General features: G+C 44.8%; 1 protein-coding gene across 1 annotated transcript; it reads right to left on the reverse strand.

Moving 5' to 3' along the window:
• Positions 1-20,669: 20,669 nt before the first annotated feature.
• On the reverse strand, positions 20,670-54,102 carry LOC135376570 (uncharacterized). Its single transcript, XM_064609106.1, has 9 exons — positions 53,856-54,102; positions 52,696-52,847; positions 52,390-52,430; positions 40,247-40,364; positions 31,820-31,891; positions 31,356-31,485; positions 29,558-29,668; positions 26,875-26,907; positions 20,670-20,894 (listed from the first exon to the last, which is right to left on the reverse strand). Exons 1-9 carry the CDS (start codon positions 53,925-53,927, stop codon positions 20,670-20,672), a joined length of 954 nt encoding a protein of 317 aa, XP_064465176.1. The 5' UTR covers positions 53,928-54,102.
• Between the last annotated feature and the right edge of the window lie 17,987 nt (positions 54,103-72,089).

The following is a 72,089-nucleotide window of genomic DNA, read 5'->3' on the forward strand; positions in this document are numbered from 1 at the left end:
AGGCAGCAGGACTCCGTGCTCGATACGCCAGTGCTTGCGACGACGCTGATGGAGTTTGTGAGACTGAAGCTGCAGATTGAGAGCATATTTATGAATATGCCTAAGCATAGCATTTAGTGTTATACCCTCAGACTCTGCATTAGCATTAAGACATGTTACGTATTCTGCTTCCTCAGCTTCCCTAAGGGCACTTCGGTAATCTGCATATAATGGCCACTGATGTCAGACCAAGATACAGCGAACTGAATGTACAGTAATACAAACAAGTAAAAGGCTAACCTCCAAAGAAGATGACTCGGCAACTGTAGGTTACCCATGTGCTTTGCGGATTTTTTTGCTTTTCTATGGCCCTCTTCAGTCTCACGCGGGTGTATGATGGCCCCAGCACTGTCTTTTTATCTTTCGAAACCCATGCTCTCGGAACAATTTCAATTGAATTTTCACACACGAAGTGTACTACCGAAAACTTTGCGTGCGTTCCAACTCCAGACTGTCCACTCATTTCGCCTGCAGAAAAAGTACGAAATGAAAATTGTAGCTAAAAACCATCCTCACTTGCGATTCAAACACCCTATGAGAAGGCCATAATATATTCATACAGCTAAGTATACCAAACAATCTATTACTGTTGTCCCTTTTGTGTCTCCAGCATGCAATACACCTTGTCCTAGATATAAACATAAATGATGGTCACATTCTTGCACAAGGCGTGAGTTTTGAAGTGACTAATTTAAACAGAAGCTGCGATGTACTCGGGATACATAACTGCACAGTTTTGTCTGCCTGCCGCTTTCTAACCAGGGACATGATAACGCAAGAGGATGGAAACGAAATGCAATACAATAATCAACAACAATGTCAGTGTAGGCACATTTATAATTCAATGCGGCTCACATTGCTTTTCGAAGACGCCGAACGAACGCAGACGCCAACTAAAGGCGTCGAGGTGACGCGTCGAAGTGTCGGCAGGCACACGCTCCTGCCACAATAAAAATGAAAACAGTTGAATTCCTACACACTATTTTGCAAAATACACGACTGAAAACATGTGGCTAGGGGTTGAAGCTCAAATATAGAAGTGGACGCAATGTTCGCGTGTTCCAGTTTCACTTCTACAAAATGAAATACTGGGTTCAAATGAAGTGTTGTTATGACTTAGCTTGTAGTCTGGCTGCTGCTAACTTTCACCTGCTGTTACTGATAGTTATTTTATGCCATACACCTTTCGCTTTCACAGCGCGTCCGGGCGGTGAGGAGACGCGCCATGAGTACGTTCCTGAAACGCTATCAAAAGCTGTACAGGCTCTTACTGATACTTATGCGTATGCACCCGAGAGGTAGAACTGCAGAAGGATGTGGCTGAAGCAGACATACCAATGACAGCTACATCAAACTGCCAATTGACGTGCAGGCGTGTACCACAACCGCTCCAACGTCTTCCAATTCCCGGTTTGAAGCAGCGAACTTGGATTGGATTGGATTTAGAACCGGCAGAAAATGCTTACATAACTTCCTCTAAAAATACCTACCTGCAGCGATGCGAAATGTAGTTTTAACGGACACTTGAATATTTTCTTCCCTACAAACGTGCGCCGAACTCTAACAGTCATTGCTGTTGTTATCGGATAGACTCCAGGATCATCATCATCATTATCATCAGCCAGCCACGCCGCCATTGTCGTGCATGCACGATAATACGGCGTGGTCCGCGTTTGTCTTTTGATATTTGACACGTTCGATAATTTCGGAAGGGGATCCTCTGCAAGGCAGGCGCGGAGGAACCGCAAAAGAGGTGTTGAGGGCCGTATGCGAGAGATATATGCGCCGACAGACTCTGGCTCGCTCCACAGTCCGTCATCATTCGCCGAGGCCTCGTACGTCTCGAAATCGAAACACAACTACGCGAGTTCGATAGTTACTAGTCTATAACACCAGCTAATTTTTAACTTCGCAGTGGTGATGCGGACGGTAAACGTTTACAGTTGTGCCAACAGCAGGACTCTCCATGGTAAGGACTCAAGTCCACGATTTTCGAAACTGTATGTTCACTTCAGCGTTCGCTCATCACCTGTTCCATTTTTTTTCCGGTGACTTAGCAGTGACGAGGTCCACGTCGCTGCGATCAACGACAAGCATGACAGAGCTCCGGAACAGCGTGCGTGAGTGCCTCCCATTCTGTACTGCTACCAAATCCGTATGTAAAATCTGACTGCGTGTATCGACGAGTTCCCGCTCAAATATGATTTGACGTGATTATGTCGTTTCATTAGAGCACGTGAATCCTCTTTCACAACACTAATGATTTTCTTACGTGTAGTACTTGTGTACAACATTTAACTTGTTAGTGGCCATTCATACCTGGAGGAGTTCTCTTTATTTTCGGGCCAAAATTAATCCCCTGGCAGTGAGCTAATACATTGTATTGTATTGCAGTTGGAGCCCTACTACCAAGCCATATGATCAGGCATATGATTGCGAAGACTTTTCGTAAGAATCCCATTTCAAGTCATATGACGTGAAAGTGACAGGTTTCAGAATCTTCTTCAGGGATTGGTGCCTTTGTACTGACTGCGAAGACAATACCGACATCGCATTACCATGTGTACCTTCAGAAATGGAAGTTAGTTTGCTATACATTAACTTCGCGAAGCGCTGTTGCTGCACGCATGTATCGTCCAGGCAAAATCCACAGAATATAGTCATTTCACACCAATAGCTTCCCTTGAGTTGCACATATAGTGACATGCAGTTTGATACCAAGTCAGGAGAGTTTGGTGTGAAGTTACAAAAGATGCACATTCCCTGCAGAAGAGATCTCTCCTGTGGCTTGCACGTGATGTAAACAATTTCCTTTTGTCCCCACGTCCCTCCTCGAGTTGTCGAGACCGATCATGGTGTGTTCTCATTTGTCTGTACTATTGTGTGTTGTAGCTTCATGCCTGCACCACAAAAATGTTTAGCTGGGTGAGCGCTCTGCATGAGAACAACCAATCACAAATTTTTTAAAAGAAATCAGGGATGGTTGAGTGAATTTGCAACGTTTGGCCTCTTCTGTTCTATGTCCTAAATACATTCTTAATGTGTGATTGTGAGCCTTCATGTTGCGTTGTGTTGCCCTTTTACGTGTCTGCAAGCTCAAGATGTTCTTATATGTCCAGAGCTGTACACATTGCCACAAAAAAAAGGAACTTAATCCGTTACTCGTTCCTTCGAAAAAATAGTAACCAAGCACGTTAGCCGTTACTTACAAATGAAAGAAACGCGTTCTCCTTACTTGGATGTAACGAGTTACTTCTATACGTTACATTTGCATACCAGACAGCAGAAATACGAAAGCATGACCTATGTATATCACCTACATATATGGTTGTCTCATGTACACTGTCAGCCCACGTTTCCATTAAGCCCTAGACTAAATGTACACCAAAGAACAGGGTTGAAGACGGTGATCCACAAGAGGGATTTTCAGGAAAAAACGGGGTTCATTAGTAAGGAGGCCTTCACATGATCATTCACATGAGTTCCCGAGTACAGAGACAAAGCACTAAACGCCCTGAGCGCAGTGAATACTTGAAAGGAGGAACACCTTGAGGTGTACTGAAACACTGTGGACACCAGAGTAATGAGAATGGCGTTGCGCTCTGCTTTTCTGTTCGCTGCTTCGAAAGGCTTTTTTCTTCGCTGTGGATTTTTCTGCGTGCTTCAGCCTCGTGGAATACCGCCATGTGCGCGGGGAAACCACAACTGGCGGTCGTGGTTGGTGACAGTGAGCAAAAAACAACAACAAGTAACTTGCACTAACGCGTTACCAATTTTTACAACTAAGTACGTTATTAGTTACATTATTTAGGACGGAACTAAGTCGTTCGTTAGTTACCAACAACAGTAACGCGTTACGTACAGCTCTAATCCTGTCACACGAGCTAATTTAGTGTCACTCTCATGAGGTGCACGCCAACCAAGTGAATGTCACTCTCACTAGGTGCTTTATACACTCCTTACATCTCACTTAAGCGATGATGGCAATTACGATGTATAACATTAATTTGCTGCAAATTTTTACGTGTGCCACAGTACCTTCCGGAGAATGGTTTTCTTTGATTTAGAAACCCATTCTTCAAATCTTCTTCCAAAATAGAACAAACTGGCCTCAATCATGTGTCACAACAAAAATTGCCAGACCGCAAAGCTTTCACAGACTGTTAACGAGAGTAATGAAATGTTTTTTTTTTTCAGCACAATGTCGCACTGTACTAAAATAAGATAAACACGTTGTCAACAGTATTGTGGAGTCAGGGCCCCTCCCTTTTTTGATTATTTTTAGCCGTAACACTAAGCCTGCCGTCGAGGCTACGCACTCGGTTGGCCGAAGAGAAGTGAAATAAGTTTGGGGAACTCCCTAAACCCTTAGGACACTTGTCAGGTGTCACTAAAAGATATCGTGAGATAGCACACGTATGGCACTAAGTGTGAGTGCTTGTGAGTGCTCAAACGTATGCTATACATGCAGCCAAAGAGCAGTCACTATTATCAACACCCAGGAGCACAAATGTTACCTCGTGCTGTGGTGGTGAATTCATCTACCTAGGAATTTTGAATGGCATTAAGAGGTTGATTGACAACTGCGTTAAATTTGTTTCTGAAAATTTAGATTTGCAGATAAACGTTGATGGCTTACCACTGTACCGCATTCAAAACACATGTTTTTGGCCCATCCTCATTGCTGTTGTCGGGCACATCCCCCTTAAACCATTTGCAGCTGCCATTTATTGTGGAAAATCAAAACCAAACTGTTTGTTATTTGGCGCAATTCATTTCAGAGATGAAATTGCTTATGGCTGAAGGATTCTCGTACCGCAATAACCTCTATACTGTGTCACTTCATTCCATTGTGTGCGATACACCGCGATGCGTCCGTGAAGTGTATCAAAGGACATACAGGCTATAATGCGTGTGAAAAATGTTTCGTTCGTGGAGAATACATCCCAGAGGGCAGAAAGGTTGTGTACATGGATCGCGGTGCACGAAGGAGAACCGGTAGTAACTTCAATCTTCAGGAGGATCCGGAACAGCACAACAGACGGTCACCACTCTTGGCACTAGCGGTCGACTTGGTTGGCCAGGTTCCGTTAGACAGCGTGCATTTGGTATACTTGGGTGTGGTGAAAAAAATAGTAACTGGCTTCTGGTTCTCATCACCAGTGACAAAAATAAAGTTGTCACAGCCTGCAAGGCAAGCTATTTCCAACGGGCTTCTTTGTCTAAAAGCATGGTCCCTCATGAGGTCAACGGAAAATCCCGTTCTTTAGTAGATAGCAAACTGTGGAAAGCAACTGAGTGGAGACTGTTTTTGTTGTACACAGGGTACTGGTACTGAAAAAAGTCCTCGACAGAGCAGTGTACCAGCACTTAGCTTTAAGTGCTGCAATCTATATTTTAAGAGCTGTACTTCTGAAGAAATGCTTGACATTGCAGAGTCACTGTTGTGTTCTTTTGTTGCTAACGGACAGTCAGTCTATGGAAAGGAAATTTATGTGCTCAATTTTCACAGCTTAATTCAATTAGTTGACGATGCCCGCCGGTTTGATGCCCTTGACACCTTTTCATGCTTTCCCTTTGAAAACTAATTGAAAGAGCTGAAGCAGGTGGTTGGCTCTCCATAGAAGCCACTATCACAAGTGGTTAACTGAATCACTGAAGAAAGAAGCTTCTGTTTTGAGCACCGCGATTCAGCCATTGTTACTTTGAAATGGGAACACAACGAGGGACCCCTGCGTAGAGATGACCATGGAACTAAACAGTATAAACGGGTTGATCTCCCATCTTTTTATGTGTGTACTGTATCTGGATGTGACGCGGACTGTACAGTGAAGCTCATTGATGGGAGCATTGTTGTGGTCAGAAACATTTTGAAACAAAATGGCAGAACTGTGATTTTAGGTAACGTCTTCAAAAATCTTGGTGACTTTTATGTAGCACCTGTGTCTCCCTCTTTGCTTGGTGTACGCATTGCTAACGAACTGGGTGACGAACTATTGTGTTGGGATCTTGAGAATATAGAGGAGGTCGAGTTCCTCTACATGAGCCCCGACCGGCGATGATGGTACGCCACGGAGAGGCGATGACGGTGGCCTATCTCCATGGCCGCGCCGGTGGAACTGAGGCAGGTGCTTCAGGCGCGTGGCCATCTTCGTCATTGTCCACGGCCCGCTACAGGGCTCCCCCCTCAGACGCGTAGCGGCGATAAGAAAGATGGAAGAATCACGTCTATACCGGAGGGAGAGAGCGAGAGCGGCCGTGGATGACGTGCACTACTGGACGAATTCGTGGGACGGCACAATACCCGTTGCGTGAAGCTCTCGATGAGCGAGGCAGATGAAGGGCGAATCGTTGGGCGAGTCGTGGCCTGGGGTGCCGGGACCGGCAGGGGAGCGTGAGCTCATAGGGTCCCAGGAAATGATGCTGCGTACCCGTGAGGATTGCCGTGAAGACTGCGGAGACGCTGGCTAATGCGGGCCGTGGCGTCGGCGGCCGCGACTGCCGAAACCAGCAGGCGAGCACTTTGCTCTGTTGTCGCGGCCGGCTGCGAATGTGCGCCGAGAGGCGGAAGGAGAGTGGCGGGTAGTGAGTGTGCCGGGGTCCGTGCACAGCGCAGGGCGATCCCCGGGATCCGTCAACCGATGGTCGGTTAGAGGATCGCATGACCAGTGACCGGTTGGAGCGTTGCATGGTCGTCCGAATCGGTACCGTGGAGGGTGACGGTACGTGAGCGTCGGCGCGTCAGTCGACAGGAGAAGGGCAGTCGTGATGCTGTCGTCGTGAGCCGGACGGTGAAATGCTGCACGGCTGCACAGGTGGGCGGGCCGTGCTGGACGGTGAGACCGCAGGTGGAAAGGCGCCGGGTACGTTAACGGCGAGGTTTGCTGGCGGTGGGTCCATGTATAGCGCTGTGGTAGTGCCCGTCGAAGGCGTCGTCAGGAATTTGGGATAGTAACGAGCCGAATTGTATCCGAACATGGTGTTCGTTGTTCGGGTCACCAAATGTAGAGGACGGTGGTATTCCTCTACATGAGCCCCGACCGGCGATGATGGTACGCCACGGAGAGGCGATGACGGTGGCCTATCTCCATGGCCGCGCCGGTGGAACTGAGGCAGGTGCTTCAGGCGCGTGGCCATCTTCGTCATTGTCCACGGCCCGCTACAAGTCCATCAAGTGCAAAATTGTTCGTTTCCCACTGGCGAAAGGTTTCCTTGTCATTCCTCTACTTCACACCGCGTAAGCATAGCTCCCTGTATATGTGTTATGACTTAAGTTTGTCGCTCTTGATCTTTATCTGTGTATCTGTGTGTAACTTTATCAATGGTGGTAGGTTCTCCATTGATCTATTGCGTGTTATTAATTGAACCTCTGTATGCAATAAGGCGATAAGTCGATTTATCCCCTTTTTGCAATTTTTGCTGCAATGACATCTACGTACCAGTATGTACCTGCCAAAGAAAATTTAGGACCGTATTGCAATCTAATGGCCTGCTACAGGAGGGTAAGAAATGGGAAATGCATGTGTGTCAATGGGACGGACAATCAGATCAGGTCACTTTTCTCGGTTTGGGATTTTTCGACTTATCCCCTTATTGCATACAGAGGTTCAATTAGTGTTGTTTAGATGTGCATAAATGTATGCCAATTCCACTCCGTTGATCAAGCACTCAAGCCAGTAATATAAACGTTACACGATGGTATAATACGGTGTAAGGATTTTAAATTGCCCAGACAACACATCCATACAGTGAGCTATGTGTTTGATTTCATGAAACAGTTCAGCAGTTCTGTTTGCTGGTTTTGCATTCTATGTGACAGACCTCTAAACTACTGTAATGCATATATTGCAGTTTTACATGTTATCTTCAGTTTACATCCTCAAATATGGTGCATACTCTGCCAGTGTACCTGTACAATATGGGTAATTTGTAATTGACTTGGAAATAAACAGCGCTTTTTTGTTGGTTTTCCTTCGCAATACTAACAGCAGCAAAAGTAAAAACATTAGATGGGCGGCGTGCGGCACTTTGATGTCTGCTCGAAATTGGGTGGAACATGTCGGCAAAATTTGCGCGAAAACAGCGTTGTATGTTCTACGTTTGCACTTGTGTGATTTTCCGTCATATTATTCAACGTCGTTTTCACGTATGCCATTCATGTTAATATGTCTGCAATAAATATGCGTTACATCCACGTAAAACAATTCACATGTTGAATGAACTACACAGACTCGACGCAGAATCAATATTTACATTTTACATTCTCCAACAATATTCAACGTTAATTTTGCATTCTACCAACAATGTGTGTTGACTGGGCAGATGGAGTCGAAGCAAGTATTCGAATTCGAAATATGTCCCAAGTGGAGACTGCTACTAAAAAGGCGCATGGCTACTAAAAGGGACACAGCTGAAGTTGACAACTGTGGTAGTCTAGTAGACCTCTAGTAGACCCGGTTGTGTGGCAAACAATAACGTCAATAAAAGAGCAGTCACACTAACATAACAAACACCATAAATTATAGCTTGACTCATGGCGTTATACGTTGCCTGCAACTTAATCTAACCCGATTGAAAGCAGCACAATCGATTAGCACAAGCCACTTAAACACACGAAGAACCACTTTAATAGCTTGACAGGACACATGCTTGCTGGCGCGGCGCGTGTTTTCCAATGCGTGGTTTCCAAGGCACATGAACCCTAACTATGGGATGGTTATCGGGCATACACAAGAAAGGTACTGCACAGATTACACTCGAACATACTGGACTGGCGTGAGGACCTTTTGCTTGACCCTGTTTCATTATCACCTTATATTACCTTATTTTATTTCAGTGCAACCAAGTTCGTCTTTAATATACATGACCGTACACACTGAGGTTCCCGTAGCGCTGATATTAATTTCCGACACACAATATGACATTCTAAACTAGCTGAGTAAAGAGCGTTCGCACGACCGAACACTTACACGTCCGTTTGTCGGAGTACAGCCGCACGTATGCATGCTCGATGCGCTTCCGCACATGTCAACTGTCAACTTTCCGGTCACATATGCCACCACTAGTCCGCTACAGCAGGACAGTTTGACCTTGGCCAGCACGACCTTGACTTGCATAATTCAATCAATCAAGGTTATCCGCATGCATAGCGGAATCAATAAATACTGGAAATACCCCGGAAATAAATAATAAATGAAAATTACATGATTTGTGTATGTGACTTGATGTTCTTCCCTCTGGTACTCTCTGTTCATATAACGAGCATTGGAATGTCTTTGATCCTCTTTTCTTGGGAAACCAGTACCACACCAATGCCGACTGAATTATTTGGGCTCAATACTTCCAAAAACAAAGAAAAGCGACCTGTGGCAACGGCTGTCGCCACTGCAGAGGGAGTGAAAGCATTGAACGTTGTCACATCTGGTTGGAACTTGCCAGCTGGCAGGTTTTCCGCCCGGCCTAAAAGCGATCGCGCAACGCATTGCTCAACTATGCCCGGTGTCGTCACATCCGCGTCGCGAGGGTGGCGAGGGCTTCTATTGGCCTGCGCGTCCAAGTTCCCATGGGTTAGCAGACGACGGAACCCGATGACGAGCCACCGCGATGCCCGTATAGAGTGATACAAGCGTCTAAAACTGCTAGGTTTCTGGCGCTCATGTTCCTGTTGCAACGGTCACGTGATGCACGCCGGGGGTCACCCTAGGAAATTCGGAGCGCTAGTTCGTGTTGCCGCGGAATGACCACCAGAATTCGCTATCAGCGTGATCTTTTTACCTTTGCGTATAAATATTCCATATGCGTGTAGTACGAGACGCAGAAGTTTCCTCTGTGTTTGAGCCTGACGGGACAAGGTGGGATGTTCGTCTACGGTGCATTCTTACTGAGATATTATTTACTTTCGATAGAAGAGACAGGGCGCTGACGAGCTGGTTCATGATCAAGGAGGTGAACCCGAGACAGGGATGAAGAGACGACACAACAAATTCTCAAACACAGCCAAAACTTTGATGCACCTGTGCCCTATATATCCAAAAACCTCCGGAGAGGAGGAACAGGAAGTAAGGATGGCTTACTCACACAATTGCCACGTGCAGCAATCTCTACCGACTCCCTCAACAACCTTCGCCAAACATTCTTTTCTTTACATAGTACCCTGGTTTCAGGGAAAACAGGTTTACAATTGTAGCATTCAGGAAGGTACTGGATAAGTTCACTTGATACCAGGCCCATGTTTTTAGCGTTGAGACAGTGTACCCGTAAACGGTCATTCAAACGTGGACCGGTTTGACCTACATAACAAAAACCGCATTCCAGGGGAATGGAGTATACAACCGAGTGATTGCAGGGAACAAACGGGTTACGATGTTTTATGGGGCAACCAGTGAAAACAGAAGAAAAATGCGTTAATCTACTAAGTTTAAAAGCATTAGAAAAAACAATATTGACACCAAAATTTTTGGCAACAGAGTGGTGGTAGGGAATAACGGCAAACAGAAACCGATCAATCGCGGAACAAGGTGTGGGGTGATATAGCTTGCGAAATAACGATAAGGCTCTAGAAGAAATTATACAATCCTCGAACACCGCAGAACGTAACCTAGAGCACTGGCGTGACAAACTAAACTTAATATGGTGGATGCAACTTTTGGAGACAGAAGCATTTAACAGGGAAGAAATAATACCAGATTTTACAATTTTGGAATGCGAACTAGAATGGGGCAAGAGAGGCTTGGCATCTTCCCTACCATAACACCAACATAAACCCGTAAGGGTAAACAAAGTTAAGTCAAGAAACCTGAGCTTACCCCCCGTAGGATGTTCAACAGAGAAACTAAGCTCAGGGGCAAATGAAGTAAGGGTGGTAACTAAGCTCTCTGTAGAAGCAACCTTACAATCAAAAAGCACAATAATGTCATCGACATAGCTTCGGACCATTAACATGCCCCTACCAATTCGAGAAATAAAAGATCGAATAGCATTGTCGAGAACATTTAAATAAATTTTCGCCAAAACCGGCGCCACCGACGAACCAATGCAAACGCCTTCAAATTGAATGTAGGGATGATTCTCCCAATTGATGACGGTGGAGGTTAAGTAGATCCGAAGGATAGCCAACAAATCGTGAACAGACATACTAGCAGAACTCTGGAAGATAATGATGTTGTTGTCAATTAAGTCAAAGACCCGTTCGAGGAGAAGTCGCACTTTCATCGAGTAATAAGGATCTTTGATATCAAGGGAAAACATGTTAAGGGACTTTCCAGGGAATTCCTTGAGGGAATCAATTAACTCCATAGAATTTTTGAGAGACAGGGAACCTGGACAAGGTAGCGTTTTTAGAGTATGTTGGAGAAAATCTTGGAGGAAAATGTTCAAGTTGCAAATGTTTTCCCTGAAACCAGTGTACCATGTTAAGAAAATAATGTTTGGCGAAGGTTGTTGAGGGAGTCGGTAGAGATTGCTCCACGTGGCAATTGTGCGAGTAAGCCATCCTTACTTCCCGTTCCTCCTCTCCTGAGGTTTTTGGATATATAGGGCATAGGTACATTAAAATTTTTTTGCTGTGTTTGAGAATTTGTTGTGTCGTCTCTTCATCCCTGTCTCGGGTTCACCTCCTTGAGTTAGAACATCACAAGCGCATTCAACTGCAGCAACGTGACACAATGAAAACCGCACGCAAGAAGAAAGGTGAGATTATATCATGTACCTCGGAAACAAGGAATAGCAAGCCGTTTCTGGCTGACTTTCCCTGGCAAAATACATAGAAATACGCAGAAAATTTCCCCCACTCCCTGACGCAATTAAAAAGTAAAGCCTTTGGAGCCACCATTCGCCGAATACTATAATTTTTTGTATGTATTTGGTATATATATTTAGCTTTGTTCTATGTTTTCTTGTCTGTTGCCTCTTGAAGCTGAACTTTTCATTTCTATGCAAGGTGGTGAAGAGCATGTTCGTATGGAATAAACATGACGACAATGCAAGACAACGAAGATTGACACGGCGGCGTTCTGCAGGCACCTTTCGGAAACTCAGCAGCCACGAGCAGGAGGTGAGCTCCATTGGAAACTTGTTGCCATTATCAAGCATAGCCATGCGCACAGGAAAGTACCTAATTATGATGTTTCCTCAACTGCCTGTTCTTATAACGACCAGTTCAGCGAGTATATTCATATCCGCAAGACGGACCAAATCTATAGACAACACCTATAGTATATACCTTGAGTTTATTGATTGGATGTACCTGGTTCTCTGTACACATCAGTGCATTTATCCTTTTTACAGATGTGGGCAAAACGCGAAGCTGAGTTTCAATCACATGCCATAATCTTGCATATAGAGCAGCTTGCCAATAGAATGATGGTTGGCAACCACGCTGTTAAGCAAAGGAGAGATATTTCCCCAGCATCAAGAAGGAGACAATAGTTACGTCTAAATGCATTATATGTTTAACTCTTATGTATATACAGGGTGTTTGTTTTTATTTGTTACAGAATTTTATAAAAACCAGCAGAGCAAAACAGATATCGTTTTGGCAGTAGAGCTCTACGGCCAGGCTGACATCCTCTCCGAGAAAGTATGCAACTACATAACTGATTATGGGATTTCGTGCGAAACCAGGAGATCAGAATGAGAGACCATCATAGTTGAAAGCCGTTCGACGTTTAAAAAATCCTGAAACATGAACATACGTGAAGATATCCACCTCCGAATCTTGATATGCAAATGAGCCGAAACTGAAAAAGCGCGCCTGAGAAACGCATCACCTTTGTCGACAGAGGTTCATCTGGGCGGGAAACTGGTTTGGGTCCACCTTTACTTTAGACAAAGCGGAAAGGAATGATCAAGATCTACTCCAAGGGACACAGCCCATCATTATCAGTGGCTGACTTCTGATAACGGACACACTGATAAAGGCGAAAGGTATGACTGGGGCATTGTTTGTTTTCTCTTTACACATGAGGAAGTGTATTCGGAGGGTAGCTAGCACACTTTTGCCCCGAGTCTGAATTTTGGATTTCAAATTTTTTTTGTCGAAATAGACCTATCCCTGCTTACAAACAAATGGCATCAGATGGTACAACAGTGCCGCCAACTTGGTAGAGTGGAACTACTATAGCAAAAAAAAATCAATATGTCACAAGAACGCCACGTTTAGACGTGGCTTCTGATACTGTAAGTTTTTTTTTGCAACTCTTTACATATCATTAGTTGTATGGCCTTTTTGTGCCCCATTCTACCGGAAGCCCTGTCTTTTCGGTAGCCCTTTCTAAAGGCTATCTTCTTGAGCCTGAAGGGCACGAGTTTCTCTCGGAGTGCACGTGGTGTCCCTATACAAAGCAAGTGCGAACTAAGTCGTAATAACAAACATTATGACATTATTATGATTATGACATTGACTTTCAGACGATGCAACTCTTGGGATAAAGCCGCCTTTTCTTTCCACGGTGGACAGGGAGCGCGAATCAAGACAAGAAAGCGACTAAAAATATGACCCCATTTGTGTGTACCACTAATATAAGAAGCCACCAATGACCTTCATGAAGGAATAATGCTTCGTGACACTGCGGTGTTGTCCGCCCGTGTCTTTTCGGTTTCACTATGTCTATCAGCGTCATGATTACATCATGGTGACGCTTCTTTGGTAGCGGTCTATAGACTGTTGTCCCCAGAGGCTTCTGAATTCAGGGGGAAAAATGCTGCCTTTGCTGAGCAATGTTTAGAGATTCATTCCGCAACTTAACTAAATTAATGCGTCCAAATAGCCTGTTTGCACTGAGGTGCCTGAGTTTCCGCTTGTTGCCTGTACTTCCTTCAACATTCTTTTTTGGCAATCTGTCTTTGGGATTAGATTTACCAACACTGCAATGCGGAAACCCATCCTTTCAAGTCGCTTACTGAAGAATGGGGCTGTGGCCCGTCTTATGCATGCATGCGTGAGCAAGTCTGTGAGGCAGGAAGAAGTCTGGGATAGTTGGTACATTATGCTTAGGTTTCTTCGTTTTTTGGGTTAAACCCAATTTTTCACAATTGTTCCCTCCTAAACAAGTTTTCAAGTATCCGGGTGAAACCCGATATCTACCCAAAATCCTTGCGGTCATTCAACTGGTGGCTGTAGGTAAGCTGTCGGAAAAGCGAATCATAAAGTCAGCAAAGAGAGCTAGTTGTGTCAACCTATTTGTAATCCTTTGATAATCCCCTCCTGCAGGAGAAAAAAGACGAACATTTTTGGAACTCGGACATGCGTTTTGAATACCACGGTCATTCACAGCCCCAGTTCCGAGCGCGGATATAAAAAGTTATTGTTTCTCGCTGTTTCATATGCATTTCGTTTTACCCGAAAATTCCCCGATGACACATCAGAGATCGAAGTGCCCGATTTCTCCCCGAGTTTTCTTATGTGAACAGCACCCGATTTTTATCCCCAGAATTTGAAAAATCATAAAACCCGAAAACGAAGAACCCTAATTATGCTTGGTGTTGAGGGGCACCAGCAGACAACGCCATGGGTTAGAACACATAAAACACTCGGCACAGATGTCAGTAGTGGTGTTTGTTATGTCTGTTCTAACCCGCCTTTGTCTGCTGCTGATTTTCAGTACCAAGCAAGTCTGCATGCAGTAACATTGCATTGGATGTGAGTGCATGTCTGTGTAGATTGTTTCATCCTCGTTGTCTTTTTACACTGTTGTCACTCAAGCAGGGATCAGTACCTAAACTGAATTGGGATAAATTTACGCAGTTACCAGTTCGCGAAACGATTCAGACTTAATGCGCGTTGTGAGAGATCAGAAGTAAGATCGACACAGCCGACTGAGCCGTGTTGCCACACAAATTCGAAACTGAAACTGAACAAAACGAAACTGCAACTGTGCGAGGTATTTGCTCCTCACAGCGTTTGCGTTCACCCAGTTTTGGGGGGTGTCCTTTTGGCAGTTATAGGCTTCCTTATGCGAGATTTTTGTCATCCAGCAGAGCAAGTTTTCATTTTGCTGTTCTGGCAGGGACTGGACTCACGACAAGATGAGTATGTATCGTCATCAAGTAAGAGATCTACTATGGAGGTAGCCCCTTTTACACTGACTCTATCTTGTTGTATTGTTGACTGATTAGATGAGTCACAAAATTTGTGTGCCCGTCTTACATACCAGATAACAACGCTCCAAATGTTTTTTTTTTTTGTTGACAATATTGTTTTGTTGGCTTTATTATCTATGAAATATATGTATTGGCATCGTAGCGGGCAACGCTCCCAACAGTGTATTTTAAGAAAAAATCTTAGGAAAAAGCACCGCAAGCGATACTGCCCCGACGACTGTTTTATAGCCCGCGTGTTCAGAGGCAGAGTAGAGTACTGTCATCAAACAAGAGACGAACGGCACCGCAACTGGTACTGCCCGGACGACCTTTTTATCGGCCGCGCAAAACAAGAGAACTACTGTAGGCAGAGGGTTAGACCTAACGCTGGTGAGACAAGAACATAAGTCCCAACGTAGCGTATTACACGGAGCTGGAAATGCACATGTGACGTGGTTGCATCAGGTCTAGTCCGTCATATATCAGGTGACAGGGGATTTACGAGTATATTAATATTCTACCCCAATATCTTCAACATGTGCGACACTTCTACTTTGTCCCCAGATCAGACAAAAACTTCCTTGCAGTTGTAATTGGCGGTCGCATTTCGTTGGTCCTATGGTAGACTGATTGCTGCAAGTTCCTGGCCAGTCCATGAGCAGGATGTAACGGGGTGTATATGATGAGTCAACGTAGGAAGTATATATAGTATTGTACCGTAGCATTGCACCTGAAATATAGACTTGTCACACGCAAATTTCCTGTGAACCATTGCTGTGTTGGCAACAATAACAACAAAAGTACATTTGTGTTGTTTGAGAATCGTAAGGATGTGCTTGTTTTTAGCGCTTGGCAATTTGCTTAAAATTCACTTTACTGAGCCGGTTTGAACCAATATTTTGCACTGCTGCCGAGCTGAACCCGAACTAAACCAACACGCCTGAACCTGAACCCGAACCGAACCGAAAAAAGGTAACGGTTCTAATCCATGCATGCAAGTGAACGTCATCGGTATTGTGCACTGATGGTGGACACGAAAGGCTGGAAAAGATAGACAAGCCAGAAAGCAGTCATGGGAGATGCCTTTTTTCTTGTTTCTGTTGCCCATGAAACCCTGATGATTTACGCATAAATCTCATTTTGCAGGAATATTAATATTTTACAGCAGAAGGCTAGAATCTTTAATGATAGTGTTCGTGTACTATACTGCATGCAATGTTGTTATAGATTGCAAGAAACTTTGCAAACAGTACCGTGCTTTCATTCCAACATATTGGCACTAAGCTGAGAGGGCACCAATACAAACCATACAGCCACGTACATACTTTGAAAATCACGGTAGTTTTCATATAATCATGTTAATTTTAGCACTTGAAGTGTACATTTCTGTGCAGTGCAGATCTTCAAAAGCAAAGCTTTAGGTGACCAGATATATCATAGCACTGGAGTTTCATTGTTGCGACAAATTTGACAAGTAATTTTACTGTATGTTATTCCTCCATAGTGCATTAAAACGATGGACATATGCACCCCATCGGTTTATCTCACATGCGCCTAGATTGTCCCCAGTGGTATTTATGCAGGATGTGAAAAAACCACTTTATGGTTTTGGATGTGCTCTGAAGCTTGATATGGGATTAGACATGTTTCACTTGAGATATCTGACCTCTATCGAATTCTGTATTGCTTCAGGTAGATCCTACGTCGCCTGTATGATAAGGCTACGCACGGCACCATGTTGGCCTTATAGATCAAGGCATGAAAGTTCAAAACTTCATCCGTGTGAACATATACAGGTGTTTTTCGATATGGTCTACAATTAGCCAGCTATTAGACATAAAAAAATTGACTTCTACTGTGCGTTCAGGAATTATACATCTATTGTACGTCAAAAATTAGGTGTCTGCTGTGCAATGTCTGAGTGATGTCTAGTAAACGGCTTACTGTAGAGGTCTAAATAACGTATAGACTGTTAGACGTCTATAATACATCTACACGTAGCATTAGCCACAAAGTTTCGTTCTAGACATGTTTAGACGTCTACTATCCCACCATGTGCTGCCTGGGTTGTTTTGCAGGTTTGTCTGGGTAACAGCGTCCACGAGGCGGAGAACCAGGGGTACCAGAGGGAATGCTTATTCTGCAGTTACCGCACTTTTTTGAGGATCCACACCAGTTTGTGGCTTCAGGACCAGTGGTGCTTCCTGCCAGTACTTTCAAGCAAGTGACACTACAAATGGGTAGATTAGCGTGCCTTTAACCACCAAAGCTCATCACATTTTTGCATAATATTTGTGCTTGCAACAAACAGATCTGAAGGGTTCACCGCTGTGACTAGTTTTGCATACTTTGTGTACAGTTTTTGGTTGAAATAAATTCATTACAAAACGCGTGCTCTTCGACTGAAGTACTCACAAGGGGTTATACACAGACAGAAAATTCACATTAATATGCACGGGGGTACGATAGACAAGACGTCTAAACTACGGATAAGGGTAGCAAAAGTGAGGTATAACAAAGGCCTAATCCTAGACCTACTTCTGAAATGGAGGTATAAAACAGATCTAAGTCTAAACTTCAGTGCTAATGGATGTCTAAGAGCCATGACTAATTTTAGGCACCATGTCTAGAAAAGGGTAAATCATGTCTAAGGTTAGGCGGCTATTACTGTTACATTAGCACGTCTACTGCTATGCTAGTGAACGTCTACTTGACATTAGGTCTAGCCTTAGGCATTCTATAGTTATCCCAGATGTCTAAGGTTAGGCATCAAATAGTCATCTATTATCCCACCATGTGCTGCCTGGGCAGCCGTAATCAACTCTGATATCGAAGCTGTATTGCAAGGCAACTGAATCATATAGAGTAAATACTACGCTAGGTTTCCACAGCTAAGCTTAAAACATTGTTGCCAGGGTGGCTTTCTTTCGTAGTTGCTTACGTTGAGCGGCAGATGTGAAATACCAAAATGCGCGGCACTGCATCATTTGATGACTTATGTTGTGGACGCATACATTCTCCTTGTCCTCTGCCGTCTGTCCTCGCCTTGTCGCCTGTCCTCCAGCAAAAAATCACAACAAAGGATGTGGTATATCGGGAATATCTCGTTCCAAAACTGCGCAGATTTTATTCAATATTTATGAATTACGAAGCGAGCGCCTCTGTGAAGCTATAGGGCTATGGTGTGCTGAGCGAAGGATGGTACTCTCGCTACTAGATGGTTCCACATGCGTCTCGATAGCGAGCGATTGAATCGCCTCTCACGAATTTCCGCCGAGCTAATCGTCACGTGACAGCTTGTCTGGCCGTTAGCCCAAGAGCATATACTTCATCCTTCTTGCATGCGCTGTGTTGAACAGGCTAGAGGGCCCCGCCAATGCCACATATAGATGCAGTCTCTGAAATATGTTTTCTGTGCATTATCTGTATGTTATCTCAACCAACACGGGATGCGTGAGCTTCAATAACAGGGATAACGTTTACCAAGCCAACTTCCATGTTTTTCAGTCTGCGTGGGGACGTTGGCAGTTCATCATCCTTACCTCACGCATTTAAGGAAGATGGATTATCTGACTGTAGCCTCCGCATATTTTTGATCACCAGTATGATAACATATCTGAACATATATGAATAACTATCACCATATTTACCGCAGGAACAACTGGCACATTATCCCATCTTAAACAAAGTGCTCAACCGCTGACAACCTATGTCTATGAAGGCTAAGTATGACCAGGTAAAATTTGTTGATAGTTGACAGAAATCGTTCATAGCGGCGGTTGGCATCAACGTTGTTATCTGCAATATGTCGGATGTTTCACGAACCGTTGCACAATCGAAGAACTTTGTTTTTTATATATGTATTTAGATATTTATATTCATGTTATGTAACTATACATGTCTTATGTTAAGTGTATATCCAACACCTCCTACAAGCTGCGCTGAATGAATGGGAGGCAGTCATTATTTAAATAAAAATTCAAATGAGTTTCATCCCAAAACATTCTTTCTAAAGCAGGGCGCCGTCAGTATTGATGTGGCTACTACCCCTTTTGGCACCTTCAATGGACGTCTTTTAGAGAAAAATCTCCAACCGAAGGGTCATTGCAGTAATTAAAAGAAAAAGACAATAAAAAAATGTGTTTTCATGTTCATGGACAACATGCAAAGCCCCGCCCTTGGTTCCGTATGAACGGTATTTTGAACCGGTTACCGGTATTTTTCGTTCAGTTCCGACTCGGCCAAAGGTAACGGTTAGTAATAGTGTTCGTTTCGGATTAGGTTCGACTCTGACACAAACAGACCCAAATGAACAAGTGCACGGTTCGTAATCTCTGCATGGACGTAGGCAGGTGGGACACTTATACTTTTTGCCCTCCGTGACCAAGCAAAAAGCTCGGGGCAAGAAAAAAATGCGCAGTGAACCACTCAATACGTTTATGAAGGGTACCTCTTATCGGCACGCAAAACTAATCCACTAGTAAAACCGCGATCTAGCGCATTCAGTCTGCTGACACAGTCCCTTGATGGAAGTAGGTGCACGAGGCAAATCACCTATTCGCTTTCTTCTGCTACGCATATAGTGTGCATGTTTGCTGGATTGCTGTAAATGGCCCCACTGATAAAAATGAGCGGCCACCGCGTCTGAGAGATCACATGTGCTGTTAATTTCCGGTGTCTTTCCTTGGCAGCGCACATGGAGTAGGTAGCGTCACAGCCCCGGGTGTCACCCAGCTTGAGTACAAATACTTGCTGGCGAATGACATAGCTCACTATCCGGACAAGCAAGCTGCTTTGAAAAAAACCCTACACCCAAAATAGCCACATATGAAAAAAAAAAAAAAAAAACGCTTTATGTGCGGCAATCGCGTGCTGTCAAAGATCACGTGCCTGGCTTCAATCCAGGGGTACACGCCTGCAATGCTTTGCATAGACGTCATCATGGGAGAACGAAGGTTTGCAAGCGGACGACAATGCTGGTGGGTGACGTTATAGTATCCTGCTCCAGACGAACCATCGTAGTATGGAACTATTATTTTTTTTTTTGCTCTTCCCATTTCGGTCTGGGTGTGCTAGTGTCATCATTTACCAACTACCAGCGCAAAACGAATGGGTTTGTTGTATTCGGCATAGAGGAGGTGCTTCGTGTTCGCTCACGTTTCTGTTTTTCTTTTTTCGAATCCCTGCGCAGTCTCCCTTTAACCTAACTCAACCGTACCATGTGTACAAGTGTTATTGCATGGTGGTATAGTGGAACTATTTGGCATTCCATTACTGCATTTAAATGAGTAATGTGTCGTGCTTATCTCTGTGCCGTCGTTCGCGATGGCATCCGCAAACCAAATTTAAAACCATTCGGATAACCTACACTTACAAAGTACTTTGACGGCACTCAATCAGCCTTGTTTCCAGTTGCATCCTACTTTACGCAAGCTCACGTTATAGCTCTTGTAGCACAGTTTCAACAATTACACACACAAGTGGCAAAGGAGCCATCAATGTGTTATAGAATCACATAGTTCAACAATTCTGAGCAGTTCTGCAACAGTGTCTCAATGCAGGGAATATTGAAAACAAGACAGCGGCAGCAGTCGCTTTGTCGAATCGATGTAACGTGCACGACAAGACCAGGCAATCTTGAGCAGATGAACGCCCACCTCAAGGATATTTTGCACAAGCAGCATCTTCGTCGTAATGACTGTCTGGTAGGTTCCAATTACGACGGGCCAGCGCCTTATCTCGCTGTATTTCCTTCCACAGTGCTCGAAGAAGCACAGCTGTAGGAAGAAAAGGGAGAAACGGGACGGTTGTTTAGAACAGAAAAGCTGAGCGATTTTGTACTTTGATGACATTCCGTTGACTTGTGACAATTCATGCGTAAGCCAGACGGGGAGGTGCGTTAATGATAGGCTTATTTAACATGCTACTTCTCTGAAATCAGGGGCAGGAAGCAGTTTTGCGCTACACTGAGGAGCATGTGGCTACTGGCCTCTGCTAGAGAGCACTCGGGTTTTCGCCAGATAGAACGGTGAGCGCACCAGAGCGATATTCGAAGCTCTCAAGATCCGTGGCAGAAAAGAAAGCGTGTCAGTGCTCTTTGCATTGAACTCAATTACGAGAGATTGCTTATCTAAACGCGTCTCATGTGTAGCCACTGTGCTTGTATTCCCTTCTTCCCCTCCCATTTCCCTTTTCTTTTGCTGCGGTGCATAGCATAAACTTCAGCTGTTACCTCAGCGCCTATGTGGTGAGGTTCTCCATCGTCTCGATGGTTGCTGCGCTGTGTTGCTGCGTTCATTAAACAGACCGTACCATGGAAGTACAGATAGATGAACACCTGTGTCCGGATCCAGGTCGTGGTGCAATAACATGAATCGTAAGAGACTTATTCAACTTTTAGACCTGTCGTCATTTCAGCTGTGAGTCGTTCGTCACGGCACGCGAATTCTGTTTTTTTTTTCCGGCAAAATAAACTTCATATGACATACGTAGACCTGTACATGAAGACATGCGAGGTTGTCCAACTATTTGGATAGCGAATTACTTTTTCCTAGTGTATTGTGGAAACACAGCACTATTGAAATACAATATGCATCTCCGCGGCTATATGAAGCATTTTTTATTTCATGCCACGCAACCAGGGAGTGCGACGGGAAACAGATGCTAAAACGATAAACGTATCTACCTGAATTCCATAGGAAACGAAAATAAAGAGAGAAACAATAATGGCTCCGTTACTAATACCAGAAACAGAAACAAAAAAATATATTTGCATTCGTCTTACGAAATTCGGAAACCAACGAGAACGAAACCCGACACCGAAAGAGCAGAGACACAAAAACAGACGAAAATATCTTCTGCAGGAACGGAAATCGAATCACCAAATCAGCATTATTAAATTAATCACCAAAAAACGAAAACAGTAAGGAACACAATAAGCGGGGATCTTCGAGGGACAAAAACGGAAAGAGAGGCTAGTAGCCACTAGTCCAGATGATTTCCTATTTGGCCAATATTGATATTGATGAATAAAGGTATGGATCAGCAGGCGTTTTTATGAAAGGCTAAATAGACGTTCATTAAGGCTTTAGGCCGGTAATAGTTAGTACGAGCTCATCCTGTTAGAGCGACCGATTTCTCGAGAGACTTCAGTGGCAAAGCGTTCTCCGAACCTGCGTTAGACTAATGTTGAAAATGAAAAATAACTTGCTAACACAATCATCAGTGATCGAAGCTATAAAATGACGTAAATGCGTCATGTTAAACTCGCTTAAATCGCTAATCAGCCTTAGACAGTGTTCGCGGTGACGAGAAAAAAGTACAAAGGTAAGGAACTTTGCTGACCTCCAAACACGCTACAGCTTCGGAGACAAGCTCGGGAAAATCCTATTACGCTCCGAAAGGGAGATGAACACAACCGTCCACTACTGAATGATCCAGAGTAGATGCCGCAGGGAATCGGACCCGACTGAATCTGAAACCATCTTGCCCCATAACGGAATGGAGTTCCTGTCGACCACGCGATGTCAGGCACAAAAATTGGATTACGGTGTCGCCCCGCTGGTCGCGTGACGGCAAAAGTGGCGGTCCTGATGGCCAGGACCAGATATGATGAATAAAGGTGTGGGGAGGAGGCGTGCTCCAAAGCCGACTTTTATTGAAGTTAAAGACGTGTTAGCACTACGAGTTCAGGTGGTAAAGGACCGAATTAAAGAGCTCGTAGATGTTGATGCGTCGATGCCGGCTGATGAACGCTCGTGGGCCTCGCCGATCGCCTTTATGGATGCAACGATGAAAGCGATCAAAGTTCACGAGGTAGTGACGACAACGCTTATGATGCTCATACAATATTATTTTCAGTAACCTTCTACTGTACTAAGTGTTACTTTCAGTAACACTCCACATAACGGAAAATGTCGCTTTCATGAAGGCCAACTAAATCATACGAATAGACGTAAGAAGGAAAGGGCAGGGAGGAAGATCGAAAGGGAGCAAAGGAGCTGAACGGCTCTGTGGGCGGCCGCAGGAAGCCATACTGAAGCAGCCGGGGGAGCGTAGCGTATTTTTAGCGGTGAAAGCAGGCGCAGACTCTGAAAACAACTGCAACGCTTGCTCGGAGCTTCCGTTGGCTACAGATTTTGTCACAGTGCGCTTCAGTCTAAGCTCCTAGCCAAGGCTAGTCGAGGCAGTTGCGTTGATGTGGCGGTGGCGGGGCTGTCTGGGATGTGGCATCCACCCATCGAGATTCAAACTTGTTCGACCGCGTTCTGCGGTAGTGGATGGTTTCTGCTGATCATTTTCGAACTTCTGTTTCGCTGAGCCTCTCATTATTGTTATATTCAGCCTTAGCTTCTTAGTATTTCTCTTAAATATATTGAGCAACCCAGGCTGTTACTGAAAAAATGTAGTTACATGTATTGCGCGTGTTCTCAGCAAGCAACCAAGATCCCACGAAGGTCCTCAGGTAGCACAGAATATTAACCCCAAAGGCGAAGCGTTGTCAGGATTTTTCCCCATATTGGCAGAAACTTGACACAAGGGCTCCATATTGCCAAGTGCGAGCCAGTAATGGGGAAAATGTCGACAATATGGGATAACATTGCAAAGATTCAACCAATATGGTGAAAATGTCTGCAACATTCCCCATATTACCCGTGTGCACCCCCCCTATTGGCTGAAAATGCAGTAATGGCCGTATTGGTACCCTAACCAAATGCCGAAGTAGCACGCAGATCGGACGTAGAAGCGTGTGAAAATGCACTACTCAATGTGTTGTTACATTCAATAACTCCCCGTAGACTATTAACGTTGCTCGAAACAACATATCTAGGCAATGTCACTGTAAGATGCACCGGATCTCTGCTTGTATACCTGCTGTTAAAGAGTCATCATTTCACTTGCATTGCTTCGCGATGCCAATCGGTCGTAACCGCAAAACAAAAAGAAACGTTTCACACAATCATTTCAGCAAAATCACGCTAATTATACAAGGGCGTAAGACGTTTGTAGCGGTGACGACGATGGATGTGCCTTTGCAATGTCCGCTACACCTGCTCCAGTCAACGTATGCCAACAATTCTGACATCGTCAGTTCATGTCAAATACTGTGTTTTCGATTCAGGCTGTGAGCTCTACTGTGATTACCTGCTATCTAGAGCTGTAAGGCCATTCATCTGTTTTCTTTATGGATGCTACGTAAATGCTTTGCAATGCGAGCAACACGCGAATACTATTATTCACGCTATATCGGAAGCTCAGACAAGGTATTTCTGCTTTTCACCCCAGCTCCATCGAAATACTACTCAGTAAAAAATAAGACTGACAGTAAAAAAGAAATTGTATAAACGTCCGACGCATGCGTATATCTAAGACGGACATCCCGGTGACATTCGAGTGGCGTTCAATCAGTGCTTATATCATGGATAGTCCAGGAACTTCCCCAGGATTTATGAACTGCGGCTTATACATCGGAATGCAAGCATGCAGAGCGCGATAATCTGTAGGCGTACCTGAGACATGTGTTGTTTACTGCACCCTTAAAAAAATGGTGTACTTTAACTCATTTTTCTTGCAACATGTTAACTCCCTTTTGGAGAGTACAATCACTCTCAACAAAGGAGTTACTCCCTAATCCTACCGGAGAGTAAATATTACTCTCCAGTAAGGCGTTAGAGCGTATCCCACTCCCTACAGGTTGTGAGGAGACTCCCTTATTGAGAGTAATTGTACTGTTCAAAAGCGAGTGATATATGCTACAAGGAAAAGAGTTAAAGAACACTCTTTTCTTAACAGTGTGGGATCACAAGGATATCCGGATATTCAGGACGTTCGTGACCAGGTAGACATGTTCCAGGGATATTAATGAAAGAGGTAGATTTCGTTGAATCTGAACAACAAAGAGTACGAAGACAACAGATGACTCAAACCAGCAGTGAAGCTTTAATGCGAGGGTAGCGCGAAAAGTGGAGCGTGAATAACGTTTGTCTCCTGCAAGGCTCGCAACCGTAGCAATCCTAAGCAGTCAGAGCTAGATTCTTTTTTTTTCTTTTTTTTGTTACTGTTTTCTTCTCCCACTTCGTTCTGTTTGTCCCGGTTTAGTATGTAACAGGAGAGCTTCAGGTAATTGTGCTTGTTGATTTTGCGAATGCGTTGCAACTGACAACTTAATGGGATAAATATCCTCGCGGCACTCGGCTCCCCAACGGGGAGTAACACGACACATGAGCTACGTGGATTGGGGACAGACCCGCTTACAGCCACAAATGTAGAACCGAGAACCGTGGCAGTCGTACGACTTTGCTGTTGCTGAAGTGGTCGAACGTTTGGGACTGATTTCGAGTACTAAAAAGGGATTAGCAAAAGTTAAACTCATAAATGAAATGATAAAATAACAGAAGGTTAGAATAGACAAATTGGAATACTAAGGGGAATCAAGAGGGACTTACGAAGGAACTACTCCTAAATTCGCACTTACTATGCTAATTAATTAATTTATTCTATCTTTCAACACCATACAAAGTAGAATATCTTTTATGCTTTAGCATTACAATTCCCGAGTTCGAAAACCGTGATGTGATGTGTGAAGGGCCGGAGGAAAACCTTTCCGCTCCCTTCCTTATTCAATACCGGCATGCCTTGCAAGCACAATGGTAGATGGATACCTCTCTAACTGGCAGCAAGGCCAGGGGAGGGGGGGGGGGAGAATGCTGCCGCCTTGTTGTCGGCTTTGCAGTTACTGATAGTGATTCTTAGGGGTGGATAGGTGTGGGTAGAGGTGGATAGCGTTGCGTAGTGGTAGTGGGTGTACGGTGTGTCCGCGATAAGCGAAAAAACAAGAGAACACGCGCATTCCGCCGCATTAATTATGCATTCATTATCCTACTTCGAATTTCGCAGTGAACCCGTTCCCTGGGATAGCAGAATTTTGTAGCTGAAATTTCTTGTGTAAATAGTGCATACGTAATTCACTTGTTTTAGAAACTGCCAGTGGTCACACGCACGCGCACAAATTGTTCATCAATGTACTTGTTTCATGTATTTACTGTTTATTTTCACAGGTGCCTGCAGTATCTTGAATGGGGTGATGGAAAGAACGGCGGTCCTGTCCATGAAGTGTCTGCTTGCTAAGTTGTGATTGTGAGATCATCCCATCAGCTTGGTCTCAGTAAACTCAATAACTCAGTCTCAGTATCAACTACGTGGTATTATAATACGTGGTATTATAGTATTATACGAGTATTTGCCATTTTAGCGTAGCACAGCCGCTTTTAACACAGCCAGGAGCGTGGTAGCGCACGAGTGCAAGACATTTTAGGCTATCCTGAGGGTTGTGTTACATATCATCAACTCTATATTTAGATATGTTTTGAATGTATGCTAGTCGAATGAAGATTGAAGGACAGACCGAGCTCTGGAAGGGATGACGTTTTTAAGACACTTGAAACGGGTGCGTGAGCTGCAAGCTGCGTCATCGGAGATGAAACAGGCAGTTCTCTCTATAGACATCAAGAAGCTAAGTGTCTGCGTCGTGTCTGTCTGTGTCTAAGCGTGCGTCCTTTGGGTTGTTTTTGGCACTTCGATTAATATTGTGGCATCAATGTCCTATAGTGACACCATAAAGCATTGAAGAGTGTTTGACGGAATGCCGAATGGTGCAGCCAGTTTTCACGAAAGATTCTGGTGCTTTCTGTCAATCTATCCGGTCATAGCATAGCTAATAAAGTTGGTTGTCGAATTATAAGATAAAAGTGCACGTACCTCATGGTCGTCGTCGAAGCATGCTTGTCCGGACTGAAAGGCAATAACGAAATGTTAATCAGTTTTGTGACGCTCTCGTACATTTGCATCAGTTCATAGCACACAGAAAGGTACAAAGGGAAATGTTTTTATTTTACAGAATAACATTTTCTGTGCCCCATAGCTTGATGGATACATAATCATACAAAGTTCGGCACCAACCCCTGATATGAGAACAGATAGGAAATCGGCCATCGCATTTGTTCCCTTTAGGACGCTACGCTACGTCACCCTACGCTGCATGACGATACGTCATCCGTAGACGTCTCACTGACGGAGGTGTCTGCCGTGGCCATGGCCGTCATATCTCACACAGTGTGCTTCAACATATTTACACACTAGTACCCCGTCTAATGTAAAACTTGGCATATGGGTTCACGTAGGAGCAAATGTACCCTGCTTAAATTGGGGTATGTAGTTATTCATTCAAAATATCCTGGCACAGCGTCGATGTATTGTGTGCACCGGACTGTATTGAAAAAGCGTTCTGACATGTGTTCCCACTGTTCGACATGGCCCAGAACGGTTCTCAGCACCCCCTCAAGGTTTTGCCAGGATTTTCCCCATATTGCATTAAACTTGGCAATAGGGGCCCCATATTGCCAGGCTTGAGCCGTTAACAGGGAAGTGTCGCTAATATCGCCCTCTATTGCAAGTGTGCAACCCGTTCCAACGTTATTCTCTGGTATGTAAAGCAGCACATAAAAGTCTTGTGTTCTGTTTTCTAAAAGCGCTCTGAAAAGTTGACAGGGCAACAGCCAAAAGACAGCAGCAGATTCGTTCAAACGGCACGATTGTTATGACCCAGCAGGAAAACACTGATCATATACTATCGCCGTGTTCCGCGCATGGTGTTCGTCGCATCGCTAATGACAAGAACGGTGCAGCGGAACTAGACGCCATATAACAATGGCACGGGGAAAGAATCCGCGCCGGTTACGCTGTATTGCGCTCTTCCAACATTTTCACATTATTGCAGCCTCTGCCAACGCCTCTTAGCTACAGAAAGTCTGCTTATTACCTCCTCTCCCTTCTCTACGTGGTCATATATAGCCCGTCTGATTGCGGCTCGCCCTTTTACGAATCCAGAAACTCCGAAATGATTGCAACTAACTTGGAACCTGTAGAGACGAATGTGTAGATATAAAGTAGAACACATTCCACAAAATTAGTCACAAGAAAAATATGGGACAGTTTTGAGCTTTATTTTAAAGTTTTCCCGTTTAGTACGCCTGGACTGCTCGCAGACGTTACTGCTTCATGCCGTGGTTACGACGGCTGAGAGCTTTGATTTGATGTGTTTGGGTTAGCGCAGGGAACAGTGGTAAGAAGTTTCTATAGAACGAAAGAAAATGATGTTCACAAAGATGCTGGTATGCTAGGCTTACAATGAGGATGTGAGGGATTGAGTTATTCCCCACAGTGACTGCATTCGGGAGGGTCTTCTTCCCGTAAGAGATATCCGTGTGTTAAATAGATGTGTCGCAGGCGGAGCCGACAGGATAGCTCTTCATACCGTTGATTGGATGCAGATGGAGGAGTGTATCCTGGGTTTTATAATGTGTAATGTGCTCCTTGTCAGTTGGTCCCAAAAGCTCTGCCAGTGTCTGCTGCTTTTTAAACATAGACTTTTGATGGAATGTCGAAGGGCGTTATGTCGTTTCTTAGGGCAGCAGGAGCTGCTCGATCGGCCATTTCCGGGTATACCAAGATGGCTGGGTACCCAGCAGAAAAGTAACCGATAACCCCTTTAGATACAGTGCGTGCTAGCCTCTTTGCACCATGGACAATGAATGACACAGGTAGTCTGTAAGCAACTTAAAGAATCTGTGTATATGCCTGATGATTTGATTTTGTAAGATATAATTAAGGGCTAAAATTATGGCATACACTTTGCTGTGAAGACAGACATGGTTACCTTCAAACGACGTGACCTTACAACAGTGCCAGTGACCATACCTCGGTCTTTGAACCATCCGTGTACAGCTCTACATGGCCTCCAAAGCTATTCTTTAGCACATCAAATTCCTGTTGCAGTATTGTGTTTCACAGTTTCACGTTTGCTGTATCTGAAGAGGTACATGTTCCATTTTGGAGGGCGCTGCCACGGATATTTTTTTTTTACTTCACTCAAGGATGATAGAGTTGTACTCTGGAAAGCTACAGTGATCAACTGCTTGTTACATTAGAATGCTAAAAGAAGGCACAGCTGAAGGCCTGTTCAAGAAATTGAGTACCTGAATTGTGTACCTTTCACACATTGATAGGCATGGTTCTGGGGGTGCACCCTGATTCTTAATACATATGAAGCAGCCAGGAAAAACCCGCGTTGCTCTAAGGACCACTGATTTGTTTCTATGTATGTTTGTTCTATGTTTCTATGTATTGGCGAAGTTCTGAAATCTCCGTTAACTAAACGTAGTCCTCTGCGTTGTACTGGATCCACTGTGACGGCCGTGTGAACCGTGCACAGAAAATTCATAATCCAATTTGGAAAAAAACAGTGAAGACGTATATCTCTTTAGTGTTTCACAATCTGGATTGGCTACCGCTGCGGAAAACACTATTCTGACTATCACGCCACGACCACGGTTGAGCAGGCTTTATCCATCTAGGTAGTGTTCACTCAGCTCTGTGCACTTACAGTCTGCGGAGCCTTGCATGGACCAAGGAAGCTGATGTGATGTATAATGTCATATCCCACCGAAATCCCACACTGCGTGGTACATGATTGGCCCACTACAGAGACTTTGCCCTAGAACGGTGACAGACGAGATGTGTATTCATCACTCACCATATCATTGTCACACATCCAACATGAAAATGACACCCATGAGCATTTTCAGTAAAGTTTCAGAATCAAAAGCATTTGATGAATTTTTATGGAGCCCTTATTTAGACTGAACTATAACGTTTTATTTTTAGTTTACTGCGCCAGGAGCTCACGCAGCGCCTCACGCCAGACGCGTGCGTCGGATCAAGCCTGAAATGAAATACATGTGATCATCCCTACGGCTGAGTCTTTCTTACTCAACACCTTATGTGGCACAGTTGTGTGGAGTTTAAAAGAGTATTCTACTTTCGGCATGGATATGAAGACGGTTCTTGCCGAAGTCCGCCTAACACGCAAGGAAATTCGTCTGCCTCGACGCCACAGGTGCAGCGTCCAACGTTGCTCCATAGACGAAAACGTGCTGGGAGAAGGCAATGCATTTAGGACAGGTCCTGGTCGCACGTCACAGCAAATGTCAACCCACACGTGACCATAAATGTGGCCGCACCAGTGATCGTTTGTACAGTCCGTTTACTCTTTTTGTGCACTGTTCCGGGCGTCTTTCGACCTCGGTAGTTATATTCACCCGATACATGACACCCGTTTTCTACATGAGGTCTCCTACTGTTGACCACTTTCAAGGATGCGATGACGACCTACTATTACACACTGAGTCGATGCGATTGGCTTAAACTGCGGGGAAATCTGCTACTATGTCTGGGAAGAAGCATCGTATAGTGGACGTTGGCAAAATACGTTCGTCTTCTGGCTTGAAGCCAATCGGAATATGTCGAGAAGCGCTAAAACGACATGACCTCAAAATGATGTTGTCAATGCTATGACGCCACGCGTAATCTTGCTTCACGCGTGTTTCCTAACGTGGTGTCTAAGCAGAGACCTCGTATTTTCCACTTTCTGGGCTTCTATCAAACGCACACAGAGGACACATCTTTCAGCTGATATAGCTGAAACGGTGTTGTAGCTGAAACCGGTAGTACTCCCATATAAATGAATCGTGCTTTTCCTAAAGTGCCTTCAGGTGTAGTAAATAATGAACCGTTTAGTGCTGAGACCGAAATAGCACTGACATACTTGAGTTGAGGAAAAAATGTATACACGCCAGGAGTTTTGTTTCTCAGCGAGGTCAAGGATCCGCCTGAGGTAGACTACTTGCTTTGTGAGTGGCGTATTCATCGTGTCAGTAAAGTATCACTAATCATACGTGAATGTGGACACCCTGGCAACCACTCCACTAGGTTTGCCTTAAACCTGAGTGTAGGATCTATTCTTTGGTTCTATCAAGAAGCGGTTCGTCCGTAGTACCAGAGTACCTCATCACTAATAGTCTGCTGCTGAGACGCTTGGAGCTCGCACAATACTAATCAGTCATTAATACTATCGATCGCCATTACAAACGTTAATGCCGTCAATTCTTCTGGCCACTTGCGTCACTTCTTTGGTCACGCGCGAACCAATTTCCTTGGAAATGCGGTTACCGGAAAATGAAAAACAACGTATTGTCATGGAAAAAAGTTTAAAGCCATTCTAAGAATCGAAAAAAAAAATCGCTGTATTACTTCGCCGCACTACGACCTCGTCTACATTTTCATAATCTAAACAATACGAAAATACCAAGTATATGATATTTTTTTCACGTAGTGATGCTTACCGCTCTCCTTCCATACACAGTAGCGCTTGTCTTACAGAATTCATCTATGCGGAATCCCACTACTCCTGAAAATGTAGGCGCGTTTTTCGTGTCTGTCGTTGTGTGGCATAGGCTTCTATTCAAGTCCTCCCTGTAAATAAACAGGCGTAGTCCTAGATATTGTGCACGTCTAATAGATATCCATTTTAATCCACGGGATATTTCAGGGATGTACTATAAACATGTATATCCCATCCACATGTCTGAGCACGTCTAATGGACGGAAATACTGGACGTTAGTGACATCCATCAGAATAAAAAATCTCCGCATATGACACAGCACATTTAATGTCAGTCGCGAAAGACCTCAGCGATTTGTATCCGCCCAAAAAAGTTACCACCTTCATCGGCTTGCTTTGAATCCGCTATCTTGGAATCTACCGACTCATCCGCCGAGAGAAGCCATTATGAAAGATGACCCTTACTTATATGCAGGGATGAGATGTTGGTAGCACTGTTCAGTATGTTCGAGATCACATACATCCTCCTTCGCTATCCTGCAAAACGAGAGTCATATGGTCATGTGAGTTTATCGACTGCCTCAGAGACTTCGTGGCGCACACGCGGCAATCTCCAACTGCTGCAAGTGTGCAATACTTTCACATACATTTAGATCACCTTGCTGAAGAAAACGACTTGGAAACAACGGCAATCCCGAAATGCTCAGCGCAGCGAAATACTTTTGTGCATTTTTCTTCCTTTTCAAATATTTTCGATTTCTTCCTGCGCACATGATACTGTGATGATGCGTCCACCTGTGCGTTGACGCGCGTTCACTTAGTTCTGTTATACTCTCTAGTTCAAATCTAATTCTTACTCTCTCCGAACTGCCGAGACAGACTTCATCCGTCTCTTAGTTCGCCGGCAAAAAAAAAAAAAAATGTGAAGGAACACCATGTTTGTTTCTTTATTTTCTCATTGCGCATCTTGAGAGACCCGTCATTCCTTCACCCCCAATGCGAGAGGAAGAAAGAGCACACTGTCGCCTGTTGCGTCCTGGAAAAAGATTAAAACAAAACAGAAAATGCAACCCAAGATAAAGGCAGTTCCGATAGCGTCACACCATACAGGTGCTTTTGTTGTGTTTCTGCAAGATAAAGCTCATCTTCCACGCATGAGGCGGCACTGTGACGGCAACCTCGACGCATGAGGTTCCTTCGCCCTCTCATATTTCGGGTGAAGGAAAGACGTGTCTCCGAAGATGGGCAGTGAACAGAATAAAGAAAAAGGTGTTCCTCTACAATTTTTTTATGGACGATGTACCGAGCGGAATTTTTTTAAAAATCAAAACGGCTACAATATCAGGTCACCGTAAGGAACGGATGTTCTGTTTGGGACAACTTCGTAGCTTTTTAACGATTCTTAGGTAATTTGTAGTTTCACTGTTGAGCAACATAAAGCCAAGAACGTCTGCCGGCCCCTAGCTAATAGTGAAAACAGCATGTTTAATGCATAAAAAAGGTGTTCTGTATATACACGCACACAACTGTGTTCTCTCTGGTAAGCCACTTGACGTGAAAGCAAAACCCACAAGGCTATCTGCCGACAGCAGCAGCATACTGTGAACTTCTTCGGTCGACTTTGCCGCTAGGGGCGCAACCTTTTTTTTTTCTTTTTGCATCGCAGTCATGCGCAGCCAACCCTCCCCCTGCGCCGGCAATTACCTCATGCATATAGTACATGGGTGTACACTTGAAAATATTTTGTGTTTCTGCCATTCTGTAACGTGAATTACAGATGGCACCGACAATGCTGATAATATGGATTGCCTATGACTCCCCTGCTCACGCCAGTATGTCGTACTGACAAAACTACAGACAGAACATACTCCCCTCCATTGCAAACACCTTCCCGAACCGTACTCTCCGGATCCCTTAACGAGCTGCGCTCCTCCCTCTCTCTCACACACAAAATTGCTTGGTCCCTGGCCACATACCCCCCCCCCCCTCAACCCACGAAAGCTCTCTTCACCTCTATGGGTACTACAACACATAGATCCTTATTGTGACGGATCTCATATTTTCATTCCCCGCATCACCACACGTAATTTATTTATTTATTTTATTTATTTATTTATTTACCCTCAGGGTTCTTCATTACAGAGGGGAGTGGGTAATATATTGAAAATAGACATACACATATGTTATACAAAAAACAAGAACAAGAAATGCAGTTGATCAAAATGCAGGTTTCATGGACAAATAAGCACACGTATCAAAACAGGTATCAAATACTATATTCGCTAAGTGCATTGTTGAAATGAGTGATAGAGCTGATGTTGGAAACAGAAGAAGGAAGGTGGTTCCACCTACGTGCTGTGCGCGGGATAAACGAATCAGCCAGTGTGTTAGTTGCAGCTATGGGAACAAACACTGTGAGAATGATCTACTCGCAAGGATATATAATGTGCAGAGGAAAGAAGTTCGTTTTTTAGCGACATGTTGTGATAATAAATTTTATGAAACAGAGAAATGCTAGAAAAGTCGCGTCGGGACTGTAATGATTGTAATGATAAATGATTCTTCATTAGTGTCACGCTGGATGTTCGATGGTAGTTGCAGAGAATGAATCGCGCGGCTCGGTTCTGCACTTGCTCCAATTCGTTAATCAGGGTACGATTACTAGGGCTCCATACAGCTGAAGCATACTCAAGATGGGGTCTAATCAGCGACTTGTACAAGTTTAGTTTAAGGCTACTAGGGACACGAGAGAAGTTACGTTTAAGGTATCCGAGCGTACGATTGGCCTTATTTATAATGTAGCAAACATGTGGTTTCCATGAGAGGTTTGAAGACAGGATTACACCTAAATATTTATAAGAAGATACCTGCTCAAGTGGCACGTTATCAATGCAGTATGGTTCTGCTGGCGACAGTTTACGTGTTATTCTCATGTGTTTACATTTTGCGATGTTTAATTCCATTGACCATTTCTGACACCATAGTGAGATCGCTGTTAAGTCGGACTGAAGCTGTTCAACGTCATCGGTTGTTTTGATTTCGCGATACACAACGCAGTCGTCGGCGTACAATCTGAGAGACGATTTGACAAAGCCAGGTAGATCATTAATATATATTAGGAATAACAGAGGACCAAGTACGGACCCCTGCGGTACACCAGAGGTAACCGGAGGGGGAGATGGATCATGATTATTGACAGATACAAATTGAACGCGGCAGGAAAGAAACTGTTCAATCCATACTAAGATTTTCTGATCAATGCTAAGTTTGCTTAGTTTGTACAGGAGCAGAGAATGAGAAACTTTATCGAATGCTTTAGCGAAATCTAAAAAGACGCAGTCTACCTGGGAGCTGTGGTCAAGGATAAGGGCAAGTTCATGAGTCAGTGAAACTAGTTGCGTAGCACAAGAGAAAAATTTACGAAATCCATGCTGATGAGGACAAAAAAATGAGTGAAATTCCAAGTGATTGACTAAGTGTGTTCGAAAATTTTACATGGCACACTGGTCAACGATATAGGCCCGTAACTCAAGGGTGAACTTCTATCTCCGGATTTGTACAGCGGAATCACCTTCCCAACCTTCCAATCGGATGAACACAACCTTCTTCAAGTGACTGTTGAAAAAGTGTCGAAAGTACAGCGGCGGATGAAAGTGAAGTTGCTTTAAGAAATTTGCTATTGATTCCATCAACGCCTGCCGAAGATGACAGTTTTATCGCGTCAATCACCTTCATAATTCCAACGATGTCAAACACTAGGGGATCCATTGGAAGAAGGTTAACTGATATGCTATATGACATATCTACAGATGCAGTGTGAGAAAATGACTTAGAAAATTGATCATTTAACACGGAAGCGCACTGATCAGGCGGAATATCATCACCACTTGGTTGTTGCAGCTTAACATCATGTTCGCCCCCATCTCTGAAGACACTCCAAAACTTCCTGGGATTCTCTTTTAGCATGGTCGGCAGAGTTTGCTCGAAGAAAGTATTCCTTGCGTTTAAAACTTCCTCTTTATATTTTTGCTCAGTGTAGTAGAATACGGCCCAACGTTCTGTGTTGCCAGACTGCTTAGCGGCACGAAATAACCTTTTTTTCTTATTTCGCAACCTCGTGAGATGAGTGTTGAACCACGGGGAGTCAGACCGCGAGAAAATTCTGCGTTGCGGAATGTATTTTTCCATGAGAAACTCCACAAAGTTTCTGAACGCGTTCCAGTTTTCATTTACTGACCGCGTGTGACATATTTGAAGAAAGTCTGACGACCATACTTCAAGCAAGCTGTTGATAGTTGTGAAATCAGCATTCTTGTAATCCCGAATTATTTTACTCTGCCTTACTGGACATGGAGTAGACATGTTAAGCTTAAAGTGGATGATTTTGTGATCACTGAGACCAGGTAAGCACGTCATAGATGACAGGTAAGTTGGCGTTGTAGTGAAGACGAGGTCTAATGTTGATGAAGTGACCTCTGTTACCCTAGTTGGCTCTTTTACAAGTTCAGTTAAATTAAAGTCTAAGCACAGGTCTAAGAATTCATTACAGTCAGAAGAATATGGTACAACACATGGCGATTCACGCTCCCAAGTTATATTAGGAAACTTAAAGTCACCGAGCAGGAATAAAGGTAATGCTGGATAACGAATAACTACCGTATTAAGGACATCATGAAGTTTGCACATGAATGAACGATCCATCGATGGAGGACGATAACAGACGCCCAAAACAAAACGGACGTGTTGACAACATATTAAAACCCAAAGTATTTCAAGATCACAATCAATGTTCACGATAACTGCGTTGAGGTGTACGGCTACTGCCACGAGGACACCACCACCAGTGCCCCAAGCAGCACAATGTACTGAAAGTCGAGTGCAATAGGGGTGGACGGGTAGGTGGAAGGCCTTGAACACACTCGTGAATCTAAAGAACATTGATAAGACACATACCGGCCACCCCCATTGCACTCGACTTTCAGTACACTGTGCTGCTTGGGGCGTGAGCCTCTATCAGCGCGGAAAACATTGTAATCACGTTCACACCTAAATAACTCACGGTTTGAGATTAATGCACGTTTCAGTCAGCACAACTATAGATGCATCACATGAGTCAATAACTGAGCAAAGATCGTCACGCTTGTTTACAACACTCCGTATATTGGTGTACAAAACAGTTATTTCATTTGTAGAACTATGACCATCACCCTCTGCGAGTGGTCAATTAAGTTGCGTTCGACGACGCTTACATACGAACCGCGTGCCTCATTACTCGAACTCGCAGAATCCAGCGTTTCTCCTGAATTGATTCTGTTCTGGTACCGTGAAGGACTAGTATTTTCGTAGACAGAGTCAGCTTCACTATCATACATAAAACATTTGTTGTCGATGTATAACTTATTGTAGCGAAGCTTAAAAGGACTGTTCATGCTCTTCCCATACTCTAATAGCTTTTTCCTAGCAAGACGAGTGGGTAGAGAAAAGTCTTCTGCAATGCTGAATTCACTCTCTTTTAGCTTGTGCCGCAACTGTAGCACACTATCTTTTACTTTAAAGTTCGCGAAGCGGACAATAATGGGCCTGCGTTTATCATTACGGAAAATACCGATCCTGGGGATCCGGTAATGGGGTAGAGCATCGACTGCCATCGACCATGGTGGATGAAACACCCCATTCGTCCTCTCAATATTATCAATACAGTTCTGTGTTGAGAATATTAAGAGATGGACGAATCTAGAATTTCTTGAATCCGAATTCGAATCCAAGGAAGGTTCTACGAATTCACGAGACTTACGAATCTCGAATCTTTCAGTCCTTTCTTTAAAGAGAGTTCAAGAGGCCAGGGAACAAACTATTCTACTGAAAGGTGCTGACTTTGTTTAATAAAACACAAAGAACATTTCGGCAGAAAACATAGCAACACAGTCAGCACAAATTATTGCAGTAACTTTGCACCAATATTGCAATGCAATGCAATTCTGCAAAGAGGCGGCTGCACAAAATTTGTCTGCTTTGACTAGTGGGCTGCACTGGTTATGCTGTGCTCTCAAACATGTTTCCTGTAAACATGAAAGTAGAGAATATTCAATAGATTACATAAAATATGGTTTCTACACTCTCAGAAAAAAAGTGAGTCAAAAGGGTGTCAAACAATGCTCGGACACCGTCGCGAACACAGAAAGCGTTGCAGCGACACCTTTTCTCGCTCGTATTTAATGTGGGGTCTTAGGTGCACTCCCTTCATGGAGAGGTGTTAGCCTCACTCCCCTAACGAGGTTCTTCCAGACTATGCAACAGTACAGTCTGGTATCCTTATTTATTTGTTAACTTTACCGAGACACGCCTGTAAATAGAAGAGATGAACAAGCCTGTGTCTAGCATGGCAAAAGTAGTTTTGTTCCTGCAGAAGGCATTTACATTTCGCAAGCCCTGGCAAGCCCTGGCTGTACCAAAAAAAGCCGTTTGTGGCAAATATTCTTGGAAAGTATCCAACATTACTCACCGAGGAACAGATTCTGCAATTTCACGAGCAAGCTGGTGCCTATTTCCTATATATCTACCGCACAATATATGAGCACAAGGAAGTTTCCTTGTGCTCATAAAGTTTCTTAAAGAGATTCTACAATGTATTCTTTTCTCTTTAATTGTAACTGACACTTGGATCGGTCGTTTCATTGGAGGGAAAATGTCCGTGGAAATACTCTCTAAAGAACTAAGAAATGGAACGTTCGGTACAAAGGGATATGTGTTCTGCAACGCTAAGCGCAGATGCAGATGCAGATGCACTTTACTGCAGATGCAGTGCGAGTTCATGAGGCGTATGTCCGTCACCATTACAAGACTTTTGTGCTCTAGGGGCAGGTTGTAAAGTGCATAGTGCTGCAATCGCAATGAATGCTTCTGAGGAGTGTTCTGCTTCCGTAGTTCTATGGGACTCTACCTTAACTATTGAGCAAGACTGAGAGGCACTGCGCCTGTTGTTCGTGTTTTGGGGCGCGGGCAGTATTGTTTTTGTAACGCGGTGTAGCGCAGATCGGTATCTGCACAAAATAAGTCCAATGAAGTAACACTTAATGACAGGGTAGGAAAGAGTGCTTAGTGTTCTCTGTGATGTGCTTGTTAGGCAGTCAAGGAAGCACATGCGGGAATGGTGCCAGGGTAACACCCTCACGGAGGGGAGTCGAGGACTACTTTATCAAGGGAGTCAGTAGAACATCCTTAGAAGGGGAGTAGACCAAAGACTACAAAGGGAGGCATATGTGACCAGCGTGAACACCCCCAATAGAGTTTCTCATACTCTTTTTTTTTTTCTGAGAGTGAAAGATCATGCTGAGCGAGATGTATTTTTATAAAAAGTGCACACCTGAGTCTTGTGACTAGTTTCTGTAACTAGTATTTTGTCTTTTTTACTCTCTCTCCCTCTTGTGTGTCATAAGCGGCCGCAAGGTTCCAAGCTGACCAGAAGATAATTAACCCATTTGCACAATCCTGATTATGTGATAACATTTGGAACACACGGACCTTGTTAGCCCCAATAACACAAAGCAATCACGCTTTTGCGCCGTATATTGTGGATGTTCTTTCACCGGTGTGGACAGGTTTTCTGATGGCACTGCACCTTGTTTCAGCGATTCATATTCAGCTTCTCTTTCGTAGTCGCAATTGTGGCAATATTCACTAGAAACACGAGCAGTTCATGGCACCGCACCTCCTTTCCATTCCGGCGGTCCGATTGCTTCGTGCGATAAAAAAAAATCCGTCTCGTCACTTGAGACATATGCTTCCCACTAAGTCTAAAAGTCTGTCCACAAGACCTGCTGTACTTAGTCCAATGTTGACAGGGTTGACAAAACGTCGAGTGATGTCGGGGGACTCGTTCAGCCCATCAACACCCGATCCTCAAGTTCTGCTGGTTCAGGAGCAACAAATTCACAGGCACGCTGTTAGCACATGCAACGTCAGACATCCCATACTGACCACAAAATACACAAAATACACGACAAGCGTTGCTTGTTGTATATCTTCTTGGACGGTCATACCTCTGCAGCATCACATATGTTATGAGTAACGTACATGTCTTGACTTGAGACAACTAATCGCTTAGCATACTAAAATTGGTCATCGCATTATTACGGAACGCCTTCGCATACCAAGTTTCGCAAGTTTCAAGACAGTGTATACCAGAAGTCTCAATGTGTAAGCCCCAAGACAAGGGTGTAGCAGCTGTGTTTCAAACACGCTATATCCTTTGTGATGAAATCAAGGAGGTGCATCATAATTGGCTTACCGGAGCAGTGGTAGTACAGTTCGGATAATCGTACCCCAGTCGAAAAAAAGTAATGGGTCCAATTGGAAAATTTTCAATTGGATCCAGTTTGTCGACCAGTTGTGTTTTCGACACCCATTTGACCAATTGGACCCGTTCCAAAAACAGTTGTTCTTCCCATTGTACACCAAACTGGTGTTCCAATTGGTCGACCGGTTGTGCTTTTGCCGCCTATTGGACTGAAAATCAAATGAACCTATTCAGGACCCAGTTCGTGCTCCCACTGCATTCGCAATTGGAGTTCCAAAGTTGAAATAACTTTCCCAAACGCAATGCATGCGTTACGAATACGTATTCGTAACACACGCATTGCGTTCAGAAAAGTTTTTTACAGCGAAACAGCTCCAACTACAACTTCTTTGTAACAACTACAAGGATGTAAGTAACTACACAACACAAGCTCGCGTTGTGTTCTTACGTCGCGTCCTTGTAGTTGTGCCTATAAGCTCATGCTTCGTCGTCATGGACCCTGCGGACAAGCTTTCCTGTGCGTGTCCTGTTATCTGTATAGCGTGTACTTAGTGTATACTCCGTTGAATTTGGATATTCCCGCATGATCGACGTACCTGACCAGGGTGGTGATCCACATAGATTGTACAATAGCTTTATATGAAAAGGGAGCGTCGTAGAAGATGTTGGGCTCCAAGCGTCCTCCACAGGGTCCTTTTCCTGTGTAGTACCAATCTGAAAGATGTCAGTACATTGAAAGAATGAAGACTCAATGAAGGACACAATGAAGATATCGTGATACTCTATCGACCACAGTTGATCGACCACAATTGAAGCATCACGAATTTCCGCACTAGAACGCTCCGGCAGAGACAGCCGTTGCAGTCTAAAGTTCCGCCAGCAATTCACTTCGCTAGACACATCTTGCCTGACCCAAACATACTCGGCAAGTTCTAGATAACATTTTTGCATTTCAAATTGAAATTCGGAACTGAACGAAACCGAAGATGGCCACTAGCACCTTCAAGTAAAGTAGTGTGTGAGCTGAATGAAATAGTTTCGATTTGTTTTTCACAAACACAGCAGTATGTTGTGAGGCTTAAAGGGAGAGTTCAGAACGATCGGGCAAAAAATGATGCACGTCATACCTGCCGAATAATATCCGCTTATACGTACCATAAGTCTGGTGGGTAGGATTCTGGCGGATCCGTAAGAAAATATGAAGGGAAGTTGCTCAGGACGAGAGCCCCCGATAGCCGTGGAGTGTTTGAAAGTGTTTCAAAAGTTCAAAAACAGTTGAGTGAAGTGACAATGGAGACGAGACAAGTACAAACACTGTCAGAGACAATGAACAACAACAATCACTGTTTGAAATATCGGCGACCCCCGTCGTGAGGCACGTGCCTTCACACCACAGACTTTCTCCCACCTGTGTCAAATTCGGCTTCAAATCGGGATGGAATGAACCCGAAACAGGAAGCTGGAGAGATTTCATTTTCATTTACAGTCAACCCTCAATTTATGAACACCCTCGGTTCCCCGAAAAATCGTTCATAAATCGAGCGATTCATAAATCGAAAATTCCGTTAGGTGAGTACTATCGAGCAAATGGAACAGTATTTCCGAGTTGTTTTTTTGTTTATAATGCAATATATTGTGTAATTTTGCTTTCGACCATGCCTTCTGCTGTATCAATCTCACAAAGCACAGATGTTATCGCATTCACACTCTGTTTATTATGCAATACTAAATAGTGTAATTTTGCTTTGGACCATGCCTTCCGCTGTGGCAATCTTGGAAAGAGGAGATGTCAGCACGTTCGCACTCAACTGGTCTCGGATTTCCTCTGGGCTTTTTAACCTATGTCTATTAATCTCCGGGTGAGAGCGGACACCTTATTCGTGAATTGAGGTCAGGAACACTTCTGCAAAAACCCGTTTGTTGTTCGGATTTCGAGGGGTTAAGAACCGAGGGTGCAATACCTGGCAAACGTGTTGTCTGTTCAAGCGTCATTCATGAGACCACGAATAATCCCTTTGAAGGTTTTTGTTGGCCTCGGAACGACCCGTTCATAAATTGAGGGCAAAAACGCTGGGCAACTCCTAGTTGCCAGAAATTCCATTCATTATTCGAATACCGAGGTTCATAAAACGAGGGAAAAATGCATGTAAAAAGTTTGGGTCCTCGTGCTAGTGTTCATAAAACGAGGGAATTCATAAATCGAAGGTTCATAAATCGAGGGTTGACTGTATTTCATTCTACACAAAATATATCACAAACTAGAAACCATAGACATGGAGGAGCCAGAGGGAAAACACCCGGTTGCAGGCTCCTCCATTAGAGACATTTCTCCTCCCCAGGTCCACCGCGCAGAAGTTGTAGAGGAGATGGTGTTCCTTTACATGAGTCCTGACCGGCGATGATGCAGTGTCCCAGCGGGCAGATGGTCGTGGCGTCACGCTAGGACGGTGCCGGTAGAACTGACAAGCCAGCGCAGCAGCTCGTGGCAGCAGGGGCACATCGTCGTCGTCATCGGTGGACACAGGACACAGTACACAGTACTCCCCCTCTCAGACTCGGAGCGGGTAGAGACACGGTGACAAGAGGCACGGCGCAGGAATCACGGCTAACTTGGCGGACGCTGGTGGGCTAAGAGTACCGGAGCGTCGGGGAGGGTGGCGAAGTCACGCAGAGCGTGTTGCGATGGGGGCGACGTAAGCCGTAGTCACGAGCGTGTTCTGGCGTTGCCGAGCTGACGCGTCGTCAGGGCGAGTGACCAGCGGCTCGGAGATGCGGTGAGGGAGCACGTTGCTCGACCAGGTACCGCTGGTAGATCCGGGGAATACCATCACGATATACGTGAAGGCCTGGCGAAGTGTGATGGACCACGGCGTACCGCAACCGGTACGGGGCGTCGAAGCCGAGTGAGAAGATGGTGGCCCCTATTACGTTACGAGCCCCCGGTGTAACGAAGTGCTTGGGACTCACGAGTTTTGCCGTAGCGCCATCGACTGCTGTCAGCACTAAGTTTGGTGGTGGTGAGGTGGGCCGAATTGATGCCTGATATTGACGGTGGTTGTCCAAATTTGGGTTGGTAAGATGCCGAATTTCGCCGAATCTGGTGTTCTTCGTCCGGGTCGCCAAATGTAGAGGACGATGGTCTTCCTCTACACATTACACATGTCCTGACCGGCGATGATGGAATGTCCCAGCGGGCAGATAGTCGTGACCTCACGCTAGGACGGTGCCGGTAGAACTGACAAGCTAGCGCAGCAGCGCGTGGCAGCAGGTGCACATAGTCTTCGTCATCGGTGCACACCGCACAGTATACCACGCCGGTCGCAACCGCCGTGTAACATTCCGGAAACACAATAGACAAAGATTTCAGATCACACTGATGAATAGAAACAACTTCTACGAGCACAAAACAGCGCTGGAATGGTATGGCTTGTAGAAGCACCTCCAAAAAGGCTCGCTTGTAGAAGCTAGCCTTTATCAAATATCAAAAGCAGTTTTCATGACTTTTGAAATTTTAGATCGAAAACAAAAGGGGAACCCTTCGAAACAGGTAGGCAAATATTTCACAAATAATGAACCCCATGAACGAACGCAGCTCCTAATAACCCAATATACATTTCATTCGGCTCCTGCCTACTCAATGACGTATATAAATGCTTTCAAACATGATAACTCGCACGCCTCTCTCGACCACGCATACGCCACATGGCTACGTAGCCTTTTGCAGTCCGATCGCGGGAGGAGCTCTACGCTCTGGAGGGACGTGACGTGACGTTTCAGATTCCCAGCCAATAAACAAGCTCTATTATCAGCGGTGAGGCGGAGTGTTCTGTTTGCTTCTGGGGAACTACATTTTGCCATCCGCCGTTTCGAAATTAAGCGTCATGAAATCTCTCTCCAACATCTCCGTCTCGACTAAGCAATACTTAGAGCCTAATGTTGACGCGAAAGTCAGTAGTTGGGCTGCTATCACATGACACGATTCGCACCCGGGTACCTCCCAATTACGACGTGACATGGCCAGCACGCACTAACCACTGAGTCGCGCGAGCTGGTGACGCGATGCCGCGTGGTTCAATCCAAAGTACCCCAGCCCAGTCGTCTGAACCATTCGAAGGTGACCAAGACGACGACCATCGCTCACCTGAGATTCGGGAACTGTAGCGCCGTATATTCATTCGCGCTTGTGTGGTGCTGCGTGTAAGGAAACCTGTTGCGTGTGTGATACCTCAACTGAACGCAGAAAGCGACAACGGTGGTGGACAGCGGTACCAGCCTGTGATCTGCCTGCGACCTCACGCTAACGCTACAGGGTCCGCACTCCCTGATTCGTTTCACTGATTCGCGTTTTTCCAGTTTGAAGATGGAACCGTTTAGGGGTTGAATATAATATGATTAACAAACATCTAGTCAACTTTCGCAAGTGAAGTAAAATTATTCGTGGAACCCTTCTTCATAATTGGTGAGGAAAGAGCCAGGTCAAAATGACGTCAAGTGAGATCACAGGGCGGAGCTAAGAAGCGACAGAGTGCATTGTATATATCATCCGCATGCAAGCGCATTTCGGATTTCGGCGATAGTAAGTACAACGAGCTGTCACTGCCTAAGCTTTCACTAATTTAACGGAGAGAAATGCGCACCTTGTTTACGTATTTACTGCCCCTTTAAAGCAGCATGGAAAATGGGGAAGTTCACTCCTTGACCGCGTTCAAATATCTCAAAACTGTCCTACCAAATATTTTTTGGCCTATGCGAACGTTTGATAACCCTCTATTGCGAAGCTCTCAGCTTATCTGTACAGGTCGCGTGACAAGTCAAGAGAAGGCGTCGCATGATCTAGCGAAGCACCTGCATCTTCTCACAGGATGGATGCCACTCAAAGGGGCACGCAGGTTCACATGAAGTGTGCGAGAGGACCGCCTGTTGAGTTTCAAGTGACAATCATTATGCGAAGATACGCAGGCAAATCTGGAATTAAGTACATATCAGACATATAGCGAATATCTTACAGCATGCAGTTGACATCAGAAATGGTCAATAAATTGATATTTGAATGCTCCTTGCGCAGTGTGTTAAGGCAGGAAAGTAATGTGTCATCAACTTGAGCAATACTAGATTGGCCAAAAACACCGAACGTGTCTCTCCAAACAACAAAATGTGTGGATGGCGTTTCTTATTGCGAGGCGAGTGAAGTAGCAACGCTGACTACATATTGTCAACATGATTCGTATATATGGCCGGAGTCCTAGTCTTCTGATTACATGCCCGTATATATCCATGATCGCTTGCTTTTGACGATCCTTACCAGCCGCATCTCGCCTTCTTGGGGTGTTTGTGATTTCGGGAGATCGTCGTTTGATTTACCGTTGTTTGTTTGTTAGTATGTATCTGTCACGTTCGTGGCGCTGTTCAAGCTTTGGTTTCTTTGCGAAAATTCGAACTTTATGGTATTAAGCTGTCCGAGTAGAAGTGACTTTCCCTGCTCGCTTAAGATAAATTGTGTCCTTTTCCTGCGCTTTCTTCACGCAGGGACAATGCAATTGAGTATTTATCATTATGCAATAATTATCTGATAGCAGAAATGGGCGTCTGTCAGTTTCTTAGCGTGTGCCTCGTTATTTTATTTTTTCTCTTATAGCCATGCAAGCAAAAGTGCATGTAATTTTCGCTGCTCTTTTCTTATTTTCTCTACTTTTCCGCTGAAGAAAGCCTCCTGGTAAAAGCTGAATAGTGTTCTATCAGTGGAAGTGGGGTTGTTTGTTTGATTTTGTTGGGAGTTCAAAAACCTTGAAGAAGTAAGCAGTGCTTAATTTTGCAGTCATGGGTTTTTGAGCAGAAATGCTGGTATCTGAGCACGGAGTAGAAATTCCTATATTTCTCTGCTCCCTAAGAAACTTTGTCCGTCGTTTTCCGAGCAAACCGCGTTTAGTTTACGCAAAATAGAAAAATGAAGTTGTGTACGCTCTATATGATTTTCTGTCGAAGGCTTAGGTCATTCCCCGATGAGCAGTATTTTGTATGTGATGTCGCATGTCTGGACTTATTCAGTAGTGTCTTGCAAATTTTACCCTTCGCTAATACCTTGTTGCTGTCATGTTGTGCTAGCCGCGTATAGCGATAAGCGGTGATTCTCGGATTATTCCTGAGCGGTTCGACTTAAGCCTTTCCTCTGCTCACTTAAGGAAATTTGCATCCCTGTCCTGTGCTTCCTTTACGCAAGGGCAATGCGACTCTGTATGTGGCATTATGCAAGAATTATCAGGTGGCAGAAATGGGTGTCTTTTTCTCAGCTTATTAGCGTGCGCTACGGTTTCTTGCTGTTACAGCAAGTGGGGAACAAATGCCGTGTAATTTTTCGCGGTTCTTTTCTTCTTTCGCTGCTTTTACTCAGAATGTAGGTGAGGGGGAAAGTCAGCATCCAGGTAGAGCAGGAGAAGGCCGCTCGGCTGAGGAGAGTTCATGAGAATGGAATTTGTTTGTATGTATATGCATATGTCTGTATGTATGTTGTTTTGTATGTATGCGTTGTGTGTGTTTGTTGTGTGTGTAAGTATTTGCGCAGAAATGCTGGTATGTGAGCGTGGAGGAGAAATTACAGTATGGCACCTCTCTGACTGTGTGTGCATGCTTTTTTCCTGGTTTGTGACGTCATAACGGCATGTTGGGGCTTGTTTAGCAGTGTTGCAATTGTACCCGCCGCTATTATCTTGTTATCTTGGGTTAGCCGCGTAGCGATGTGTGGTGACTCTGCGATTATTCCTGAGGTCTTAAGCCTTTTCCCTGCTCGCTTCAAGGAATTTGTGTGCCCTTGTCCTGTGCTTTCTTTGCGACAATGCGGCTGTGCATGTAGCATTATGCAAGAATTATCTGATACCAGAAATGGGTGTTTTTTTCTTAGTTTATAGCATATGCTTCACTTTTTTTAAGTCAAGCACAAGTGCGCGCAATTTTTGCTGCTCTTTCCTCAAATCACTGCTTTTGCGCAGAAGAAAGTCGCATGGTACAGCTGAGAAGTGGGTTTCTCTGCTTGTTTGTTAGATGTTGTTAGGACCTCGGTATGTTGAAGTAGTACGCTGTTATAGGTATTTGTGCAGAAACGCTTGCATCTGAGCGCAGGATAGGAATTCCTTAAGCACGGCACCCTCAGTGTAAATTATTGTGGATGTGAGTCTGCTTCACTGCATGACAGGGCTGAAATTGGAAGAGAAAAAATTGGAATGCTTCATTAATGGCGATCCAAGTAATAGGGCAATTATAGTTTCCATAAAAAGTACAATTTTAATAGGCTCCTAAAATTAGCTTTGTAGTAGCTTTTCTAAACTGCAATGCAATAATCATTAATATAATATAGGAATGCCATCATGTTCCCGTAAAGGCGTTTTGTCTAGTCTTCCGTCGAGCGCGAAACTTTGCCCCCGGCGTTCGCGACTTTTTGCTCGCAGGTGTAGCCTCAGACAACGAATGTATGAGCATAGAAAGGGTCATGTATTACATGAGCCTGGTAATGATGTTGAGTGGTCTCACTTATTATTTTAAAAGAGCAGTGGTAGTTTACTGGTGATATGATTCTAATGACCATGATGAGCCTCTGGGGTGAAAATCGCTAATATGCATGGTGCTTTTTTGTTGAATTTTATTGTAAAAATGGACGTCATTAAGAATCGGACAAAGGAAATACTCTTGCGATTCAATAATTAATAGGAGTCTTTGCCGCTGTCTTCTTCAGACAGGATGTGATGACGTCACGCAGTCTGTAGCAATGCGTTGACCGTTACTGGAAAAAAGTGTAGCAATAGAAAAATGGTGCGTATTGCCCTGGACAGATTTATGATGAGCACTGTTTTTGAATAAGAGGAGTGCGTGTGCTTAGAAATAGTTTGATACTGGTTTTCTTCTTTATTCAAGTGTTTCTTTCCGCTTTTTTCCACCTTGTTGTCTGACAAACATGCGCTGACATGCCTGGGCCTGTTCTAACATGCTTTCCTTCTACATGTAGTTTTTCCTTTTTGAAAAGAGTCATTCTTGACGATGTCGATAGTGCTGCCCTGAATGGGAATAGTGCTATTCTTAATGCTTTTGCGATTCATTTAGTTCAAAGAGTAACCGTGAGGGGGACAGGTGTGTGACTTTATTCAGGAGGAACAAAGCATCATTATTCAGTTAGCTGCCTGGCTGTCGGATGGGATGGACATGTCTTGCTGAACCACTATTCTATTTTTCCTGTACAGTAAGACTTTGGGAATGAAATGCTTAATTCCTACAATCTCCTCTCATGTATGGTGCTCTTCTGCAATAGTTCCCTATGCAATCATTATAGTAGAATAAAGGAAATAATATTGGGATACTGATTCAATAAATAACAGGTCCTCTGTCTAGAGCGTACGCGTCCTTGAGCCACGCACCTGCATGATGACGTCATACCGCAACACTATTGTTTCACGTTGACCTTGTCTAGAGGAGCATTAGTGGATAAAAACAGTGTAGCCCTGAGACAATAGGATGACGTCACGACCAATCCTGCAGGCAGTGTTGCCAAGTTGGAGGATTTCCCTCCAAATCTCGAGGGTTTGTGCCGGAGCCTAGCGGGAAGAACTTCGATTTGGAGGGAGGAGGGAAATCTGGAGGTTTTTGTTTCACTTCGGAGGGATTTCAGAGGAATTTCGACTTTCGTTATGTACCCATAAAATTTTTGCTAATACGACCCCAAAACAGGATCAACGAATGTCAGACGACAAACTGCAGAAGTTTCAGAACGCCTGATGTTTTAGAAAATAGCGTGTTGCACACCTTATGCGGCTGACTCGGGGGTTTTCTCGTGCTTCGTGTGCTGGCCTCTGCTCCGGCCAAGCGTCCGCTCCCCCGTGACGGCGGACGAGTGTTGGTTTTTGCATGCTCTGTGAAGCTCTTTGGATTTTTCGCGAGTCTGTTTACTTCTGGGGCACAATATCCCTCCTCACAATAATGGGGAAGCCTTCCAATCCAGAGAAGAAGTCACCATACCGACAGAAGTTCTCGAAGGAGTGGCTTAAACTTTATGAATTCAAAGACTGGCTTGAAGAGGTATCCCAAAGCATAGCATTGCAAAGCAATGCATTCTGACAGACTTCTAGACTCGATCCCCACTCTTTATTTTTATTTTCTCACTACTCTCCCCTCAACTCGAGTTTGGGCGTTACTCGGTAAAGGTAAACCTGTGATATCTTGTTCCGCGCAAGTGAATATATCAGCATATCATCAATATCTAATTGTTTCACTGAAAATACACGATATTTTTAGAAACGGAGGTTTTTGTCCAGATTCTAGAGGGTTTTGGGGTTGACTTGGAGGGAGCGCCGAAAAAAAGTTGGCAACACTGCCTGCAGGGAGCGCAAGGATTCACTTCTCTCTTGGACACTGACGAGTGTGGACACGCTAATTCTGCTCCTGGCAATTGTGTTGGCCGTCAGTGGAAGAGCGTAGCTTCGGTGGGGTTCTGTCTGCCTCTGTTGGGGTGCGGATGTGTGGTTCGTCACTGGCGAATGGTGTTCGACGATGCAGGTGGATTTTGTGACGAAACAGGATTTACAATGAGGGAATGCTGTGAACGTGAAAAATGATGGTGAGTGTCTTTTTCACTCTGTTCAAGTGTCTGTGTTTGTTTTCCTCCATTGCCCAGCAGTCGTACGATTTGTCCTGACGTGTCCTGACATGCATGCTTTCCTTAGTTGACGCTTCGTATTTTCTTTTTTTGACAAGGAACATTCTTGTCTTGACGATGTCGATAGTGCTGCCCTGAATGGGAATAGCGCTATTCTTAATAATTCTATGGTTAAATTAGTTCAGAAATCAACCGCAACAGGGACAGATGCATGACTTTATAGAGGAGAAAAAGCATTGAGATTCAATTCCGTGCCTGGCTGTCGGATGGAGTAGACGCATCGTTCTGCACTCCTTGTTACCCGTACTCTGTGTTGATTTGTTGAGTGCCTAGTCCTCTTATTAGCCATTGATGGAGTTACGTGTTAGGATATTTTGTTCTGTTGCAAGTCTCATTTAGTAAGACTTTGGAATTCCTACGATCAGCTTTCATACATGGTGCTCTTCTGCAATAGTTTCCTATGAAATCGTTATAGAAGAATAAAGGAAATAATATTGGGATAGTGATTCAATAAATAATAGGTCCCCTGTCTAGAGCATAAGCGTCCTTGAGCCATGCAGGTGCATGATGACGTCATACCGCGGCTTCATTGCAGATTGACCTTGTCCAAAGGAGCATTAGTGGGAAAAAACGGTGTAGCCTTGGGACAATGGGATGACGTCACGACCAATGAGCAACGCAACAAGAGGGCGCAGGAATGCTCTTCTCTTTTAGCCTCTCGCAGGTGGTCGCCGCAGAGGGCCCTAAGAGCGCGCGCGCATGCGTAACGGACGCGGCTTGTCGCCCCAGTCAGTTGCTCGCTGGCTGTCGCGGAGAGCAGACGTGCACTCGGTTGCTCTGCAGTGCCCGCGCTCGCTCAGTTTCTGCCTGCCTCTCGGATGGAGCAGTCGCATCGGTCTGCGCTCCTGTTGTGGTGGGTTGATTTGTTGTGTAACTAATTATTTTGCCAACTTTGTCCCCGCTTTGTTTGCGATTTTCATGCCGGTGCACGTCGGGTGCTGGTTGCTGCTGTCCGGGCATCCCTGCCATTTTCTATCTTCTTCTGCCTTGGGAAGGGGAGTAGCGCTGGCGTGATTCTTAATAATTTTGTCGTAGATTAGTTGAGAAAGTAACCGCTAGGGGGTGCAGATGCGGGTCTTTATATAGGAGAAAAAAAACATTACGAGTCAGTTCTCTGCCTGGCTGTCGGATGGAGCAGTCGCATCGTTCTGCGCTCCTGTAGTGGTGGGCTCATTTGTTGTGTAACTAATTCTTTTTCTTGTTAGCTATCGATGGTTAGCATACCCTTGCTTTCCCAGCCTCTGTATTACGAGTGTTTTTCTCCTCGCATGTCCAGAGCTGCCATGCCATGCCATGCCCAGACATGCCATGATGACGTCACAGCTGACGTCACAGGATGTCCGGAACTGGTGGCCATAGCTGCGATGCTTTCCAACCTGCCTCTGTGCTCCGTCGCCCGGCGATGGTCAGCGACCGTTCCGGACCGCTTTCTCCGAGATGGCATCGTTTATCTCCACTCTATCTCTATCTTTTTATTTTATTTTCTACCTATTTTTTTATTTTTTATCAGCTCAACTAGCCCACAACTCACAGCTGGACACGTCTCAGATGCTCCCCAATTAGTGAAATGACTCCCTGAATGATCCTAATTACTGTGGGGGGTCCCAAATTGCTCTAATTGCTCATTAATGGCGTCCAGGCCAATGTGTGAGTTGTGGGCCAGTTGAGCTGACTATATACTACTCGAACAATAGATTGTTGCAAACGTTTTAGATTCACGTCTCGTGAGTAGCTGAGCTTGTTTCTCCACGAGGTCTTCAATTCCATTTGCTTCAAAGACGGAGGTCAGACGTCCCACCTATACAGCCAAGCCTGAACCTCAAAATTGTTCCATAGATGCGTCAATTGTTGCTATTTTGCTTCCGTCTTGTCGCCGGTGCTACGCTTATTCTTGATGGCTTCGTGATATGGCACAATACCAGAGAAACCAAGCCGATCTACGGTGATTTCTTAAATTACCATCACTACGCCACTCATGCGCCACCTCGCATTTCTTTGTTCATCGTCGTCTTGAAACGTACACGAACATGTCATCCAAACTCACGTGCATAATACTCCTCCACTCCACTCCATCAAAGGTGGTTACATGCAGGAAAGCTTCAGCCCATATTCTGCTTTACTCTGTTGGCACTTTTTCAAAGTATTTTGAATGATCCTTGTATTCATGCAATCGCAACTGGAGACACGAAGCAGCAGCACAACGTAACCTTCACTGAAAACGTTGACTATCGAATATATCATGTTCTCAGAAGCAAGATGCATAAATGTCCCAGTAGATACTACATTCCTTATCAACCAGAGGCACCTAAACAGATCTGTCTCACCTTTCGCTCATCATCCGTCCAGTAACACGCCCTGAATACAAGCGTAGCGGCCACAATGACATTTCATGGCGTTCTGCGGCCGCTAACGCCGGTGACACCGCGTAGACTGGAAGCGGCGGCGACAGGGGCGGGTTTGGAAATATGCCACTGAGGATCCCAAATAGGTCTGATCCTCCATAGGCCACAATATGCGATGTAGCATGAACCCCTTTTCAACAATCGTTCAAATTAGTTACCGAAAACGTGCGAGCCTATACAGTTTGAGCATGAGCGCCAATTTTGGAATTTCAGTATTGGGCTGCCCTGCTCAGTAGCTGAGTCGCTAACGTGTTGCCTGGCTGAGCTCAAGGTCGGGTTCAAACCCAGCCGCGCGGGGCAGGAATGTGGGGGAGGGAACGTTGCCTATAGCACCATGTGTCGGAGATTCCGAAGGAACCCCGGGTAGTCGAAATTATCCACAGTCCTACCCTGTGGCACGCCCAACATCTCAGACGTGTCAGACGGAGGTCAGACGTCCCGCCTATATAGCCCAGCCTGAACCTCAAAATTGTTCCATAGATGCGTCAATTGCTGCTATTTTGCTTCCGTCTCGTCGCCGGTGCTACGCTTATCCTTGATGGGTTCTCGTGTCAGCGTATTATAGGCCGGCAAAACCCACATATTGCCCCATTGTTGTCTCTACTAGGCTGTGCTTATTACTTGCTGTGCCTTGTATACTTACATAAATACGTCTCCTCATTCGTTGCGTTCCTGAGCACCTTCCTGAAAACTAGTACTGTTTAGTTTCGATGGAACCATTTTGATTACCATAAACTGACTTTCGCACTGACGATCGCAGCACACAGCTGAACATATAAACAGAACGATAGCTTTGGTGAAAACCAAGGTAGTAGACACGTTGAACAATGGGCAACTGTTTATGCTAAAAACACATTCTCTTGCATTCGGCGTGCAATGAATTTTCATGCAAGGGGTCAGCGACCTAGGAGAGGCAACTTGTGTCGTGTGCTATTCCCTCGACACCCACCTCGTGAATACGAAGACCATGTCGGACTCGTTGCTCCCAGGGTATTCAACAATTTTTGTTTTAAGTGTCTCATGGGCTACATATGGGTCAATTGACTGAACCTGTCTACCAGGAAGTTCCTGGAGGTGGGTCCTGTCCTGTTCCTCATTCATCTGGAAATACAGACGGTTAACAAAGTCATTCATGTGTCCCTAGGTCATAAATTCTGGGGCTTTCTATGACAGTAATTATCATCATCAGTGCCGCCACTGTGGTCGCACCGTGACTTAGGCTAAAATTTTTGAATGCGACTGTCCTTCCAATGCTTTCGTTCCTTTCCATAAGAGCCCACAAAGGTACTGTCGTCAGACGGCCGCCTTCTTTACCTAGTTATAGTGTGGAACTCTGCTTCTGTTTTCCTGACGAAATGAATCTTGAGTGCTTGCAGCAGCGCGTCTGATTGCGAGAGTACAGATCATATCTTTACTAACCGCGTCCTAAAGACAAGCTATCGTCCAATATTTTGAACCTAAAAATGTTTTTGAGTTGCGCTACATACGTTTGAGAATGGTCAACTGCAAGAAATCCCAGTGCTGAATGAAGCACGCGTAGAATTGCTGATTGTGTTTTCGATGACTTTGACACGTGTTAACATTGACGTTGTAAGGATACAGTATGCTGTCAAATTTAGCATCATGAACACTAATACATCACAATAGATGAAGCAGTGGTCCTGCTTGAGCCAATAAGGAGCTACAAGACCCTGCTGTAAAACAAGAAAACCGACAGCGTGTCGACGGAAGGCGAGACTTCAAACGAAATGTCATCAGCAACCTTTGTAAATGCGGCCCTTTAGTGTCTGCGAAGGGAAGACAAAAAGGGAAGGATAGTCTGAAACTGGGTGGAAGATTCTCTGTCGGAGCGAAAGACAGGTCGGAAACGAATATAGCGTTCCAAAGTTCGTGCCTTATTTATGCCCATTAATGATGTACTGAACTCGAAACACGGAATACCGCGATATCAACATCCCTTGGAAACATGTTCCAATAATTTGTTGCTGCTGTGAAATTGCCTTGCCCTCAACCTGGTTTCATGCCAGCACCTTGGCTCACTATATTCCCTCTCTAGGAATAGGCCCACTGATGCTAATGCATGTCTGGAAGCAGAGTATAAGGTCGTACCACATAGGTGTCGTAAACTTTCATCTTCAGCTTGATCTTATTTTCTGCAAAGGCTGCATTCATCTGGAACATAAGAAGAGAGATAGACAGTGTTCGTTAATTCGTATGTTATGCACTGTTTTTGCCATACCTTGTTGGATTTTTGTCATACGCGTCGAACTTGTGATTTTTAGATTACATAGCGGTACAAATTAAAGAAAATAATCAACTTCGTCCAAGAATAAGTTCCAACAACATCGTATAGTGTGGCTAATGGCGAGTTCCATTGAGAGCGAAAATCAATTTACTACCGCATTGGGTGGGGTTTAAGCAGTGTTGTACAGCTTGGGACAAGAGTTCACGGAACAGCACAGTGCCGCATCTCTACATTGCAGTGACATCCAAGCACGAAAACAAGGGCAGACATACATACTGATACATGAATAGAATAGTCAGTCACCCGTTTTTGACTGGGATTGTGGTGGGTTCGAGTACCGCCTACTGCTCTGTCTGAGGTTTTCCCGGGGTTTTCCGGAGACTTTCATGACGAATGTCGGCCAAGTTCCCCCTGAAGTCGGCCCACGACGCATACAAACTCCGCTGCCCCCAACTTCTTTATGCTGTCTCAGGTTCACCTGTCCACATCTGTACGCCGCTCATAGCCACAGTTGCATCGCGGCGCTCATACGGAATAGAAAAAGTTTCATAATTGACCTCTTCCTGGCATAATATAGATGACCACTGCGATGAAGACATGCGCCAGTGCCGTGCATGTCAACTATTGTCTCAAGCTGTACATGGCGGTACCGGACATGGACATATACCGCTCTGTGTTCAGTTTGTGAGTAGAGATCTCGCAACGTTGCAACATTTTCCGCTGCAAATATGGGTAGCTGTGGGCTCTCTCAGCGACTTTCTGTAAAGCACATAACTGAAAAACAGCAATGAAGCTTCCTTTTGAAGCTTGAACTTTCGCGTGTTGACCACGAGAAAGCTTTTAGTGACGTTTTGGAATGCCCGTTATCATTTTTGAATTGTTCTCTACTAGTTGACCTGATTTTTCCGGGTGAACTGAGGTGTACCTCATCTACTTCTATAATATGGAAAATACAGGGCACCCAGGACTAACGCGATGGCAATCCTTGAACTTCAACAAAACAAAACAAATAAAATGCGAGGACACCTTGAAATTGCGTGTAATGCTTTGCCAATATGGGTCAAATGTAGGAGCTTACTAGAGAGGATAACACGCTGCGGGTTTGGCATTAAAGAGGCCATGAAATGGTTAACGCGAAATCTGAGTACTCTGCAGGAAATCGTTCTCATGATCCGATCCCTAACTATCGTACACACGTCGACATTTACCCGTATTCAGTACAAGGAAGGCGCAGTTACCAGGCAACAAAAATAGCGGTGCGTGACAGCCGGATAGATGCCTTCGAAACGCCAGCTGAACAGCAGGCTAACCTTTTCCGCGACTTTCAACTTTCATCGTTAATTTCTTTGTTCATGTGGTCTCTGTAAATCTTTGTGCCTGCTCTTGTCAATATTGTACTGTTATTAAATTACTAAGGTTAAACATTTCCCTATGTATTCCGTAATCGCTCTTAAACTTGTTGCGGCGAACCTCCTCATCCCATTGTCATTCATGTAGTTGTTGTTAGGCAACTAATAAATCAATGAATGCATTTCAAGGTTGCATAATACGGCAACTGTTCACCTTCAACCGGGAAACCAAGTAAGTGGTCATTTTTATCCTGTGGTTTATCCCAGATGCCCTAAATCACCATTTTCCGCTTCCTACAGCTGATGCTATGCCCGAGAACACACACGGTCCTCATGACGTCCTCACAGTGTCATCATGTATCGAGCTGTATCCCCAGAACGTCCTATGGATAACGCTCGTGGACTGTTCTTGAAGAGTAATTCAGATTCGTCCTGTGCCCGCCCCTATAGGTGGATAGCGGGGCGAGTAATGATACTTCGTTTAATTTACATGCTCAGACTCCCTAACACATTTGTTCTGTTTTGCTTTTTCCGGCCGATCCTGAGACATGGTAGACATTTCTCTTAAATAAAGAGTATTCCAACGTACAACCCTCTGGCTTCAAAAAGGATGACTGAGGATACATGGAGTATTTCTCGTGGAAAGGACAGCAACGCGCGGTTATGTTGCACTGCAAGAAACATAGACATAGTGATCCAGAGCTAATACTTCGATCAATTCCTCGCTTGGAGTATTTCTTTTTTATTTTCGTAATCGAAAGAAACATGTACAGCTCACCCTTGGTTTTGTGTCGCAGGCGAGCAGGCACTCGAATTTACGGTTGGTCGAGTTCTAAGCAATTAATAGGATCTGTTTTCGCTTCGGAAGAGAATAACACTGAAAACATCACTTGGCGCTTGTTTCTGTGTGACTCCTTGCTGCCCGTCCTGTAAAACTTTGCAGCACTTTTTGCACCTTATTCCTTTTTATTTTATTCGACAGAAGGACATGTCTCGTTCGGCTGACACTCATGAATTTTTGAATTGTGTGAGCGAGAGCTTACTACAATCTGTTAAGGGAAGGGAGAGAGCGTAGCGTGAGCCTGGGAGAGGAGATGGTAGGGTTACCGTAGTGCATGCGTTATCCCATCAACCTAAGAAGATTAGTCAGGAGCAGGATGCGTCAGTGGTGCAGGCTTCATAGACGGTGTCGAGTTTTTAACGCCCGTGTTGCGGGAAGAAGCATGCAGGGGATTTTGTTTAGTGCAGAACAGGAGTAGTGTATTAGATACAACTGTAGTGTGGATGATGCTATATTGGCCCGCTGCGAGGTGGGTGAATGACAGATTAAGAGAGCATGCGCATGGGGTTCGGTCGGCCCAGTCTGGCCATTGCGCAGTTCACTGTGCCGCTGCACCTGTCAGCCGGATTGTTGTATGACCTTCAGCGTTCTCAACGACTCACTAGCGTTTGTTAGAAACGTATTACGTACACGATTCGTTAGAAGTAGAAATATTTCTCAGAGAACCGAGAGGATGGCGGGTGAAGATCAACGGCATGTGTTAATGAAGGAGTCTCTCTCCAGTGGGTACGACTGTAATATCAGCTTCGAGGGCTGTGTTACCTGTTACTTTCGACAATACCAAAGCCATGTAGGTACCGCAATACGTGTTTGAGCGCGCCCGCAGACCGTGTATCACCAGAAGCACAACCGGAACCATGTGGACTCGGATTGGATTAGATAAATAGCGTAGTATGGCTTGAACTGTCTCGATAGTCGACAAAGCCACTATTGTTAGGTGGACGCGTGAGCTAGGCTATCGCAAGTGCAAGCACGCACTTCTGTTTTAGTATTGTTGCTGTTCAATATGGGGGGGGGGGGATAATTGGTGCACAGCGGCGCAGGAAATTAAATATTTTGACTTTTTTAACAGAATGTAGCAGGACATCGCCCGGGCGCAAAAATGCGCAATCGGCTCAGAAATCACACCCCTGCAAATATATAAGGTCAAGAGATATGGAGCGGGGAGAGGAAGTCGCATAGACAGCTCTTCAGAAGAGAATATGTCGCCGGATATGGTGATTCATTGAGCTGTTAGAAATGAACAAAACACGGAAGAAAACTCCGTGGCAGACAAGGTTGTTTTACGGTTTTGTTTTTCGCTTCCCTTATGGTACAGTTATTCCCCGAATGTTGAAGTAGAAAGAATAATCTAGTGCAGAGAGGGAAATCTGCGAAACATTCAATTAGGACAGAATAAAAAGACAAACGAAGTCGCGAAGCACCCGGGGCGAGGACCACAGAGAGACTGACACAACCTGCCTGACACAACCTGCCGTCGACACAATCGCCAATGCTATGCGGAATTTTTTTTTCATTTCATTTCATTTATTTCACCTTAAATGCCCATGCGGGCTTTACATAAGGGAGTGGATAAATTGACAATATGAACATTTACAAACATGATGCAAACCTGAATTTACATGAAAAAAGAAAAATAATAATTCAAAATAAATGAGAGCCACAAAAAGTACACCGTACATAATAAGCCATTAATGCAAAAAAATATGAATACAAAAGTGAACATCGTAGTAAAAACACATTAGCAAAGGGGATATGATGACAACTGTGAGCCAAATGAAGCACTGTCCTGATATGTTTAATAGTGATTCGGGTAGACCATTCCATTCGCTTATTGCGAGAGACAGAAATGAGTTAGAGTAAGCTAATGTTCTGCATTGAGGACGTCTTATTTTGTATGGATGATCAATGCGAGATGACACGTAGTCAAGCGGTGTTATGAGGATGTCCTTAAGGAATGGAAGGTGATGGTAAATTCTGTGTAGTAGTGTGAGACGTGCGACCTTGCGACGGATGTTAAGTAGAAGTAACTAAAGACTAGATTTCATTTCTGTTATGCTGGAATGACGAGAATAATTAGAGCATATGAAGCGACAGGCATGGTTTTGAACGCTCTCGAGCTCACGCGAAAGATAGTCTTGGTGAGGGTTCCAGATGGATGAGGCATATTCTAACTTACTGCGGATGAGTGATTCGTAAGCCACTTTCTTTACTGTGATGGGAGCATGTTTAAGATTGCGCCTGAGATCGCCGAGGGTTCTGTTAGCGTTGGCGGTGAGCTTGGTTATGTGTTCCTTCCAGGACATATCAGAGATGAAGGTGATTCCAAGATAAGTTAAGGAGGTTACGGACTCAATGGGGAGGTCGTTAATGTAATAAGCAAAGCTAGGAACGTTTTCTCGTAAAATGAACGACCTTGCACTTCGAGCTGTTTAGTTCATTTGCCATCCGGAACACCAGTTCTGAAAGCGGCGAAGGTCGTCCTGAAGCAGTGATTGATCGGAGGAGAAGATATTTTTCTGTAAATGACACAGTCGTCGGCAAATAGACAGACCATCAGGTAGATCGTTAATGAAGATCAAAAAGAGGAGTGGGCCCAAGACAGTTCCGTGGGACGCCTGAGATAACGCGTGACCCAGGGGAAGAGCAATTATTGACAGATGTGTATTCATGTCTGTCATGGAAATCGCGAATCCAAGCAACGACGGGCGGGTTTATACGTAGGCGGGCTAACGTGTAAAGTAATCGTTCATGAGGCACACGATCAAAGGCCTTGAAAAAGTCTATAAAAATGGCGTCAGTTAGGCAGTTATGATCCATGTTGGAAAGTAGATTATTAGAAAAGCTAGATAATTGTGTCTCACACGAGAAATTTTTGCGGAATCCGTGTTGGAATGGTGAGAGAAGGTTATTAGTTTCCAAGAATGATATTAGGTTTGAAAATAGGACGTGTTTCATTATTTTTGAACAGACATTAGTAAGGCGAATGGGACGATAGTTCGTCAGCTGGTTACGTTCGCCAGATTTAAAGATCGGGGCGAGCTTGCCTACCTTGCAGTCGCTGGGCACGGCTTCAGTTAGTAATGATTGGGAGAAAATGAGGGACAGGAAGCTACTGCAGGGGTTTTTAATGCTGTTGAGTACTTTTGCGTTAATTTCGTCAATACCTGCGGCAGAGGGCTTTAATCTGTCAATGATATTCACTATTCCATCAGCATTAATCACGACGGGTGGCATCATTTCATGAGTAAGAGGAGGGAGAGACGGCACAGAAGACGCGTCCTCACGCGTAAATACAGAAGCAAAGAACTTATTAAATGCAAGAGTTTTTGTTTGTTTGTCGATGGTCTCATGGCAAACAGTACTCGTGTTAGTCTACATGACCGGAAACTTAGATGATGAAGGTAGACATCGGAGTTTCTGCATTTCTCGCTTCGTTTATGGTCAGAAAGCCGGTCATTAAGACAGCGGGAAGTCAGTTGCACATATATCGTCCTACAGGAGAAAGGGTGTAGAGTAGACGGCATTCTTGCAGTGCGGCATATACCGGTTGTTTCACGAAGGTCTCCAGGCTTGATAGTTCGTAAAGAGGTGGGGCCATCGAAGAAATTTCTTTTTCGTAAACATGCTTGGGACATGGGTCATCAACTGAGTCGTGAGCGGATCATATGGACACGCTCACTAAGTAGTCAATCATCATAATTTTTAAAGTTTACTTTGCACGCATTCAAGACAACTGTTTCCCGTATCGGCACCTTCAGCGAAACATATTCAAAGAAACAAAAAACAAACGTGTCACGTTCATATACAATGCCAAGCATAGCAATGCATATCTTGCTGCTGTTCCTAATCTTCCGTCGCCCCGTGTTATGTACTAATCGGATGAACACGACATAGACAGCCGGATAGCTGATTGAAAGAGCACATTGGTGCACTACTCCGCGCAAGAAATATGTAAACCGAAACCGATTAATTGCTCGAAAAAGTCCTATGCGTCGACGAGTTTTTTTTTTTTTTTTACGAATTTTCTCGCTGAAGGTCCCCATACATAAAACAGATATACCGTAGGTGTGTGAAATAAAATTGAAAAATGGGATGTGTATTTTATTCGTGAGAGTATGCAAATGAGCCGCTCACAACTCAGTTCACGGCAGATGTCTTAACCAAAAAGAAAGGTCCGCTTTGGTGTTTACGAATTATTCAGCCGAGGTCCTTTCGTTAAACACCCGGTAGAGCAGACGCATCCGTGCTACACCTGACTTTAGGTACTCTGGTGTTTTTTTTGCATAGTGGAGGGCGCGTATTTGGCTGGGTAATCACCATCATCATCATGATCAAATCAAGTTGTTTTCCTGAAACGGTAGGACAAGCAGGACAATCACCCAGCAAGTAGAATGCATCCTAGTGATGAATTCGGGACAAGTTCATTTTGTTGAGTTTGGGGTCCGGTGAACGTCAGGAAGTGGACTCAATCAAGTATTTCGTATCCATTTGCTTAAAAAAAGTACAGAGTTCTATAGCTTTCACAGCAAGCTCTATCATGAAGACAACCTCTCCCACAATGTGAGAAACATACCTTCTCTCTACACATTCCCACCATACGCAGTACGTACATCTATTTCACACTTACCATGTTAAGCTGGCTTTGTGCATATATCAGGAATTGTTCCTTCGATATCGTACTGTAGCTGTGGTCACCGACGAAGAGGACTGTGATAGGACGCGTTTCAGCCAGTTAGTCAGTTCTTCGTCGGTCAGGGGACGCCTTGTAGCTGTAATTGAATATGAAAGCATCAGTGGCACTCTGCTCATATTTACGTGTTACTCTAGCTCCTATTTGTTTGTCATGTTGAAGGTTAAGTGCGCCTCGTGAAATGGATTCAATGGGAACTGTGTGGGGCCAACGTGCATAAACAGTTGTACAGCAGCACAACATTTGTACTCTCCCGCCATTGGTGCAGGATTCGTTCTTATGCAGATATTAAGATTTTTATGACCGGAAGTGAATTATGAGTTAAAATAACATTTGGTATGAGTTACATTAATGCGTTAATTTGATGGAACGGACTACAGCTAATCGATATCGATTTCTATTGCCAAATAGTAATTTTTCAGTTCATTTACTTTTTGCCATCGTCTTACCAAGTGATCGGCATGTTTTGCGTCTAAAGGCGCATAACGGGTGGAGTTGTGCTAGCCGGCGATACTGAATGGTGCGCGTTCCCAACCCGCGCACGTCAAAGAGAGAGACAGTATGGGTGTAGTGGCACGAAAGCGGTAAAGGGAAAAGAGTGCTATAACTATGGTGAGTGTGTGAGAGATGAGGATAAGAGAGAGAGAGGGAGGATGACGATAACAAGTGAGTGCGGCAGTTAAAAGCTATCTACAATTATGAGCAATCAGATGATCCAGGATAACAGATTTACATGATGAGTTAGATGACAAAGACTAAAAGCGGGGCAATGCTGAACATCTACATCTGACACGAGTCAGTACGACTGAGGTTTTCGAGTTTGGAACCGCACTGCGAATAACTTCATTTTAATGAATACTATCAGTCAAAGTTCCTTGCTTCATCTGCTACTGCAGACGTTCGTGTGCTACTCAGTCTGTGCAAGCATCTGCTGGGACTTCGAGGCTCTTTGTGCAACGGACTTTTGGCCTTTAGCCGGAAGAGATGCCTTCACGTGTGCCTCCTTCATTTTTGGAAACACGCCAGTTGTCGATTGGACAATTCGTAGCGATTCTAGGGAGCACAGAGTGTCACGGTTCGAGTCTCGTTGATCCGTCCGCAAGTGATGAGAGAAGTCCCATCGAATATTTCCAACAGACGTAACCGGGCATTAAAAAAACGTGTAAAACTTTGAAGATGAAACGCCATTGTCTTTGCATGCAGCGGTCCGGCGTAACATTATGCGAATACAAAAATAAGACTCTTGCACGTTCCGTGCTTTTCACGGCTTTCATTACCACTTTACAGGATCAGCGACTCAAAGCTCGCTTTGCTCAACAAGTGTCGTTGGTATCAATAATGCCTTACGTATCGCCGAAGCCTTTCTCCAGGCAGAACGAGAGCCTCGTCAACGCGAACAACACCCACATCAACACATGTAAGTAAAGTGCCAAGTGCCGATATTCGGGAACACAAGAAATGTTCCATTGTCGAGTGTTCCTGTAGTTTCACAAAGGAAAGCTGTACAGTTGGTTTCTAAATGGTACATAGCCAACGCGTGTGCAGAAGGGAACTTCTCATGCGTTATATGGCCGTCGACAGGTAAGGACTAGAAGTAGGACGAATCCACAATTTTACCAATCCAAATCCAAAGACGGTTCTGCGACTCCACCACGCCTACGATTCTAGAATCGACTTCGTAAATGTAAACTATGACGTTGTTCATCGACTGCAGGAGAAACTCCCGAGTATGCATTGTTTCAATAAAAGTAACAAACGATCAAAACCGAAACCATATTGCCTTTAAGCGTGTAATGGGAGAGTTCCTTCCTGAACTCCTTCAGTCCAGAACAATGCAACCACACACCACACAGATCTATTTGGTTTTCTGTGGACACCGGAGGCGCAACCTTTAAAAATATACAAATAAATGGGCTTGGTGGATCGAAATGCTCTTATTCGCCGTTTTGGGCAATGGGATTCGAGGATTCGGAGATTCTATTGGTCCATCCCTTGCGAACACTGTGATGACTTTTCGAGATGAGGATCAAGTATTGGCATAAACGTCACCGTGACAGAGGTTCGACTAATGGTCGACACACTATTACTGTGTAATATAATGGAGGGATATATGACTTAAGCTGGGAAAGCTGAGCCTAGATCCCACTGCTCAACAACTCTCAACAAAGACACTTCCTAATCATTCGATGCCGTTGAAATGTGAGGGTTTGATGGAAGTAGCAGCTAGTTCATCAACTCTGCAACCTGAAACGCTCTTCAACGACTTCAAAAGCGTCAGTAGAGGTCAAACATCTAGGACAAGTCGCACAGGCAAAGAAGTTTCAGCTATCACCGCATATGTCTTGGCATTTGCTAATATGCGAGCGCCGGAAACCGTGACCGAGCTTTATTTTGTTCGGTACTGCGGATAGTGAAGAGTACTGTGAAGACATTTCCGAATCTCTGGAATTATGAGATTGCCTTTCACTTGCATGCGCTAAAGTCCTTCAGGATAATAGACGATATGTCTGGCCTACCGATCCTTGGACACACTTCGACCCCACCAAGACCGTCTACTTGGCGGAGGATGCACTTAGGCATTGGTGCGGTGATCTACTACAAGATTAGTGGCAAGGATTCATTAGTGGCAAGTCATTCGTCCACGTTTGGCAGACAACAGAGCGGTTTAGCAGGTCGTTGGTAACGTTGGTAATGTGACTTGCGTCGAATCGTATCAACCAGAACCAATCAGCGGATGTGTTTCTGAGTCACGCACCAGTGCAATTGATTCCGATAGGCACGATAACCTTATCAACGGCATACTAAAACTCGCATGCCGAATGATGCGAGTTATGAGCCGAATGATGCCACATGCGCCGAATGATATTAAGCCCACAAGCAGAAGGAACCTCTTTGCATGATTTTTAAGCATAAAGAAGTTGCACCATCACAGCTCCGCCAAATAGTTCGTTCTCTATTCGAACCACAAGCCATTTACCGCAATTATTGGAATACGTCTGCTTCCAGTCACTGCGGCAAACAGCTAGAATGCTGTGTTGGGTTCTTACACTCCGGGGGTTCTATGTGGAATCACGGGTTCGTTTGGAAATTGGGACAGACTGCCAAGACTTCTGCTGTGTGTAGGTGGCCCGCCCACTGTTCCTTCTTGTTCCTTTTTTGTATATTTTCTTCCGGGCTCAATATGTGTATGGACCGGCAGCAGGATCACACCTTCTATGTGTTGCAGTACTTTGTTGGCGACGATTACATCAGTTGCAATGGTTATGCTCCTTTGAACGTTCCTGAAGTTGTGTCATGGTTCTGCTTGGCCAACTGATGGCTTTCCACACAAATCGGCAACGTTCTTCAACTGCGAGGTTCTCACACGGCCACGTTTGCGGTTCAAAGGTGTACTTTTTTGCTCGTTTGTAGACCAATTGACCAACTGACCTAAAAACAAATTCAAGCGCAACACCAGCGCAATGCGAGGAGGAGGTGGATGAGGCGCTCTGGTTCTACGACAGTGGATCGAAAGCCCACAAGTGGCATCCATCCGCGATGCGGGCCATTTTGTGGAGCAAAATGTAAGTAGTCCAGCTCTGCTCTGAGGGAGTGTATTCTATGTATGGTATTGTTGTTCAGGAAGCGATAGCCACTGTCGCCGCATATCATGCAGCACAGGAACAGCCGTCCAGCAACCACCGCGATAGCCCAACTACCTGCCTGTATAGCACTACGTCCCCACCTTGTACAGCATCGGACAAGAGAGACCATGAGCGCCCTCGTGAATCGAGTGACCGTGGAACAAAGTGCAGGCATCTATCGACGAACTCTTTTGTACGTATTCAATAAAGATGTTTCAGTGAAAGGGTCTCGTCAAAGTTATTCGGACTGTTTAATGCATTGCATGTCGATAACCAAGTGGTATTTCAATAAGTCGGTGACAAAGTTCACGATGTAGACTGCTTGCAAATGTCGCTGTTTCCGCAGGGCGTACTTAATATGAGGAATGGCACGAGCGAGAAGGTCGACGGTGTCTGCAGCGATGTAGTTGAATTCTGCATTGGCCAAGCTCACAAATTCGCTCATCAGTCCCAGGGGTCCGTCTGGAACCGTTATACAGATGTTCTTGCAACGGGCGTAGATCCGACGCACCATCTCCTGCAGCGGCCCCGGCGAGATCTCTACTATATTGCCAAAGCCTACCCTGTCTATCACGTAGCGAAAAGCAGTGATGACCAGCTCATTCTGGGGACTTTCGCTTTTGAAACATACCTTCTCCACTTCTTCCGAAGAAGCATGGGTGCGGGAACAATTTTGAAATGAGTGATAGCTGAACATCTTCACGTATTGATGACGCGAGCGCGGTGTGCGCTGCCTTGATACAGATAAACGCGCGCAAAGAAATGAGAGCGAAACCGAAACGAAGAAGCCACCCATCGTCGCTAGGAGCGCGCGCGCGCAGCGGGAGGAGCATAGAGTGAAACCGAAACCACCTGCGGTGGGTGGCGCAGAGGGTGCTAGGAGCGCGCCCGTGGGTAGCTGCTGCGGCGCGGCGTCCCAGTCAGTTGCTCGCTGGCTGTCGTGGAGAGCAGGCGTGCGGTCAATTGCTTCGAGTCCCCGCGCCCGCTCAGTTTCTGCCTGGCTCTCTGATGGAGCAGTTGCACCGTCGCCATGGGGGAAAAGGTGAGTGATTTGCCGATGTTTGCGTGATGTTTTGCCGCGCTCTTTTTCTCGCATCTTTGCCGTGCCCCGTGTTTAGATTTGTTTAGCGATGACCAACGAGTGATTTGCCGATGTTTCTGTGTTGTTTGACCGCGCTCGAGTTAAGCCTTTTCTCACATGTTTGCCGTACACGCATGTTTACACTTGTTTAGCAGTGAGCCAGCCTTTTGTTCGCGTTGGCGCATGTTTAGTGATGTGTGCCCAGTGGTTCCCGCCTTGTGTTAGCTGCATAGTGTTGTGACGCTGTGGTTAGGCCTAACCGATCGCCCCTAAGCCTTTTCCCCGATGTGTAGTTTTCCCCGTGCTGTTTAGCAGTAGCGGTTAGACCTTTTCTCTCGCATGCCTAGACTTGTTTAACAGTGTTGCCATTTTTACCTGTCGCTAGTATCTTCTTGTTTGCTGTCTTTCTCGCATAGAGCGGTGATGGTGGCGCCATCTGGTGTGATGCCTTGCAACTAAGTGGCCACATGTCGTCGATCTCTGCAACTGCCCGTTGCCAACTACCAACATGGCGGGCGCTTCGGAGCAGTTTTCATCGCCACGGCGTCGTTGATTTTTGAATAACTTGTTCCTCTCCACTCTATTCTATCTCTTTTCTTTTTACTTTTTTATGGACGGAGGTTGCCGCCAACTTACAGCTTGGTCTGGACATGCGATACATGCTCCACAATTAGTGTATGACTCCCTGGAGGGTGCCGATGAATCTGGGGTCCCAATTAGCTCTAATTACTATTAAATCGTCCCTTTAGACGAATGTTATGCGTTGTCATGCGTTGGCTGCGAAGTCCAGCGTTGGCGTTTTGGCGATGTCATGCGTTGGCCTGCTGTCTGTGTCCAGTTATTACTACTATCGGCTGCCTAGTTGCGAACCCGAACATGGTAGCCCTGAATCAACGCGAAGGCAGCGTACGTCTGCACCATCATTCCCTCGAACACGTACTCTGAACTTCCCATTCCTTCAGCCACACTGAGCCCGAGGCCTACACACCTCGAAAGACTGTGACATGGTCCCTTTCTTCTGACCGTCTCCAGCCGGACGACACTCTAGATGGGGGAGCCCTGTTGCATCCCTCTGTGGACGCCATCAAGGTGACGCCGCCGCAATAAACGTGTCTGCCAGTTGCCACCTGCCTGGTGCACAGCACAGACCAATGTCCTTCTTATGTACCCCAGAGACAGTGTCACAAAGGACACTGTCAGACTGAACAAGGGTACTCTCAGATAGACAAAGAGGCTATAAGCATTATATTCGGTGTAAGCAAGAGCTTCCTCAAGTGCAGATCAAAAGCCTTTGATCTCAATATTGGCACGAGACAAGAACATCCCTATACTAGCGGTTGCTAGAATGCAACATTATGCTCTGTACCCGCAAGGGTTTTCAGTAACACATCAAGTACCACAATACAAAACTGCATGGCAGCGCAAATGCCTGTCGCGACTTCCCCGCTCCAGTGAAGGATTTCCACAACTGGGTGATACTGAACTGTTTGAACTACGGTACGTTTTACAGCCTACCTGTGACCTACAATGAAATTGCCTGAGCACAAGAAGGACCCGAGAACTGCAAGAACTAAGCCGTGAACTCAAAACGGGCGTCAACAAAGCCAAGAATGGAACTGGGGTGGTGAAGAGTCCACGCTGCAACAGACTGCATCCTTCGAGCACACTAGAGTGTTAATTCCACCGATCCGTAGCAGCAGGGTCCCTCATGGAACTGCACCGAGGGCACTTCGGAATATCACGAATGAAGGCACTCGCTAGAAGTCTGTGTGGGGGCCAGGCATTGATATAGATTAGATGGTCATAGCTGCACGGAGTGCTTACTACACTGGAAACGGCGCCCTTGTGTCAGGAATTCGATGGAGCAGCGGAAACAGCATGGCAAAGAGTGCATATAGACTATGCAGAGTCCAACAGGAAGTAGCTACTCATCTGCGTGGGCATTTTTTTTTTTCAAATTGGCTGGAAGCCTTCAAGCAAGGCTTCATGCAAGGAGCAAGGTCTTCAGGCTTTTTCGATGAACAGTGGAACAAAGGAGATTGCAAATTCACTAAACATGACAAGGCGATCTCAGTGTTCATCGGGAGCCGAAATCTCCTTGGCGTCAGCTGCCACGCCGTGGTCGCGTCTTCCGGTGATGGCAAACCAAAGCCATCAAATGCGTTTCTCTGGAGTGTCTGACTGACAACGTGGATATTTAGGGTAATTGGATTTTTCCATGTTACTTTGGCGTTATGAATGATGGTATTCTTTTTACATGCTTAAAATTCAATCTTAAAATTTGCATAATGTAATTACTCGAGACTACGGACCACCAAGGGACAGGCACAACACCAAGTCTCCCATCGTCTTCCCTATATGGTGTCCGGGGTTTCACATAATGTTTCATGAGCCTTGGTTGCTTCTTAGCATTTTTTTATTGTCTTAAAATTCGGATGTCAATATTTTCTCTTATCCCTACATACGCAAATGTTTCAATTTATGTTCATACTTACTTGTTGTGCTGGTTGTGCTAAGTGTGAGTTTTGGCGTCGTCGTATCCTCTGAGTTCATTTGGGATTGAATTTCGGATGTTAGTATTGTCTGTGATCCTGAACTCTGCAAACTTTTCAATCGATGTTAATACTTACGTCGTTGTAGTGGATGTGCCATGTATGACATTTGGCGTCGTCGATGGGACCCGATGATGGAGTCTCCTGAATCAGTAAAGACGAGCAACTCTTACAAAAATCAGGACTTGGAGCAAACGAATCGGAACTGTGCAGAATAAACGTTGCCGCTAATTTTGAGTTCGAAACAGACAACAGTCTGATCCGTCACAAAATTTGCCACGAGGGACGAAATGTTGTTCGGGAAATCTTATTTGCGGCTAACATGCCTATCAACACGGCAGAACGACAGTCGTAGAAATGGGGAGCAATTAGTAGAGAAACGCTTTCAGCAGATCAGTTTCAGCAGACACATGAGAGACAAATAGTGTATCACCTGCATGATTCTAAACGGATCACTCTTGATCGGATCTCTGCTGTGCATTCTCTGCACTTACGCACAGCCGCCTTGTGGTTATGACTGTGATACATGGAGCACAAGCCAGTAAGGCTGCACTTTTCAGCACAAAAGCGGAAACAGAAAAAGGGTGGTTAGCTAAATAATGATACTGACTCGGCAGTCGGATACATCAATATATCTTGCTGTCTGAAATTTGGCTTTGGCATAAATACGCTACAGGGAGGTCAGGAGGTTATATTATTTCACATTTAACATGCACATACTGGTTGAGGAAGATACTATTTCCAGTGTTCCTACCTTGCTTGAAGAGCATCCAGGTTCTTGCGGCGATGACGAGGATAACCATTGCAAGAAGAAGTAATACACAGGCCAACACCAGGCCTCTGGAAACGAAATAAGCAACAACAAAACGTTAAACATGCGAACTTCTCGAGTTCATCGAAGCTTAGTGGGAGACGCTCTTTAGTTGGTGAGTTCTTACTGCCGCAGTACCGTGGAATAGCATTTTTTTTCCCTTGTGCATTCTCTTTCGACGGTCAAAGTAGCGACACCTAATTCGCATTAATACACGTATGTCTATGGTCCGCCAGATGACATTCTGGCAATGCAACCACGACCGTTGCACCAGTAGCACTAGCTGTGCGAAAACTATCGTAATTAGCCTTAGCTCCATTTCACGAAACGCTTCAAGACATTATTCGCGAGCGAGATATATCAGAGAGATCAGATATACCACAGACATATCATATATGTATGTCAGAAAAGCTCACACATGGTGTCTCCAGAAAAAACACGGGTCGGATTCGATTAGGTTTCATTTGATTTTTGCGACGGACCTTCCACGGATCGGCGATCTAGAGACTAAAGCGTTGCAGCAGCTGTGCAAGATCATGCCGGCTTACAAGCTTCAGTGGTTTAAGAGGGTATCGACATTGCCTTTCCGAAGCTATTTCTGTTCGCCCCCGATATAGTTCATATTATTCGCGACATTAATTACCTTCCTATTTAATGTTATGATGGAATGCGAAAAGTAACCACTAAAGCAAAGTTTTTGCTTATAATACCAACCAACATACTCGACGTGGTAGTGATACCATCACGTGTACAATATCATACGCAGCAGAAAGTACACTTTATTCTTACTGGTTTAGCGATACACTGCATTTTGTTGATTTTATTTTTGCAGGGGTCATCAAAGGCAGCATGTAGTCAACAAAGTTTCATCGAGGTGCCATCCTGGTGTCTATACCGCATGTAGCGATGATTACGCTGTTCTCAAAGGGGGTGGAGGTTCTATTTATTTTCACAGGAAAAGTCAGCCGGGGGGGGGCTGTCTTGTTCTTCCTCATTAAGTAATTCCTTAGGGTGTATTCTTGGGGCAGTTAAGAGTAAGGCGATGTGGGGTCCGAGGTCATAAGTGTTGTGCCGTCACACACGCGATGTCACGGACTGCTGAAGAGACCGGTATCAGGAAGGTAGTGAAGAAGCACAGCGGTTACACCACTTCTCCGCGTGCCAATTAGTGTCGAGAGAGAGATGGAGTATCCGAGGCTGGTCAGGCGAGACTTGAACTTGTCGCGAAAGGACTTGGAACGGCGGCATTCGAGAAGAAGGTGACGAATATCTGCCTCAACGTTCCAGATAGAACATAAGGGTGTGGCTTGCTGATCCACTTTGAACAGCAGTGAAGGACTGCGGCTGACGTTGAGGCGGAGGCGATGCGTGACAGATTCTTCCCTCCTTGAGACACGCAGATAGTGTACTCCATTGTTGCGCCAATAAACCTCACTAGTCTGTTCTTAAGGGGATCACGCTTTCTAATGGAAAAGTACTTTTTGTAACAGTCAACTTTTTACTGCACAAAATAATCGAAAACGCAAAATAAATGAGTAAACTGGCTGCAGAACGGCTAGCTCTGTGGTTTTTGATGGGTACGGTGTATTTAGGTTGCGTTCCGGTTTAGATTTGTTTTGGGATTTGTTTTGGTAGCACTTAACATTTGTGTGTAATTTCCGTAGGCTTTCATGCATCTGCTTGTGACCGCCATTGAAACCGTCAGATTGTATTGATGCAGGCGTAAGATATTCATTTTTACTGGTTATCATAGCTAGCCGAGAATAGTAATTTTCTTCATTGTTGCTTAGGATGTCTCAAGTATATTCTGTTCATTTTTGGGGGGGAGTGGGAAACCGTATATCTATTGTTGCATTTGGTATAAAGGTGACCATACATGTAGAGAAGCTCGTCGTATGCCTGGAAGGTTGAGGCTCAAGCCTAGTTCTCACATACGACAACGGCGCACGGCAACAGCAACGGTGACGTGCCGTTGCTGCCGCCGTGTGTGTCGCCGTCTCTCCACCTCGCCGTGCTGTCGTGTTCACGTGATGTCGAACATCACGAGCCGCGGCGAGCAAAGATGGATTTCCACGTGTTCTCCTTGCACGTGTTCTCTGTGTATCCTTAAAATCAGGATGCGACAAATCATACAAATAAGGAAACCTTCTCACAAGTTCAATTAATTTCTCGGCATCAAGCTGAGAAGCCGCCATCTTCATTGGTGCGGGCCGTTCATTCGTTGGATGTGATGTGGGCGGGACCACGGCACGGCAGAACTGGCCTTTTGCCGTGAGACGGCGGCCAGAACGGCGCCATTACGGCGTCGGAACGACACAATTTGCCGTGCCGTTCGCCATTGCCGTGCGCCGTTGTCGTACGTGAGAACTAGGCTTCACAGCCTTGGCAATTGCTTCGCCCTATTTTGCGAAATGAATAAGGAGTCAAAAACACATGGACTTTTCAACGTTGACAAGCCTACAGTTTAGTGAAAGTTGCAGCATCGAGCCTGAAGCATTAAGCAATATCAGACGTCAAGGAATTACCTCAGCAGTATTATGAGCGGACAAATTACTTTTCAAAATAATTGATAGTGTGCAATAGTGAATGAAGAATCATGTTATACAACCTGAATTCGTGTTTCTTTTCAGTTTGTGGGGCGCTGGTGTATGTGAATCATAAGGTTCTGCTGGTTCGCCTTTTCAGGCTAGAAAGGATGGCCGCGTGGGTAGGAAAGACGGCAGTCGTTTGCTGGCTCTGGAGGCAACTCCCTTCATACTTCTCTACCGGTTCGCTGGATTTCTACCTATCTATACATACAAAGTTGACAGTACTTTATTCTTTATTTTTTTCTGCATTAGGCTGACCGTAAACAGACCTCAATTTTCTCTTATTTTTCCCTATCTTTCTCTTACCGTACGGACGGCGTCTGAGTAATGTTTTCATTTACTTTTCCGTAAAATAACAGACATGTTTAGAGTGTAGGAGCATAGCACACACAACATGTGTTATATATTCTTTTTTTGTAACTTGATGTTAGTCTTGCAGCCTCTGCGTGAAAGTATTTTCTCATTAAAATTTAGATGCTCTCAACCATCCTCTCTTTGTTGTACAAAATAATTAGAAACTAAACATGACTATCCATTGTCATTAAATTCGTTTCGTAACA

Source organism: Ornithodoros turicata, unplaced genomic scaffold (genome assembly GCF_037126465.1).
Source record: "Ornithodoros turicata isolate Travis unplaced genomic scaffold, ASM3712646v1 ctg00001158.1, whole genome shotgun sequence".
Taxonomy (NCBI): domain Eukaryota; kingdom Metazoa; phylum Arthropoda; class Arachnida; order Ixodida; family Argasidae; genus Ornithodoros; species Ornithodoros turicata.

Coding starts and splice junctions, on each gene's coding strand:
- LOC135376570 (XM_064609106.1), bottom strand. CDS start 53,927: ATGTTCCAGATGAATGCAGCCTTTGCAGAAAATAAGATCAAGCTGAAG. Junction 40,365..52,389: donor GAATGAGGAGACGTATTTAT/GTAAGTATACAA, acceptor GACATCTTTCAG/ATTGGTACTACACAGGAAAA. Junction 31,486..31,819: donor CATCTCATCCCTGCATATAA/GTAAGGGTCATC, acceptor GTTTATTTACAG/GGAGGACTTGAATAGAAGCC.